The sequence below is a fragment of the Girardinichthys multiradiatus genome, chromosome 12 (genome assembly GCF_021462225.1).
Source record: "Girardinichthys multiradiatus isolate DD_20200921_A chromosome 12, DD_fGirMul_XY1, whole genome shotgun sequence".
NCBI lineage: Eukaryota > Metazoa > Chordata > Actinopteri > Cyprinodontiformes > Goodeidae > Girardinichthys > Girardinichthys multiradiatus.
Window position 1 is genome coordinate 20,537,199 of NC_061805.1, and position 57,963 is coordinate 20,595,161.

General features: G+C 39.7%; 2 protein-coding genes across 2 annotated transcripts; both read right to left on the reverse strand.

Annotated features, from left to right (window-relative positions):
- Positions 1-19,961: 19,961 nt before the first annotated feature.
- Positions 19,962-32,727, reverse strand: paip1 (poly(A) binding protein interacting protein 1). The gene is made up of 11 exons (XM_047380248.1): positions 32,339-32,727; positions 30,720-30,871; positions 30,287-30,484; positions 30,091-30,203; positions 29,761-29,872; positions 28,917-29,042; positions 28,711-28,817; positions 28,325-28,442; positions 25,111-25,165; positions 22,341-22,419; positions 19,962-20,990 (listed from the first exon to the last, which is right to left on the reverse strand). The coding sequence occupies exons 1-11, from the start codon at positions 32,535-32,537 to the stop codon at positions 20,903-20,905; spliced, it is 1,347 nt and encodes a 448-aa protein (XP_047236204.1). The 5' UTR covers positions 32,538-32,727; the 3' UTR covers positions 19,962-20,902.
- A 6,968-nt stretch (positions 32,728-39,695) lies between these two features.
- Positions 39,696-52,475, reverse strand: fgf10b (fibroblast growth factor 10b). The gene is made up of 3 exons (XM_047382187.1): positions 51,386-52,475; positions 43,193-43,296; positions 39,696-40,491 (listed from the first exon to the last, which is right to left on the reverse strand). Exons 1-3 carry the CDS (start codon positions 51,843-51,845, stop codon positions 40,300-40,302), a joined length of 756 nt encoding a protein of 251 aa, XP_047238143.1. The 5' UTR covers positions 51,846-52,475; the 3' UTR covers positions 39,696-40,299.
- Between the last annotated feature and the right edge of the window lie 5,488 nt (positions 52,476-57,963).

Below are 57,963 nucleotides of genomic sequence, written 5' to 3' on the forward strand. Positions count from 1 at the left end.
GAAAAAGTTCTCACACCAGCCTTTGCAGCCGGCTAAAGTGAAGCTCAAAGCGTACAATGGAGGACGTATTTGTGTTTTGGGACAGTTTGTAGCAAACGTGGGGTATGAAGACCAAGCTGTGGATTTGCCACTGTTGGTTGTTAAAGGACATGGCGAATCACTGTGTGGAAGGAACTGGTTGACAAAACTCCGGCTTAACTAGCTGCAGATTAAATACGTGTGTGAGCCAAAACACTTATCACTCAATGAGATTTTGGATACTTACAGTGATGTATTCAAGGAGGAGTTGGGCACATTGAAAGACATTAAAGTTACCATCGGGGTCAAACCTGAAATGCTGCCCAAATTTTGTGAACACAGGCCTCTTCCATTCGTGTTGAAGGAAAGGGTGGAGAAAGAACTTGAAAGATTGGAAAAGTGTAACATTATTACACCTGTGAGACACAGCGAGTGGGCAGCGCTGATAGTGCCGGTGCTAAAGAGCGACGCTTCTATTCGTTTGTGTGGGGATTAGAAAGTGTCAGTGAACCAAGGCCTTGAAGCAGATATGTACCCTCTACCACGTTTGGAGGAACTACTAGCAACACTCAGGGGGGGAAAAGTACTTCTCAAAGATAGATCTGGCAGCAGCCTATCAACAAGTATTGTTAAATGAGGATTCCAAGAAGTACACGACTATCAATACTCATAAAGGACTGTTCATTTACAACAGGCTTCCTTTTGGAATCAGCACGGCTCCATCGATTTTTCAGCGCATTATGGAAAACATAATGAAAGGGTTACCAATGGTGGTCTACCTGGATGACTTGCTCATCACTAGATGCTCAAAAGCAGAACATCTGAGCAACCTGGAGAAGGTCCTGCAACGTCTTCAGGGAAATGGCCTGCGAGTAAAACGTTCCAAGTGTGAGTTTAACAAGTCACAAATTGAATATCTGGGACACGTCCTGGATGAAAATGGAGTCCACCCTTCAGAACAAAAGGTGAGGGCAATAAAGGACGCTCCTGCTCCTACTAATGTGAAAGAACTTCAAGTGATCCTGGGACTTGTTAACTATTATGGGAGATTTGTGCCAATGCAAAGCACGGCCCTAGCTCCACTTTACAAGTTACTAAAAGACAATGTGACTTGGAGATGGACTGAACCAGAGCAGGCAGCATTTGATAGCTACAAAGGTCTGCTGACAAGTGATCGAGTGCTAACGCACTATGACTCCAACCTGCCTCTCACCTTAGCGGGTGATGCTTCTGCATATGGCATCGGTGCGGTTATAAAGCACACAATGCCAAGTGGGGAGGAGCGACCAATAGCATACGCTTCCCGAACGCTGTGCCCAGCAGAAAAAAAGTACTCACAAATAGAAAAAGAGGCTCTGGGACTGATTTATGGAGTACAAAAGTTTCACCAGTATCTATGGGGCAGGCATTTCACCTTAGCAACAGACCATTGCTGACACTTTTTGGTGAGCACAAGAACCTACCTACCCTAGCTGCAGCACGCATTCAAAGGTGGGCTATCATATTGTCAGCATATGATTACCACATTGTTCTCAAAAAATCAGCAGAACACAGCAATGCAGATGGGCTCTCTCGCTGTCCTCTGCCAGAAACAAGCGACACTGGAACGGCATTGAGTTCAGCAGCAGTACACTCACTGTTAACTGAGCATATGGAAAGAGCTCCACTAAATGCGATCCAGGAGGTCGCTCAGGCCACACGCACAGACATGGACTTGTCAAGGGTTTACCAGTGTGTCATGGAAGGTTGGCCTACTGTTACAGATGAGAGTTTGATGGCTTATCACAACAAGAGGAATGAGCTTTCAACTGAGATGGGTTGTGTTTTGTGGGGAAGCAGAGTGATTATACCCTCTAAAATGAGAAAGGCTGTGTTATATGAGATTCACTCTGGTCACCAAGGAATCGTAAAATCCAAGGCCTTAGCCTGCAAATATGTCTGGTGGCCAAATCTGGATCAGGACCTGTCAGTTGGAACAGAAGATGCCACAGCATGTCCCACTGCATCCCTGGGAGTTTCCAGGTGAATCCTGGAAAAGACTGCATATCAACTTTGGTGGACCTTTCCTTGACAGCATGTTCATGATTGTGGTTGATTCATATTCAAAGTGGTTGGAGGTATTTCGTATGCCACACATCACAAGCCACGATTACAAAGCTGTTTGGTTCATATGGACTCCCTGAACAAATAGCCACAGACAATGTCACCACTTTCACATCTGCAGAGTTCCAAATGTTTGTGACACAAAATGGCATTTTGCACACAACAAGCGCACCGGGACACCCTGCCACAAACGGTTTGGCTGAAAGATATGTGCAGACTTTTAAAGTGGGCATGAAAAAGCTAGCCAGCCGCTCATGCAGCATTGAGGACAAACTTTCATTGTTTTTGCTGCACTACCTGTTCACTGGAAGCAGTATCGACAAAAAGCTCAACATGACTTCACTGCTGTGGACCGTTCCTTTTCTGTTGATGATGCGGTGTATCTTCGCAACACAGGGGGAGGAGTTCACAAGTGGATACCTGGACAGGTGGTAAGACAAACTGGGCCGGTCTCTTATGAAGTAAAATAGCGGTACTCGAACACTGTGCACAGACGACATGGGGATCAGCGTTGTACCCAAACTGTAGCTGAACCAGTGATCAAGGACCCTGAAACACCAACACAAGAGCAAAGTGATGTAAACATTACACCTGAACAAAGTGCTCTGGACTCTGGGGTGCACCCCCTTGTTTCCCCAGATCCTTCAACGGTTGTGAGGCGTTCCACGCGACCACGGAAGATGCCAAAATGATATCTGGAATAGCCTTGTGTTTATCTAGGCATAACAGTTCTGCATGTTGTGTTCTGTTATTATTCTTGTTGCATTAAGGGTTACATCTGAGTTTAGATGCCGAGGTAAACAGAAAGAAAAAAATGTCTTGATTATCAAGCAAATACATATTTGGGTCATTGTTTGGTTCTATATGAAAATGCACTTAAGCTGAAATAAGTGACCTTAGATTATTTTAGTTAATGTAGATAAAAATGTTATTTCCATCTAAAAGGGGGATGATGTGGTGTACTCACCCCCGTGATTATTCTGAGTTGGTTCAGTCCTTGTATTGTGATACGTGCAAGTTCTCTCTCTCTGTTCTCAGAAAAATAGCACAACAATAAAGACGTACGAACATAGCCAGAGCCTCCTCTGTTTATTAAGACATAACACCACTGAAGGCAAACACTCTGGCATCGAAGTGCTGGCAGCCTCCTGCTTAAATACTCCTCAAGGCAATCGGCAGATCAGTCGCACCTGTCACCTCGTGCACCTGAGAAACTCTGGAACCATCTGAAAGCTAAAAACAAAGTGAACACAAACACACACACACACACACACACAAAAACCCAGAACCCTGAGAGAAACACTACCGTCACAAACTTCAATGAAGTTCAAGCAACGGTTTCCCTGACCTCTCTGGTCAGGGAAACCGTTGGGGAGAAGCTTGAAGCAGGGTTTAGGCCATACACCAAGAAACTAAACATTGAATATCACACAGAGCTCTGTTTAATCCATCATATAAAAATATAAAGAGTTTGACACGGTTAAATACTGCATCTCCCAAAACATGCCGTCACCCTAAACTGACAAGGCTGGTAATGGAAAGCATTATTCTGTACATCACTCTAAATCCACCATCCTCACCATGAAACATCTTGGTGGCAGCATAATGCTGTGGAAATGCTTTTCTTCAGCAGGGACATGGAAACTGAAGAAGCTGAAACTAGGGGGGGGAGGTTCACCTTCCAGCAGGACAATGACTCAAAACATGCAGCCAGAGCTACAATACATCTAAGCATATCATGTGTTAGCATGGCCTAGACTTAGAAAACGGAAAAAACATTACATTTTATGGTCTCAGATACTCTCCAATGTGCAACTCAGCTTGAGCTAATTTGCCTAGAAGACAAGGCAAAAATGTCTATATGTGGATGTGCAAAGCTGGGAGAGAAAAAGCCTAAAGGACCTGCGGCTATAAAAAAGGGGTATTTGTATTTGTAAAAAATTGTGAAAAAGCATATAGCATTTTTTATTTACTTCTTAATTATGCATCACTTTGTGTTGATCTGTCTTAAAAATCCATATAAAACACATATTTAGAAGCTTGAGATTGTACAAAAAGTTAAAATGTTCAAGGGTTCTGAATACTTTGAAAATCGCTGCATTTTATGTAGTAACAGTATTTAACCAGCAGAATGTAAGCTAGACATAGAACAATGAGTTTCATACTCTTTACTTTGACAGAGCAGGAAAACTGAGTCATTGCATTTCATCACTGATACAATGGATGAACTCGTACCACATCATGTAAAGGTCTGCCATATTGCTTCTTTATTGCCTGTCAAATTTAAAAACTTTTGTTCTACTCTGTCAGGGTCCGACTCTGTTGTCCCTGCTAGTGTTGGAGCTTTTTTCACTTGCCATTGTATGTGAGATCAGAGGAATGACTGCAAAAAAACCTAAGAAGATTACAACATCATTTTCCAGCCCCACCCTTTCAGGCAGGCCACATCAGATCTCTAACCGCAGAAAGCTCAGCGTACTATAAGATTCTTAAGGCTTTTCACACCACACATAAATCTTACTTAAAGCAAAGCAAGGATTTGTAAAATAATCCAGTCATTCACTAATTCATCTACCTGCTGGTTGCGTTGCTGAATCTTTAACTGATTACTTTTAATCCACAAACCATTAATTTAAGAAAAAAAATGATTCAGTATAATTCAAAGCCATTTAATTCAGCTTAGTTACAGTGGTGGGAAATATTTATATGATCCCCTGACGATTTGAAGGAAATTAACAGCTTCTAATTTTTATACAAAATTCATCTTATTGTAGAGACACAATATAAGCCAGATGTCATTGGGTGTAAAAAGCATTTTATTCTCCTGCAGAAAATCTGAATTTGATGGAAAAACATTTTTTGTGTGTTAAACACAATTGCCTGATGTTTCTTGTACTGTGACTGGTCACCAGGTTGGCACAAATTTCAGGAGGGATTTTGGCTTACTCATCTTTACAGAAACTATCTAAATTCTTGAGGTTTTTTTAGTTGCTTCTTGGCAACTCAAAGCTTCAGGTCCCTCTACAGATTTCCAGTCAAACTGAGGTCCAGAAACTGGCAGACACTTCATGACACTGTTGAGCTTCTTCTTCAACCATAACTTTGTTACCTTGGCGGTATCTCTTAGGTCTTTGTTATGCTCCAGCTATAGCCCATCTTCTGTGGTCTGGCTGCAAGGAGTTTCTCAACCAAGAGTTAATGGTATATGGCCCCAAAGCGTAATGCTTTCCCCTCTCTGTTTGACTAATTGGGTAGAGTTCTTCAGGTTATACTTAACATTTCTTTTCTTCGAGTTGATGTGAATGAGTTTCAGCTTGGTCTCATCTGACCACATCACTTTCCCCCAAGCCTTTAGATATTTTCTGGCAAACCTAAGATGACCTGTGCATGTTCTATGGCAGTGAGTTTTAGGATTTCAATCCATCACAGCATAGTGTGTTAGCGATGGTGTTCTTTAGTGCCAGACACCTTCAGATTAGATCATTAACAAGTTCTTCCTGAGCAGCTGTGGGCTTATTTGTCTCCTTTTCAATGTGCCTCCTCATCTCATAAGACAAGATTTTGCATGGAACTCCAAACCTAGGATGATCGAAGGTCATTTTGTATTCCCCCATTTCCAAATAAGGGCACCAACAGCTGTTACCTTCTCATCGAGCATCTAGCTTTGGCTCCAAGGGGTTATTCCAGCCTTGTGCAGATCTTCTCCTTGATGTGCATTGACACGTCTCTTGGAGTTGGAGACGTTGTAATAGAAGAAGTTGATTCTGTAGACAGGGTTGTTTTGTGTGCAACATGTGCACATAACCAATCTGTATGAGAAAGCATTCTGGTTTCTTTGTAAGGGAGGAAATATTTATTTTCGTCAATGAAATGAAAATCAACGATTAACTTTTATTTAACACATTTTTCTTCATAATTGGTTGATCTTCTGTCTCTATGCCTAAAAATGAAACTACCCTAAAATTTGTCTGCAAGATGGAAAAACTGCTAAATCAACAGGGGATGAAATACTTCTTTCTTTCAACTATATAAAGTATGAGCACATAACAACAGTTCTGTCAGAGAGCTATATGTACATTAAATGTTAGGAAGTTTGAATCAAATGTGAACTGAAGTTTTTGTTGCTCAACTGCAAACCCATTCAGGATATGAATCATGATGATCATGAAAGGTGAGCAATCCAAATCCCCTTCTTGAATACACACAGTAGGGTGGCAGACAAAGATGGAAAGGGAAAATCCCTGTTATTTATTTATTTAAGTTTATTTGATAGGGACAGACACACATTGACATAGACCAACTGAACAAAACAGCAGTCCCATGTTTGCGTCATAGTTCAATAGCAACAGCTAATTCGCAGCACTTGTCCCTAGATGGGCTTTTTAAAAAGCACCTGTAAAAATTGAAGTAATAATCATTTAAAATAGCACAACATAATGTTGACAACATCTACAAACAAACAAACAAACAAACAAACAAACAAACAAACAAACAAACAAACAAACAAACAGTGAGACATAAAACATCAAAAATGGGTACAATTCTGTTTTTGACATAACCAGAGTTTTGTTTGTTTTTTGAACGTACTGAAACTGGTTGCAGACTTTAAATCAACAGGAAATGAATTCCAAACTGCAGTTCCTCTCACGGACAGAGCACTTTGAGCGAAAGTGGTTCTTCGAAAGGGGACCTTACAATTTCCATCTGAAAACACTCTGGTAGATCTGCTATTGCCCTGCAGTCTCTGTATGCAATCGCTTAATGGTGTAGGTGCATATCCATGGAAACACTTAAAAATCAATTTTAAAAGATTATAATTTAGTAAAGTCTAAAATGCCAAATTTGGCCAAAATGTGACAATGATGGAATCTGATTGGCTTTTGATATAAAACCTTTAAAGCCCGATTATAGAGACTTGCTAATGGTTTGAGTATAGTTTGACCAGTCTGAGACCAGACAGTAGCTCCATATGAAAAATGTGAGAGAATCATTGAGTTCAAAAACATCTTTGCACAATGAAGTGTTAAACAATTTCTAATAATTTTCTAACAGTTTATATTTGATGTAACAGTTTTGCTGATTTTATCAACATGGCTCCTAAAATTTAGCTGAGCATCCAGAATTATTCCTAAATATTTTTCTTGTGATACTTGCTCGATAGGATCCCCATTGATCTGGATATTCAAGGACTGTAATGACGTTTTCTTGATTGAAAAGCAAATACACTTTGTTTTCTTTGTATTGAGAGTTAAACAAGAGTCATTTAGCCATGATGATAATCTCCGCAGGCTGTCCTGAAGTTTTTCACTAACTACAATACTGCTCTTGTCCGATGTGTAAACAATGGTGTCATCAGCATACATTTGCAGGTTACCTTCAGGACAAATTTCAGGAAGACTGTTAACAAACAGACTAAAAAGGACCGGTCCTAAGATAGTTCCTTGTGGAATCCCTGTTACTATTTTACAAAAGACAGATTTACTATTATTAATGACAACACAATGTTCACGTTAGCAACAAATGAAATTCAAAGGAGTATCAGAACAAAAAGCTATTTGCTTCAAATTATTCAGGAATGAGAAGACAAAAGAGGGATGCAAAGAAATACCAAAGTTTAAGGCCAACATTACCTAAAAGGAAAAAAAAAGGAGGTAATAACTTCTGCTGTCAGATATAGATTTTAAATGATGTTCATTCAAGCACTTTTGTTTCTGATAGGAACTGAAACAGGCATATTGCAAAAGATAGCAAAAGCATGTAATAGTGTACATTTTGAAAACAAAACATCTATTTTGATTTACATTAAAACGGCATGTTACAAATTATTTATACTCTTCTCAATAAGCAATGGAAAAATATTTATACATGCTGCAACAATCAGGTTGGAAGACCTCCATGCCATCACCTTAATTTTTAGCTCTCTTCACAGATTATCCATCAGGTTTAAGTAGAGACTTTGGCTGTGCCTCTTAAAAACATCAATATCACTTCCACTCAGAAGAAACATGTTGATTCACCTAATTCCCACTCCTCCTCCTATGTTTATTCAGCTGTGACTCGTGTGTAAGTCATTGAAGGAGACAGAAAACCTTGAGTTTTCCTAAAGGAGTAAGTCTTCGTGTTTGCGTGGAAGTGGAGCAAAGCAGTTCCTGGAAAAGGCTGAGCTGATTTTTTTGAATCTTTTGTAAACAAACTGATTCACTTCAACAGTGAGTCAAATCCCTTTTCCATCAGAAGGAAAACTATTTAATTTAACAGCGGTACCATGATCTTAGTCAGTTTATTTAGATCATATAACACAATCTAAGGAAGAATGCAAAAATAGAAACATTAGACTGAGACATTTGTTCCTTCTTGCCACTTAGCTCATCATCAAAAATCCCCTCTAAGGAGGAACATGAATCATTCCAACTTGGTCAGGATGTTTGCAGATCTTAAAAAAACAACCTACCTTTGTAATTGAAATTAAACTCTCTGTTTACCCATATTATTAGCCTCACACAGTATTTTGTCTTACTGTGTTAGGTTTGTAATCTAGTGTCTTGCAAAAGCTTATACCCTTTGAATTTTTTTATATTTTGTCACATTTCAGCATGACAGACCAACACAGAGTAGTGCATTATTGTTAAGATACATAGTTTTAAAAATGTTTTACAAATCATAATTTGCTAAATAATTTGCTTCAGTCAGTTCAAATGGATTGTGTCTGTGAACATCAATTTTCAAGCCTTGCCAGAAATTTTCCATGACTTGTCCTGTTGAAGGTGAAAATTTACCCCAGTCTGAAGTCTTTTGCAGCCTCTAACTGTTTTTCTTTCCAGATCGCTCTGTATTTAGCCCCATCAAAAGTCCTTTCAGCTCCAATCAACTTTCCTGTCCCTATTAAAGAAAATCATCGCCACAGCATGATACTGCCACCACCATGCCTCATCGAGGGGATTGTGTATTCTGGGTGAAGTGAAGTAAAAAGAGGGATAATTTTTCTCCTATTTTAGCTTCCCTTCATTGGCTCCCTGTAAAATCTAGAATATAATTTAAAATTCTCCTTTCCACATATAAAGACATTAATGATCTAGATCATACATCAGAGACCTGATTGTTCCATATGTTCCTAAAAGAGCACTTCTCAGACTGCAGGTTTACTGGTGATTCCTAGAGTCTCTAGAAGTAGAGTGGGAGCCAGATCCTTTAGTTATCAGACTTCTGTCTTGTGGAACCAGCTCCCAGTTTTAGTCCGTGAGGCAGACACTTTCCTTTTTGATAAAGCTTATAGTTAGAGTGGCTATCTCTGTAGTTATGCTGCTATAGGCTTAGATGGCTGGAGGACATAATGACCACTTTCACTCTCTCTGCTACATTCTCATACTACTCTCCAATTTTGTGACATTTGCTGTTATTTCAGCTTTTAACTCTATGTTCTCTCTCTGTTTTTTCTCTTTCAAGAAGCTACATGTGGCCTGGCTCTATGTTTAGCTGTGGCACCTTCCTTGAGGGGGGCATCGGCCAAGCTGCTGCTGCCAACAACTAAATGCTCACCTTATACAGATGATACACTTGGCCCTGTCTTTCAGTGTTTAACCCTGTCTCTCCTAGACATAGCTACTGGCTGAGCTTCTACTGTGACTAAATGTATGTGCTCTCTTTCATACTCTAGACTTGAAAACAGGCTCAGAGTTCATCTGTTTAGTTGACTTTCGCTCCAGATGAAGCCACTAAAGGAGCTATAACCATTGATGTTTCATGCATGCTCAGTATGAGGGATTGTTGCAAAGTCAACGCCAGTGACTGTCCACTGTCTCTACATGCTCATCCGGGAGGAATGAATCCTGCAAGTCGGTGACTCAATGCAATATGCTGGGTTTCCTTAGATAGGAATGCCTTTTTAACCAATTTGAATATTAAACAGAATCTGACTGCATTGTTTGATAGTTAGGATTAATTGGAATGTATGTACCTGACTAAAAATCTGTATTATTCGACTGAAGTGACTTTGTAAAGTGCCTTGAGACAACATGTGTTGTGAATTGGCGCCAGATAAATAAAACTGATTTCAATTCAGTTCAATTCAATTCAATTGAATTAAAGTGCAAGTTTTCTGCATGACATAGCATTTATTTTTATGTGTGCCAAAAAGTTAAGCTTTAGACTTATCTGACCAGAGCATCTTCCACATGTTTTCCGTGTCTCTTACATGGCCTGTTGCAAACTTTAAACTGGCCTGTCATATGGCATTCCTCTTGTAACATAAAGCCAGATTAATAGAACAGATTCATCATTCATAGCTACATCTTCTCAAGAATTTGGACCAGCCTGTCCCAGATGAGCAAGAACCACCCCCACAGCATGATGCAGCCAACATCATGTTTCACTGTGGAGATGGTGTGTTAAGTATAATGTCTGCATGTAGGACAGTTTTGGTCTCAGCTGACTAGAGCACCTTCTTCTACATGTTTGCTGTGTTCCCAACATGGCAAATGGAAAACTACAAATGTGACTTTTTATGGCTTTCTGTCAACAATGTGCTTTCTTCTTTCCATTCTTCCATAAAGGTCACATTTGCAGAACTAACTCCAGAATTTCCATGGGCTCCTCGGCTGCTTCTCTGATTAATGCTCTCCTCTCAACAGTGCACCATGAAATCTTTAGGGGAAGTATTTTGTTTTGCATTCTAACCGTGCTTTAAACTACTTACAACTTCATCTTCATGATGCTATTTGTTCACTAATGTTCTTTACCAAACCGCTGAGGCCTTCACAGAGCAGCTGGATTTATACTGAGATTGAATTACACACAAGTGGAATCTCTTTACTAATAAGGGGACTACCAGCAGTTGGTTGCATTGGATTTATTTTTATGTGCTAGAGTAAATTAGTCAAATACAAATGCATGCCACACATTCGGATTTTTCAATAAAAATTTTGAAAATCATATACCCTTTTCCTTTCACTCCACAATAATACACTACATTGAATTGCTCTAACACATGAAATCACAATGCAATTCATTGAAATTTGTTGTATAAATGTGTAAAATGTCTAAAACTTGTGATGTGCTAAAATGGTGTGCTCCTCCCCTTTTAACCCTGCACAGATATAGAAAATGGATGGAATCACAAATCCATACTTTTTTAGACTTTTTCCAGCTTATTCTGCTCTTTTGTACTGTTCAAATTCCAGTTCTGTTTCTTAGAAGTGAAGTTTTCATCTAGCGTTTTTAGAATTTAACTAACCAAAATCAAAAGTCTCACACCACATTTAAATGTGGACGTGGAATTACAACACCAATAGGTGTCAAAATTAGCTCACATATGTCAAACTCATGCCAATGAAACATGAAAATAGTGATGAATATTTGGTGATTTTCATACCGAAGCTTTTAAAGGATTGTCCTCTCAGAAGAAATTCCTGTTTTATGGCACATTGTGGAGACATGAATGGGGCTGTACAGGAACACACTCGCAGAGTTAATCCCTCTTTTACTCCGATCTGCTGAGCAATGGGAATCTCTGGCTCTGGTTTGCCCTGTCGGGGGGTTTTTTTTGTTGTGAGCTTCACCATCACATGCAGCAGGCTCATAGCGTCTCACAATTTACCGGCTGCACAGACAGGGTGGTAATGAGCAAAGTAATATTCAGTCATGTGGTAATTTGTAAGAATATTGAAGAAAAGCACTTTAAGGGACAATTGCAATTCTTTGCATTTGCGGAACTGATGTTACTCAAACGTTTTCAACTAGTGGTTTGCAGATTATGATATCAGTAGTCTGCACAGTTCTTCCTCCTCAGCATGTATCCTGCCTGAATTCAGATGTAACTTCCCCTTGGTTCCGTTTACCTCTTTAGGAAAAGAACATCTATATAAAACACTACAGCACAACAATATGCCCTATTTGCTCTGTGGGTTAGACAAACTACAACTGCATGCTGGCATAAAAATTGGAGACCAACTGGGGGAGGTGTAACAACTGACAGATGAGGACATTCTAACAATCCATTTTATTCTGCATGGACAAGATGTTATGGATTTGAATTGCAAAAGAGAAATGATGACGTAAAACATGAACATGCAAAGTCAAATAAAAAAAGTTATATTTATACTTAAAGTAGACTAAGTCTAGTGTACTTTTGGTGCTTTGAACTTCTAAGCACATTGTAGCAGCTCTAACAAGAGAATATTTGTGGTTTGTTGTTGGGCTAAGAAGTATGTTATTGTAATTTTCCTTTTAGTGAAGCTGACCGCAAGAATCTTCAAGACCTTTTTAAGTCTACATGACAACTTTCCTAACATGAACCAATACAGAGACAGAGGCATGCGTTCTTCTTTATTAAAGAAAATAAATTGCAAAGTGGTTCATAAACTAATATAGTTCCCCACAAAAGCACACATGCAGACTGGAATTTTTTTATTTATGATGTGTTTTTGTACTCTTCCATAAAGGCATAAGAAAACAATGCTGTTTCCACCCCTTAGTAACCTCAAAGTGGCTGTTAGGTCAATTTCTTCGAATGAAGGGAATCCTTTTTTTCTGAGGTGTTGATTGAAATTTTTTTAATGAAAACAATCTAAACAGGAGTGCTGGTGAAAATGTGTACATGCATTCACCATGGGGATGACTGCCACCTTAATTTTGGACTTTTAGTGATTTAGTTGGGTTTCTTTTCAGAGTGGACCGATTATGCCACAGACTTTGGTGAGCAGGTTTTAAATCCACACAGTGTCAAAATAATACATATAGGTCCAAATACACTGCCTGTCAAAAAAATTTATTAAATCGGCACCTGGATTTACCAAAGCAAATAGGTAAGAGCCTGCCATCGGATAATTACTGCCTGGATGATTATGTTTTAGCTAGCTAGAAATTATTCAACCCTAACTGTTGCAGTGAGTAGCTTCTCATGTTGGTGGACACAAGCTGTGGTGGTGGGGAAGATGTTGATTGGTTTCAGACAGATCAAATTATTGTCATGCGTCCATAAAAGAAAACTCAAGGGATTGAGACTAAACAGCTGGTTATCCAGTGAATTTATTCTTATCTTGTGGCATGGACATATTTTAAGATGACAAAGCCAGCATTCATAGGGATCAAGTTGTGCACAAGCGGTTCAAGAAACATGAGGCAGCATTTTAACACATGGATTGGTCATCACAGAGACCCAACCTTAAACCCATTAAGGTGGGATGTGCCAGAAAAGATTTTGCACAGCATTCTAACTTCCCCATCATATCTACAAGATCTTGGCTAAAAATGAATGTAACCTTGGATGGAATCAAATATTGTAAAGTTGCAGAAACTTCTGGAAACGGTGCAATCATGTATGCCGTTAACAAAGCTAAAGGCGGTTAATCAAAAGATTGGTGTGTGACATTTTTTAGGATGGTCGGTGTCTAACACAGTGGCTGTAAAAAGTTTATACACACCTGTGAAAAACAAATGAGACCATAATACATCATTTTTAAATTTGTTGTCATGTGTGACATATATCCTATGTATGTTAACTAAAAAATAGATTTGTTGGAAGAAAAATACAAAAAGGGTGCAATAACCTGGTTTCATAGTGCAGTACCCATCTAATAAATTCTTTAAATAGCTTTTGATTTAATTCAGCATTCAGTTTTTCTTTGATGAAGTCTACCAGCATCCTACATTTTGACCAGGCAATATTTGCCCAGCCCACTCTGCCTTACAAAAGTTCTTCAACCCTATCAGACTGTGAGGACATCTTTTCTTAACAAACAATTTGTACCTCTCTAGATGACCTTACAGATTGAATTTACTTCCAAACTTTAGGCTATTATAAAACTTGAATTTTCCTTTAATGGAGTCATTTTTCTGTTTCTTTGGATACATGTTTGGACCCACTGTCAGGTTGAAAAAATAAAACCCCTCTTCATGTTCAGATTATTTAGCCGAGACCTTAAACTGTGGGTCGAAAACTGACTGGTAGTAGAATGTATTAATAACTTCATAAATCTTGATAAAAATCTCAGCTCCCTCTGAAGAAACGTAACCCGAGAGCATGATACTGCCACCACCATCTTTCAGTAATATGCTGTGCTGTTTCTATTTGTGGCCCAAATGTTACAATTTAGTTTCATCAAACATTAAATAAAACACTCTCCCATAAAGTTTTATGAGGATTTAAATAGGCACAAATAGGCCAACCGATCCTCTAGGTGCTAAGAGGATTGAGCGGCGGTCCAAGGCGGAGACCTTGATGACCCTATCTCTTCTAATCTGGAGTGGCCTGCGGGGAGAGACGGCGGGCTGAGGTGGGTTTGCTTGTCGCCTCCCAGCTCAGCTGTCTCGTGTTGGGGTTTACTCCAGTGGATGACAGGGTCGCATCCCTGCGCCTCAGGGTCGGGGAGAGGTCTCTGACTGTTGTGTTGGCCTATGGGCTGAGCAGCGGTCTCAAGTACCTGGCCTTCTTAGCGTCCCTGTTGGGGTTGCTGGACAGTACCCCTCTCAGGGACTCCATCATTCTTCTGTGAGACTTCAACACCCATGTGGGAAAGGACAGTAACACCTGGAAGGGTGTGATGGGAAGGAATGGCCTCCCCAATCTGAACCCGAGTGGTGTTTTGTTATTGGACTTCTGTGCCAGTCACGGATTGTGTTATGGCTTGCGAGATATAGGACCCCAGAATGCAGAAGGGCAGGCAGCGTGATGGTAAGTGAAAAAAAGGTTTAATAACAAAAGTCTCACACTCAGCAGGAGGCAGGAACAAAACAAACGGGCAGGCAAGACAGGCATGGCATGATCAAAAAAACAAGATTTGGTTTGAGAAAAGTTTCCGCGAAGAACAACTGAACAGGAGTGTATATATGGAAAGTAAACCAGGTGGAGCTAGGAGACAGATTCGTTTGGGCAGGTGAACCAAATAAACTTAATTGACAGACAGAACAAAACGTGGCTGCGGCAAAAACAGAGACTCTTGAACACAAACTAACAAAAACTAGAAAAAACATGAAGCAAAAGCATAACCAGATCCGAAAACCAAACTTGACAAAACATGAACAAGACGACAAAACTAAAGCATGACCAGGAAAACAACAGAAGCATGATTCAAAATCTAAGAAGAATAATAACAAAAGAACGAGTCAAAACCTTGTTAGGTTTATGATTATTGATTGATTAATCTTGATCAATAATTATAATTAAACGGGGCCCCCGAGGTAGGAGGTTGATGATCAACTTTGTAGTCAAGTCTTCACACCTTTAGCCGTATGTCTTGAACACTGGGGTAAAGAGAGGGGCTGACCTGTCCACTGATCATCACCTGGTGTTGAGTTGGAATGCTGGAAGAGGAGGAAGCTGCACATACTTTGCAGGAACAAGCGTATAATGAGGGTCTGTAGGGAACATCTGGTATCGCCCTTAGCCAGTAACGTATTCAACCCCTGCCTCCGGGGAGCTTTGACCAGATTCCGGGGGAGGTTGGGGACATAGAGTCCGAGTGGACCATGTTCTCTGCCTCTGTTGTCAATGCAGCCTCTCATAACTGTGGCTATAAGGTCTGCTGTGCCTATCGCGGCAGAAATCTCCAAACCCGGTGGTGAACACCGGCAGTAAGAGATGCTGTCGTGCTGAAGACGGAGTCCTATCAACTCCAGTTGGCTTGTAGGTCTCCTGAGGCAGCTGACAGGTACAGTTGGCCATTACGCGATTCTGGCAAACCGTCCGGCGCCTCAGGAGAGGGAAGCAGTGCTTCGCTAACACTTACAATGTCCAGAGAGAAAAAAGGTGGCTTGCCTTCTCCAGGTTGGAGGTGAACTCCTGCCTCATGTGGCGGAGTCCAAGTATCTCAGCATCTTGTTCACGAGTGACGGGAGAATGGAGCCAGAGATTGAAAGACAGATCAGTGTGGCCTCTGCAGTAAACTTGATGGAACTGGACAATTGATTGATGGTACCACGAATTCTGGTCTCTGGCAGAAACTTCTGAAGGAAAATATTTGACTGTCTGTTTGTGACCTTAAGCACAAATGGACTTGGAAAATGCAGGAGGACAAAGATCAAAAGCACATGAGACAAGTCCGGACTTGTATTCAGATTGCATGTCTTTTCATGCTCAAAATCCCTCTAATGTGGCTTAATTAAAACAATTCTTCAAAGAGGAGTGGTTCAAAATCACTACACATTGATGTATACAACTATTTGCCAGTTATTGGCAATGCTTGATGGCAGTTGTTGCTACAAGGTTTTGGCAGATTTGGGGCCCGGTTGGTTTAGATAGCTTTTTTCATTATTAAATAAAATCATTTTAAAACTGACTTTTGCTTTTTGTATTGAGTGGGGTTATCTTTGTCAGATATTAAAATGTGTTTGATGATCTGAAACATTTAAGTGTAAGAAAAGGAAACACAGACGAAATCTGTTAGTCAGTCTGTCAGTCATTTTCTATACCACTTCTTCCACAGTGGGTGGAGGGGAAGCTGGTGCCTATCTCCAGCAGTCTATGGGTGAGAGGCGGGGTACACCCTGGATAGGTCGCCAGTCCATCGCAGGGCAACACACAAACATCCACTTATTCACTCATTATACACTCATTCACACACCTAAGGGCAATTTAGAGTGACCAATTAACCTAACAGGCATGTCTTCGGACTGTGGGAGAAAGCCGGAGTACCCGGTGAGAACCCACGCATGCACGAGGAGGACATGCAAACTCCATGCAGAAAGACCCCCGGCTGGGAGTCAATCCCAGGACCTTCTCTCTGCAAGGCAACAGTGCTGAAGAAATCTGTGAGAAGGTAAAAAGTTTTTCAGAGCACTCTATGTTTTTTATTCTTCTTCTCTACTAATCATTGTGAGATAGTATATGCAGGCATAATAGATGTGCCAAGGGATTTGCATGTTTATTATTTTTTCATGATAAAGATGAATGTGGGAAATAGCTGTTGACGTCACGTTTCTGTTTGCAGGCTCCTACATCAATCAATCAATCGATCAACCAATCGATCAATTAATGAATCACTCAGTCAATCAATTTATCTATCTATCTGGAATGGCAAAATACACTACCAGTAAAAACTTTTAGAAACACTTTCTTATTTTATGGGTTTTCTTAATGTTTATGACTATTTCCACTGAAGGCGTCAAAAACTGCAAATGAACAAATATGGAATTATGTAGCAAACAAAATAACAAACAACAAACTTTAAATATGTTTTTATTTTAGATTCCTTAAAGTAGCCGCCCTTTGATGTGATGACTGAAATATTAACCTTCGGCCATCTCTTAATGAACGTCTGGGAAGTTCTTTCAAGACTGTTTGGAAAATTATTTCAGGTGATCACCTCATGAAGCTCATGAAGAGAATGCCAAGAGAGCAAAGCAGTAATCAAAGCAAAGGGTGACTATTTTGAAGATTAGAGTTATTTCACACTTTTTGTTTACTACATAATTCCATGTGTTCATTCATTGTTTTGTTGCCTTTGGTGAAAATCTGCAATGTGAATAGTCATGAAAATAAAGAGACCCATTAAGTAAGAAAGTGTATCTAAAACTTTTGACCGGTGGTGTATAAACCTGTTTGATCTTGTAAAACATTATGAAAAAAAAAAGCATGTCGTTTTGGAGACCGCTGCACTGACATTGTCTACCAGTGGGTGGCGTTGTTTGACAAGAACACGTTTCTGCCCTAGAAAAGGTTTTTGTTATTTCTTACAGTGCTGCATAAGTTGTGCTGATAAAGATGCTCTATCTGTGGAAGCATTTGCACCCGTTGAAAGTAATAAATTATATCAAAAAGAAAGAGGCGCTTTATAGATTTAGCATTGAGTGATATTGTTTCCATAGGTCAATTCACTATCCTCTTTGAATGAATCACCAAAACTCACCTCAATTCACAAAAGTGAACAAGATTCCATACAGTAAAAGTGGCTTTGTGATTTTAAATTTACCTTTTGTATACACATACAACCCTAACCCTAACCCTAACCCTATGAGCACATAGTGATAATCCTTCCATTCATTTTCTATATCTGCTAATGTGCTGGTGCATTGTAAACTCTGGACAGAATAAAGTTTGATAGAAAAAGGTGCAACAAGGATAACATCAGGTTTTAGAGGATTATGAAACTAAACCCATTCAAGATCTTGGCCATCAATACTCAAGTAGTGGAGAGCAGCTGGAGTTGGTGCTTCATGAAAAAGGTGCCCTGAGCATACCCAGAGTTATGCACTAAATGCAAAAACTATACTTATGCATAGTCTTTGAGGGAATGATAATCTACCCTAGATTATAATTATACATCAAAAATCGTAACGCTAAATCAATTAATAATCAATTCCGAGGCTGGGCATTCTTTAACTTAATCAGTGAGATCTAAATGCATTCGTTATGGAAAAAAATGATATGATTAGCACAATACATATTTAGGGATTCACAATTGAACTGTGAGTAATTAGTACGATATGTTAATGGTCAAGTAAAGAGGCAAAGACAAAAAACTAACATCAACTAGTAACTAAATGAAGAGAAACTAAAGGAAATATAGAATGAAAGTTCAAAACAATATTAGCTGATTAAAAATAGAACTTAATAACTAAAATGTCTCCCTGGAAAGTCTATGAAAGGTTTCCATTAGAATATGAAGATCTAGTTAATTGCTTCAAGTCTAAGGGAAGTCTGGAGAGGAAAAGTAAAAGGAAAAGCGACCTCTGAGCAAGTCACCTTCAGTCAGTCAGCTTTGGACACCTTTGAATCATCACAATAAAACAGATAAATGCGTTCCTGACTCGGGTCTATGATCAGACTGTGTTGTCATATTTCTCCCTGAGACTCACATTTGGACCTTAACAGAAGCAGTTCCCACATCCCATGTCTGATGCTGCTGAGGGGGACTGGGGGAGACCTTGTGCTGGCTCCAGAATGTCTTGGTGGGGTCCTTGCTTGTACATCGGAAGCAAATTGTAAATAATAATATTGTTTGACACGTCTCATTACACATCAGTTTGGAAAATAGATCCTATTATTTACATTTTTAGAGGAAAGATAACTCCAAAAAGACAGGAATAATATCACTGTCTGGAGTGAGTGTACTCCTTCAAGATTACCAACATACACTGAAATATTATAAATAGGAAAATGCAAGTTTGTATTTAAAGTCCCACATGGTGTGACTTCTAAACCAGGAAAATAAAGATTATCCTCATGCAAAAATACTGATATGTATTATGTTTCTAATATGAACATTTTTACACAAATTTCACTTTTGATTCGAGATGCTGAAATAAATTAACTTTTCAATGATATTCCAGTTTATTGGGTTATACTTGGATATTCCTTCTGGCCCAATAAAGACTAGGAGAACCCACACAATGAGCAGTAGAGCATCACTGGGGATAGGATGTCCTGGTTTTTCTCCTGATCCCATTTCCAAATCTCGGATAAACAGAAGCTCATGAATAGATAATTATTATGCATTCAATATTTTTTGGCGGCACTAGTGCCATTTATTCTTTTCAAAGCAGACAGTGAGAAAGTGGGGTGAAGAGAGCGGGAAGTCATGCAGCAGAGGTCACCGGTGTGGGACTTGAACCCAGGACAGCTGTATATATGGGTCGTGTACCGTACCGCTATGCCACCAATATTACACATTCTAGTGCTTAATTTATTTTACAACTAGTATCCTTATGCAAACCTGGCACATTTATTTATTTTATTTTCCCATTAACCAGAATGAGACACCTGGCCAAGGTAGCAACCATACAAATGAAGACTTTATAGTTCATGAAATCATGATCACTTTACATGATAATAATGTACTCATGTTGATTAGTGTGTGTTCTACCTTTCTAATAGCTAAAAATAAAGCAATAAGGAACAAGACAACAGCTCACATTATAAAGAATTTATTGGAAGCAAACAACACTATAAATAATATGTACAAACTATAAAACATCATTTGTTCACATTATCTGTGGCTTGCTGATAAACAGTCTTTTAGTCTTGAGACGACCACGAATTTGAGCCACGTCGCCAAAAGGCGCAGGATGTGAACATAAACATTTAGGAAATCAACTGTATTTGAATGAACTGCATTCTGAGTCTTTGGATTATTTACTACAGAGGTTTAACCTGAAATAACTTTTACAGATCTGTGGCTCCAGCAAATAATGGATCGAACTGTTCATAAAGATCAGGACCTGCTTTCAGAGAACTTCAGTCAGATAAAAGGGTGAAAACCTTTGAATCTTCAATGTTAGCAACTTTACAATGCACCATATCAAAATAATGGAGGTAAAGGCTGCACTGTACTCATACTTTGTGTGAATATGCAATAAAAACATCTGCCTTGCCCATCTATAGTGCATTTCTAAACAAAGAGGTTGGATCTTTGAAAATGTGTTCTGGCCGTTATGGTGGGTCGCATTTATTAATATTTAAGAAATTCTGAACATATTTAAAAACACGTATCTGTCGTTCAGGTCTTAGCTCTAAAAAAGTCCACAGCACGCTATTTCCCTCTTGGCATTTGGTTAAAAAGAAACTGAGCTCCAGGAAGAAAAATATCAAACAGCAAATCAAAAATGAAACAAGTCAACATTTTAAACAGTTATCCCACTTATTGTCCCGCTTTCTCATTCATGCCAACTGAAGGAAGGTTCAGAAGTGCAACTATAAAGAGCACTTTGTTAAAAAAAACGTTTGTTTGCAGGAAAACAAAGATGTGAGCTTTTCCTGATGTTAGTATCCTTTGCTTTTCAACATTCCTGTAATGCAGTTTGGAAAAGCACAGTAAATCCTTGCTGAATGTCATGGATCTTCCTGCTCATGTCATTGCTTTCGTTTCATCTCAGACTCTAAACAGAAATTCTCATACGCTTCTTCAATCTCTGGATCCATCTCATCATCGATGTCGTACCTGTAAAAAAACAACAACAATGAATTAAACAGATTCCAAAATGTGTCTTTTTAAATGTAAAAAAACAAAACAAAAGCTAGTCTTTGAGCAAACAAAGAAAAACAGTCACAGACACTGTTTTGGGAGGGGGAACGGCAGCGACTAAAGCCCCTTTTCACACTCAGCTGCTGACTAAACTGAATCCCAGGCCCTGATTGACTCTGCTGCATTGTGGGCCACTTGGAAACATCTGCCGAGCTCAGGGGCCCACGGGTTTACAGGCTGTCATGTGACTCGTCCGGTGATGCTACCTTACAGTCAGTCACATGACCAAAGATGTGCAGGCAGGATGAAACCTTTAGGGTCCCATTTAAATATCATATACAGTTGTTTCTAAGTATTAACAGACCAACAAGGTTAATGTTTTAGTTTGGCCAGACAGATTCCCGGACCTTCATCTAATGGAAAATCTGTGTCAAATATGCCATTTCTGAGACAGACCCAAGATAATAACCTTGTCCTGAACACCAGCTAAACCAAGGAGGTCATTGTGGATTTCAGGAGGTCCAGAATGACAGAACACGTAAAGACAGTGGAGTGTATTGAAAATATTAAGATCCTGGGCCTACACATCTCCTTTGACCTGTCCTGGACCTGGAACACCTCGGCCTCACTGAAGAAGGCTCAACAGAGGCTTGAACTAACAGACCCAAAGAGAGCTTCTTTCCTTCAGCTGTCAAAGCCATCGCTCCCCTTCACACTTTCATACTCTAATACAATCCCCCACCGAGGCAGGAGGTGTTTTAGATTCTGCATAATGTTGCAGAAAGCTGCAGAAAGCTGCCAATCACTTACAGGAGTCAGTTGGTCAATGAATTATATACTACTCACTGCTAGTTATTACACTTCATTAATACTGCTGTACATATTATACCTTTCTTTGCTGCACTACTTACAGCAACCACAACCTTATACCTATGAAAATGGGTTGACTATGCTACAAAAGTGTGTGGATTCTCTGCAACTTGCTAAGGGCATTTATCCAAACAACAGAGGGGATGTTTATATTTACTTGAGCTTGTATGTATATTTTTGACCCTTTATTGATTGGAGAAAATCTGCAAAGCATTCTATTTTGAGCACATAATTTTAGCTTTTAAAAATCGGTGATGTAGTATATTATTAGTCTGCAAGCATATGTAAACTTCTGCCTGACAAGACCAGCATCACAAAGTTTTAAAATGTGTCCATATTGTCATTTTTTTGAGTAACGTTTTTATTGTAAATGATAACCAACACACCAACTAGCAAAAAGGATCTGAACAAACATAATTTATGTATTTTGTCTCAATATAAACAAAGGTTACTTACTCTTCATTGTCGTTTTCACCATCAGCATCATGGAAGTAGTCTTGCTTCTCCATGAGCTCTTGATATTTTTCTGCGTATTCTGTGAACGTAGAGAAGCTGATGTTAAGGCACAACAGAGACTGAGACAAAAGTGTGTTTTTGCTAAAACTAAGTGACCCAAAGAGAAGCGCCGAGATGAGCCGATAAAACCTTTTCCAACGCTCAATTTTCCAGATTTCTCATCCATTATTAGCATATAAACAACATATGACATTTGCAAGAAATAGACAGCAGCCATTTCTGCAGCAGACAGGTTTTCAATACAGACACTAGAAACACAGAATGTCAGCAGATTTACAAACAAGACTGCATAGGGAAAAAGAGCTCTAAAACTATAATATTATGCATCTATCCATGATTACTTTACTAGTGTGTAAGAATGTTTAACTTTGTGGTTGAGACAGTAACTGAACCAGGAAAAAAAGATTTACATTGAGTGTGTGTCTTTGAAATACAATTTGTATAAAAGTTATTTTTAGAGCAACTTCTTACATTACTAAATCAGCTTTTTCCTCTTTAAGAAAATAAGATGAGGCAGAAGAGTCTGGAGATACAATCATATTTACCCACACCTGGCAAAATGTTAGAAACAAATTTCTTAGATGTCACAAAGTTTTGCTGGAGAGGTAATAAAAATCCCAGCCGACTGTAGTTAGTAAATTGCAATTTTTTTAAGCACAGAGCGGTGAAGGCCAACATTTCTCTTTATACAAACAAAGTACAAGCCTTACTGATGGAGGCTGTACAGGTCCTTCTCAAAATATTAGCATATTGTGATAAAGTTCATTATTTTCCATAATGTCATGATGAAAATTTAACATTCATATATTTTAGATTCATTGCAAACTAACTGAAATATTTCAGGTCTTTTATTGTCTTAATACGGATGATTTTGGCATACAGCTCATGAAAACCCAAAATTCCTATCTCACAAAATTAGCATATCATTAAAAGGGTCTCTAAACGAGCTATGAACCTAATCATCTGAATCAACGAGTTAACTCTAAACACCTGCAAAAGATTCCTGAGGCCTTTAAAACTCCCAGCCTGGTTCATCACTCAAAACCCCAATCATGGGTAAGACTGCCGACCTGACTGCTGTCCAGAAGGCCACTACTGACACCCTCAAGCAAGAGGGTAAGACACAGAAAGACATTTCTGAACGAATAGGCTGTTCCCAGAGTGCTGTATCAAGGCACCTCAGTGGGAAGTCTGTGGGAAGGAAAAAGTGTGGCAGAAAACGCTGCACAACAAGAAGAGGTGACCGGACCCTGAGGAAGATTGTGGAGAAGGGCCGATTCCAGACCTTGGGGGACCTGCGGAAGCAGTGGACTGAGTCTGGAGTAGAAACATCCAGAGCCACCGTGCACAGGTGTGTGCAGGAAATGGGCTACAGGTGCCGCATTCCCCAGGTCAAGCCACTTTTGAACCAGAAACAGCGGCAGAAGCGCCTGACCTGGGCTACAGAGAAGCAGCACTGGACTGTTGCTCAGTGGTCCAAAGTACTTTTTTTGGATGAAAGCAAATTCTGCATGTCATTCGGAAATCAAGGTGCCAGAGTCTGGAGGAAGACTGGGGAGAAGGAAATGCCAAAATGCCAGAAGTCCAGTGTCAAGAACCCACAGTCAGTGATGGTCTGGGGTGCCGTGTCAGCTGCTGGTGTTGGTCCACTGTGTTTTATCAAGGGCAGGGTCAATGCAGCTAGCTATCGGGAGATTTTGGAGCACTTCATGCTTCCATCTGCTGAAAAGCTTTATGGAGATGAAGATTTCATTTTTCAGCACGACCTGGCACCTGCTCACAGTGCCAAAACCACTGGTAAATGGTTTATTGACCATGGTATCACTGTGCTCAATTGGCCTGCCAACTCTCCTGACCTGAACCCCATAGAGAATCTGTGGGATATTGTGAAGAGAACGTTGAGAGACTCAAGACCCAACACTCTGGATGAGCTAAAGGCCGCTATCGAAGCATCCTGGGCCTCCATAAGACCTCAGCAGTGCCACAGGCTGATTGTCTCCATGCCACGCCGCATTGAAGCAGTCATTTCTGCAAAAGGATTCCCGACCAAGTATTGAGTGCATAACTGTACATGATTATTTGAAGGTTGATGTTTTTTGTATTAAAAACACTTTTCTTTTATTGGTCGGATGAAATATGCTAATTTTGTGAGATAGGAATTTTGGGTTTTCATGAGCTGTATGCCAAAATCATCCGTATTAAGACAATAAAAGACCTGAAATATTTCAGTTAGTGTGCAATTAATCTAAAATATATGAATGTTAAATTTTCATCATTACATTATGGAAAATAATGAACTTTATCACAATATGCTAATATTTTGAGAAGGACCTGTATTTTAATCAGAGTACAACCACTTCTTCTGGTTCAAACCCTTGAAGTCCAGGAATTTCAATATTAACAGTAAAAAGAAATGTTTATGATTAAATGTTTAGCTGTTTTATTTGTCCTATTGTATTGTTTTCTATTTCTCTTTTAATATTTTCTTAGCATCTCTACCATGAATTTCATTTATTTAGTTGTCTGTGAAGCACTTTGGGCAGCATGAGTGGCTAGAAATGTGCTACACAAATAAACTTGACCTTAAATGTTTGCCCTCACACTATTTCCGAGGTTTAATATGTGTGTATTGACAGTGCAAAACACATTTAATTATTCGTTTTGTTTTAATCAGTCTTGGCATAGTTTGAGTATTTATCCACAGACTCACCAGGATCTGCTGCGGTAAAAGGCGTGCCGTCCTCAGTGTAGAACGTAGGTTCGTTCTGAATAGCAAAAAGCAAAACATGGTTGAAGGAGGAGAGAGACTGAGGAAGATGCATCCAGAGATGTGGAACAGCAAAACGTAGAACTGCACTGAGAAATTTCCAGCTAGATTGGCCCTGAACATAGGTCGGCGAGTCAGAACCTGATATTCTTCTGGTCAGTGAACGCAACGTACCTAAGCTATAAAGGCTGCTGACAAAAACACTCGGTGTGGAAGCTGTTACTGGAGAAAAAAGACTCAAAGTTAGCCATTTTCAATGCCTCTGTTTCACAATAAACCCAGTTGAAACTGACTATTTTAAAGTAAACTGGATTTTCTATAAAAGGCATGTCGGATGTTCAATCAAGCTGCTAAAACTGAGAGCAGGCCGTCAGCAGATAACAGGAAGGCTGAAGGGAGTACAGCAAAATTACTTGTTGAGCTCTGCATCTCTGTCATAGAACAGGCTGGACTTAATGCTGGCAAGCCTTTTAGGAAACTCAGAGTAAAGGTAAGGATCTGTACTCTACAGGAAATACAAACAGAAAATGCTTTTTTTACTGATGCTAATTTAGCTGTTTGCTAGTGTAAAATACTCGTACTTGTAGTCTTCCGCTTTATCCGGGACCGGGTCGCGGGGGCAGCAGACGTCCCTCTCCTCAGACACCTCCTCCAGCTCCTCCAGGGGGAGCCCAAGGCGTTCCCAGGCCAGCCGAGAGACATAGTCCCTCCAGCGTGTTCTGGGCCGTCCACTGGGCCTCCTCCCGGTGGGACGTGCCTGGAAAACCTCCCGAGGAAGGTATCCAGGAGGCATCCGGTATAGATGCCTGAGCCACCTCAATTGGCTCCTCTCGATGTGGAGGAGCAGCGGCTCTACTCCGAGCTCCTCCCGGATGGCCGAGCTCCTCACCCTATCTCTAAGGGAGTGCCCGGCCACCCTACGGAGGAAGCTCATTTCAGCCGCTTGTATCCGTGATCTCGTTCTTTCGGTCATAACCCAAAGTTCATGGCCATAGGTGAGGGTAGGAACGTAGAGCAACCGGTAAATCGAGAGCTTCGTTTTTCGGCTCAGCTCTCTTTTCACCACAACGGAGCGGCACAGCGCCCCCATTTTGCAGCAGCCGCACCGATCCGTCTGTCGATCTCCCGCTCCATTCTTTCCTCACTCGTGAACAAGACCCCGAGATACTTAAACTCCTCCACTTGAGGCAGGAACTCCCCTCCAACCTCAAGAGGATAAGCCACCCTTTTCCGGTCGAGAACCATGGCCTCGGACTTGGACGAGCTGATCTTCATCCCAGCCGCTTCACACTTGGCTGCAAACCGCCACAGTTCATGCTGTAGGTCTTGGCTAGATGGGGCCAGCAGGACCACGTCATCTGCAAAAAGAAGAGACGAAATCCACTGCTCTCCAAACCAGACCCCCTCTGGCCCTTGGCTGCGCCTAGAAATCCTGTCCATAAAAGTTATGAACAGGACCGGTGATAAAGGGCAGCCCTGCCAGAGTCCAACATGCACCGGGAACAGGTCCGACTTAGTGCCGGCAATGCGAACCAAACTCCTGCTCCGCTTGTACAGGGACCGGATGGCCCCTAATAAAGGGCCCCCGATTCCATACTCCTGGAGCACCCCCCACAGGGCACCACGAGGGACACAGTTGAATGCCTTCTCCAGGTCCACAAAACACATGTGGACCGGTTGGGCAAACTCCAATGAACCCTCGAGTACCCTGTAGAGGGTATAGAGCTGGTCCAGTGTTCCACAGCCGGGACGAAAACCACCCTGCTCCTCCTGAAGCCGAGGTTTGACTATCGGTCGGACTCTCCTCTCCAATACCCTGGCGTAGGCCTTACCAGGGAGGCTGAGGAGTATGATCCCCCTGTAGTTGGAACACACCCTCCGGTCATCCTTCTTATGTAGGGGGACCACCACCCCAGTCTGCCAATCCAAAGGCACTGTCCCCGTCCGCCACGCAATGTTGAAGAGGCGTGTCAACCATGACAGCCCCACAACATCCAAAGACTTGAGGTACTCAGGGCGGATCTCATCCAACCCAGAGTCCCCAGCCTCTGTTTCCACCACGGAATGCGTGATGGCAGGAAGTACTCCTTCCACCGCCCGATAATGTCACCAGTCGAGGTCAGCAGCGTCCCGGCCCCACTATAAACAGTGTTGATGAAGCACTGCTTCCTCCTCCTGAGGTGGCGGACGGTTTGCCAGAATCACTTCGAGGCCAACTGGTAGTCCTTCTCCATAGCCTCACCGAACTCCTCCCAGGCCCAAGTTTTTGCCTCTGCCACAGCCCGGGCCGCGGCACGCTTGGCCTCACGGTACCCGCCAGCCGCCTCAGGAGTCCCACAAGCCAACCACAGCCGATAGGACTCCTTCTTCAGCTTGACAGCATCCCTTACTGCCAGTGTCCAACATCGGGTTAGGGGATTGCCGCCGCGACAGGCACCGCAGACCTTACGGCCGCAGCTACGGGCAGCAGCATCGACAATAGATGTGGAGAACACACTCGGACTCTATGTCTCCAACATCCCCCGAAATCTCTCCCGGAGGTGAGAGTTGAATACATCCCTCCGCCAAACGTTCCCAGCAGACCCTCACTATGTGCTTGGGGCTGCCAAGTCTGTCCGGCTTTCTCCTCCTCCAGCGGATCCAACTCACCACCAGATGGTGATCAGTGGACAGCTCAGCCCCTCTCTTCACCCGAGTGTCCAAAACATGCCGCCGAAGGTCTGATGATACGACAACGAAGTCGATCATTGACCTCCTGCCTAGGGTGTCCTGGTGCCAAGTGCACTGATGGACACCCTTATGTTTGAACATGGTGTTCATTATGGACAATGTAAAATACTCAAGATAGTTTAATGTCAATTCCACAATCGCTTTTGGATTTGTTTCAAAATACTGGTAAAATCTTGTTTTGTAGCGACTGCTCTCTCTCACACCATGTTGCCCCACATCTCCCAATATAACTACGAAATTACCGCTCACAGTAGGAAGACTAGAAAGCGAAAACTCAACGCTGTTTATTATCGGTGTTAGAGAGAATCAGAGGAGGTTAGAACACAAATCTCTGGTCAGTGCATCTTAATAAAAAAAGCAAAACCACTCATCAAATAAACAATAAATAAACAGCAAGAGATGATATGGAAAAAAAAAGTCTACTGACCATGTAGTAGTTGGGGTCGTTGTCTGGGGTAGCATTACTGGCAGAGGCAGCCATACAGGCTCTGCCCCAGTTGCTGGATCTCAGCTCAACTAATTTCAGGAGCATCTGTCTCACATCCCTGAGGAAAACAAATACGTTAAAAGCGCCGAAGGCGCTCAGAGCGCTGTCCTCCCTGATTGCTGAGCTTTTTTCCAGCTTCTAACAGATGCAAAGCTTATGTTACAGACATACTCCGGGTCTGAGACTCTCTTAAACAAAACAAAACAAAAATAGGGGATGACTGCCTTCTATGACCAGTTACACGTTTATGGGCAGATTTGTCTTACATAATTTAGAAAGATTAAGAAACGTCTTCGAGGCACAAGTTTGGATGGTAATATACACACCTGCTGCACGTAGCATCCAGGAGAATAGTCTCAATTCTTCGGACCAGTTCTTCCATGTGTGGTTTACTACTCTTTTTCCATGCATCATCCAGGATTGAACCTGTCAACTATAAACCCAAAACCTGGTCATCTCCTTTTTAAATGCCACGTGTTACTGCAATAACACTTGCTAATCAAAAATCTCCAAACAGAGATCATTCTCAAACCTTGAGGAGCTTGACGGCACAGATGAGATTTGCATCCACAGGATGTGAAAGCAGACTCTCCAGCAGCTCTTTCAAACCCAAGAGAAGAATATCTGCTCTGTTCGGAGGTCCTTTTCCACTTCTTATCTGGACGAAAAACAACATTTACGCACTCGATGAGAATCTTCTCGACAGATCAAAATTAGAGCTTCTTTAATGAAATGATGAAAACCTTCAAAGACAACATGAACTATTCAACCTGTTATCAACACACACACACACACACACACACACACACACACACACACACACACACACACACACACACACGGCTTTACTTTCGAAAATAAAGCAGTTAGTTTTAACAAAATCAAAATACAAATAAAACATGATCCCAAAACAACTAAACACAAACAAAATCAGGCATCAACTCAAAGAAACAAAATTATTTTTTTCATATTTCTAAATTCAGACTTTTGATATTTGCATTTATTACAACTATTTTTATTGCCATTCTAAATTCTGCCCCAGCTTTTTGGGATATGCGCTTATCTCTTTTTTTTAAAATGGGCTGCTTACCGGCATCAATGTACACTCGTGTTTTTCAAAAGGTACGTTTGAGTTAAAAATATTCATTTTTCATCATAAAGTTTCTGTGTTTTTTTTTTGAATGAGATGCCAGAGAAAGTGCTGGACTCACTAGAGTTTTCTTTGGATTTATGGAGCACAGAACAGCGCAGGGTCGCAACTCCCCCGCACGCTGCTGTGCACTGCTGGTCAGCTGGCTCAAAGAAAGCTCCTACATTTTTTTTTGTCCGTTTGTAAATGCCTCTGGTTGTGAAAATCAACAGACGTATGTTCCCACCTCCAAATTTAGATACAGCTCTCCCAGGAATAACACAAAGGAGTGAAACTTCTTCTGAGCCTCCGGAGTTCCTCGAACGGCTTCATTTCTTTGTTCATATTCTATCCGACATCTACGACAGAAAACCAAACATCTATATTAATGGTGTAAACATTTCCAAGTTATTCTTCAGTATAACTCGCATTTCTTTGCTGTGTGTTACTGAAATGATATTCCCCGTCTTTTTACGCTATAGAAACATAAATCTACGTTTCTCAATTCCAATTACAGACCACATCTAAATCCAATATGGGCAAAGTTTGAATTTATTAAAAACAGAAATACATTTACCGTTGCAAAAGCAACTGACGAAAGGTGCCACTTTGTGGGCTGAGAGCGATGTGATGGGACAGGTAATTACAGAGCCTGGCACCAGTGTAGGAAAAGTTTGGGATGGCTGTAGACTGAAAAAAAGGAAAAAACAAAACAAAAATAAACATGTATCTTAATTATTGAAAAAAGAAAGAAAACTTGAATGTTGCCAAACCTGCGTAAAGATCAGCTCCACCAGTTCCTTCAACAGCTCTTCTGTAGTGACCCAGGAGTTAAGCATACTGGTTATCCATTCAACATCAGACTCGAAAGAGCCAGGAGAGGAGCTCAGGTGACCAAGAAAATCTGTGACTGTATCAGCCAACGACGACTCGCTGTAATAGCTTTCACTGTCATCATAATGTGCAGGCTCCTTCACAGAAAACAAACTGATTAATTAAGAGATATATACCAAACATTAACACACTGAGCAATGAGGAGGGGCATGTTCAAACAACATATTTAATTCAATTACATAAGGATGTGTGGATTATTACCACAAATTATCCCTTTACAGTACAATCAATAGAAGATTCAAACCATTAATATAAGACCAGGTTACTGTATTGGGTAAAAGAGCAAAAATCTGGTGTAAAAGTTTCTCTTACTTCATACGAGCTCATTCCAAAAGGAACGAACTCTGGAGCACTGGCTGAAAGTGTTGATGTCCTGACCATAGAGTCCACATTGTTATCCCCCCTGGAGACAGAGGCATAGCTGAAGCTCCCGCTCTGCAGAGGGCTGCCAAGTGTTCGAGGATCTGAGAGAAGGATATTTTCAAGCTTTGAATTATATACCAGTAAAATAAAATGTGACAATAGCAAGGCTTCTTTATTGCGTTCCTGAAACAAGGATAAGAATAGAATTGGTCATTTCTAGTCAACAGGGTAAAGCTCCGAATTCTTATAAAAGCTCTTATTTCCATACATGAAAATGCACTTTAAACACTGGCTATTCTACTCCAGGGCGATTTCCTTGTTTTGCTTGAGAAACGACATGTTTGCCGTCAACCCACAAGTTTTCTATTAGACTAGGGTCCTGGGATTGGGCTCACCGCTCTAACACAAGCTTGTTTGTTTGGTACCCATTTGCTGCTCACTTACTGGAGTGTTTTTAAACAATTGGCGTAATTAAATGGTCATCAGCTCAAACTATTGCCGACTTGACAAGCACTGGAACTACTATGGCATGGTGGTGTCACACAGTATTTTATATGTAGGCTTAAAAGTTCGATTTTAGTCTCTGCTGACGAAACCACCTTCTTCTGTGTCCGCTCTGAACAAAACCAAAGTGCAGAAGGCAAATATTTTGACTTCCTTTCATCATTCCAATATTCATCTGGTCAATAGATTTTCCCATTTGAGCAGTGAACCACAGCACCTCCTCCAGAGTTACCACGGGGCTCGTGGAGGCCTCTCTGACTAATGCTGACCCAGCCTGTCGATTCAGGTGGCCGGTAATGCCTGGGTAAGTTTGCAGGTGTGCCATAATCTTTCCATTTTTAGATGATGGATCAACCTCAGTGGAACGTGAATGGCAGAACTACGCCAATCTTAAAAACACATCTGATTTCTTTATATTTCACCTTCAATTAGTCAAACTATTTTAAAGTATAAATAAATAGTAATCAGTATTTAACTTTTTTAAATTGACCTTGAACAGATTGGCAAAACGATGATGAAAAAAACACAAATATATATCATAACTCTGGGCATTTTACTTTTTAAACCAACAATCTGTCACCAGGAAAACTGTCGCAGACTGGATGGAAAATGTGCAAATATGAAAGCAGTGTTTAATGAAAAATACTTTTTCAAAAGAGATTTCAGAAAAACTGTGACCATTCATTGATAAAAACAAAACAAAACAAAAAACAAACATTTGGGCTCTAATTAAGCCACATACATGTGTATAAAATTGTTGCAAGGAGCCTCACTGCTGACACTTGAATAAGCAGGAGCGACAGCTGAGCGCAGGCTTTTCTTAGCTGCAGCATTAGCAACCATGAAAAAAAAGACCATGTCGCAACTCCGACCTAAAAGGGCAAGAATGACTGCTCAGGATTTAGGTTAAGGTTAATCAAATGGCCTCAAATGTTTAAAAGAGGACGCAAGAACCGAATCAGTTCGTGACTTTTCTGGAACAAATCTATCCTACCTGGAGCATTTCGCAACGCTATTTGTAAACCGAATCTGAAAGTAGCTACATTAGCCATGTTAACACCTACTTCCTCCGGGTAATCCAGCGGTCGCGTTGGTGCTGATCTCCGGGAAAGGAGGCACTGTCCGCGGCTGTCTCAGCGGCTCTCTTTGGTTGAACAGCGAGGTTTCAGCGTCACTGCCCCCGACGTTAACCGGCAGCCTAGGATCCGCTGGAGTTCCGCGGGTTCTCCCCGCTCCAGGAGCTCGGTCAAATTTGTTGTTCATGATTCCTTGTTGTTGTCGAGATGAAAATAGACCGCTTGACTGTTTCTTTGTGGCCTTATCGGCCAGTGTTTGTGCGTTATCACAGTAACACCTGTTCTACCTGTCTTTCATAGTGGACTTTTCCAGATCGGCTCGTGTAACTGTAAGCTAGCAGTGTAACTTTTTGGGCTACTTCCTTTCACAACAAACTTGCTGCCCATGACACATTTGTCGGTCAAAAGTAAAGTGTCTCCCTCTAGTGGCGCGGAGTGAAAGTTCAGAGACAACCAGAAATGTTCCATGTGTGGCAATCTAGTGTAACAAGTAACCAAATCGCATCCAGTCTGCAATTTATTTTAAAGATAAAAATATATATCTGGTAAAAGACTTCACAACTGCGTTTTAAGTAGGAAACACAAAGTTTAAAATATTCAAGATTTTAAAAAGTTTGGGTTAGTGGGTTGATTTTTTTTTTTTTGGCTGCATTGGCTATGGATTGCAATTATCCAGTTTAATTCTTCCTACCAACGAAAAAACATTAGGGTGAAACTATTCAGAAGTGCTGTCTTCCCATTCATAATCAAAATTTCAGTTATCTCAAATCGCATTCTTCATATGACAAATGACATGACTCTCATTCGCATTCATTAATTATTTTGACTCCAGAAATTTACAAGTACACTTTCCCATCTGTAATGAATTTTCAGACATTTCCAGCAGAGCTCTTACAAATGAAATCCACATTTCAAACACAAACCCACTGTTAATTGTCATATTTTTCATTATTACTGATTTATTTTAAATATAGTCTATTGATTTCATTATTCAATTCACTTCAATTCAAAAATACTTTATTAATCCCAAAAGGAAATTAAATGTTGTTGTAGCTCATATTATGCAGGTTTCTTCAAAGAGCTGTTGTAGATGCTGATAGCTGATGGAAGGATCTCATGTAGCGCTCTTTCTTACAGCAGATCTGAAGAAGCCTCTGACTGAAGACACCCTGTTGTTGTACAACAGTCTCTTGAAGAGGATGCTCAGAGTTCTCCATAATGTTCTTCATTTTATGAAGAATCCTTCTTTGCACAATGATCTTCAGAGGAGTCCCCAGAACAGAAAAACCCAGAAATACAAAATAATAGTAATTCATATCATTAGGGATATCTTGTATTAATTTTAATTAAAGAGAATTTTAGACAAGATATGTTAGATTTCTTTTCTAAAATGCGCAATTGATGGGCTTCTATGTGTTAACGCAAAGCAGCAAAAATGAAAATTCTGACTGTAACTTTGCAGTTGTGTTATTTAAGCCCAAAATAATTCGTACCCTTTAGAAGATTTATTTTTTCTGGATTTCTGATAGAAAATGAGACAGACCTACTGGCTCTAGTCCAATAACCTTTTAATTGCACATACACATTTTAACATAGATGTAATTATAATGTCGACTGAGATGGTAACCCTAATATTGTTCATATTGTTAAATCCCTGTCAATTAGCAATACCTGGAATATGGATGGATTGGACGAGCATTTCTATACCCGCTTCTTCCATTACAGGGTCGCGGGGGAGCTGGAGACTATCTCTAGCGGCCCATGGGTAAGAGGCGGGGTTCACCCTGGACAAGTCACAAGTCCATTGCAGGGCAACACAGAGACACACAGGAAACAACCATGCACACACCCATTTACAATTGAGAGAGACCAATTAACCTAACTGTCATATTTTCGGACTGTGGGAGGAAGCTGGAGTACCTGGAGAGAACTCACCCAGTAATTGGAGGTTTTCAGCCATTACTACACTATAATTGATATGATGCATTTTTATCACCTTTGCTTCTACTTGACTAATCTCTGTTGTAAAGACTTTTTAAGGTTGTAAAAGAACAATATATGGGCCTAAGAACATTAGCCATGTTAGACCAGCATCTAATTTATAATGAGCAGTCGATTTTTTAGGATCAATCACAGTATTCTTTAGAAATGATGTGAATTAGATTTAACAACATATAAAATAAAATTAGTCTGCTACAACAAACAACTAGTTTTTCCTAATTGTATAAAAACAATTCAGGTGAAAATGTTGCTCACATGTACAATTCCTGCATTAATATTTTCAAGGTATTTTTTTTGATTATTCATTCTGAAATAAAAGGAAATAATTAACAATTAATTTTCAGGAGTTTGGTTTGTTTCCTTGTCATAAATCTAATATTTTCATGTTTTTTTTTCTATTGTTACAGATTACTTTCAGTCACGGGTGAGTCGTTGAATTCACTCCACGATAAATTAAAAACAAAATTTGGAAAAATACATTTTGATATTATCATCTTTGTTTTATTCACTTGAGAATATTGCTTTTTCATCATCTTAATAAGAAAACACCTAATTTTAAAATGTTTATGTACAAGTTTTAAAAGTGTTCTCATTTTCATCTGAGCTAGTTGTTGCCTTACTTGTTGGTTTAGCAGTGGTTGTTTCCAAAACAGATGTTTATCATTTTAGTTTTTAAAACTGCCAAACATTTGAGATCAGAAACTCATTTTTTCATCACAGAATAAATAGATCTTGGACAAAAGCACCACTCTTCACATCTCTCTCAGTAGCAGCCTCCTCCAAACATGTGTTGCACTAGACATCTCAGCGTATGCCTTCATTAGTTGTTTTTGGCCTCCAGGCATTTTCCTCTTGTTTCCCAAAGCTGGATCGCATTATGCCACAGAGAATTCCTGAGCCAGAAATTCAGAGACCCACTCTGATAAAAGATTACTGCACCCATTTTATATTATTGCTATTTTCCCCCAGTGCCAGCATCTTGGAGAGACTTCAAACATTCACAGGTCTTGGGAATGCGAAGATGATGAATGACTGGGATTTGTGTGTGCGCATGTGTATGGTTGAGGTTCCTCCTGGCTGGTTATTGACTTCATCATTAGCTGCTCACTTTATAACTGTTCCCCAGCAACACTAAGCTGTGTAAAATCTTATGAAAAACATTAAACAAGAATATGAAGGTCATAAAACAGTAAATGTAAAATGTGAACACATTAGAGACTGAATCTCGGAGAAAAAGAAAGAAGGAACTAATTTAATATCATCTCACCTTATAATAAAATTCAGATTTTGAAATAAGCAAAGAGCAGCTGCTGAAGTTTTAGCATGAATACATTTTTGTACGTATACATTGCTTTGAAAAAGTATTTAGCCCCCTTATAGGTTTCTTTCTGTTTTGGCACATTTAAATGTTCCAGATCAATGTACTAGAAAATTCAAAATGCAATTTCCAAATGATGATAGAGGATATTAAGCTATGCAAACCAAACTGGCACAAAGTAAAAAAAAAACAAAAACAAAAAATAACCATCCTGATAATCAGATCATGAATGGACTGTAATCAATCACATTTTTTGGCTCAGTTGCACCAGCCAAACCCAGGCCTAATTACTACCACACCCACGCACCGCAAGAATCAATAAATCACCTAAACAGAACTTCTCTGGCAACATGAGGTAGGCTAAAGATCTCAAAAAGCAACACACAATTCCATGATTTAAAGAAATTAAAGAAAATATGGGAAGCAAAATGATCCACTCTGAAAATTGAAGAAATTGTCAATCTGGAAAGGGTTACAAAGCCATTTCTACGGCTTTGGGTGTCTATTGAACCACAGTGAGAGACATTATCCACAAATGAAGAAAACATTGAATAGTGTGGAACCTTCCCGTTAGAGGCCGATCTACCAAAGTTACTCCAAGAAAGTATTAGTGACTCACCAGGAGGTCCGAAAGAACACAGAACGACATCACAAGCTCTGCAGGCCTTACTTTCCTCAATTAAGGTCATAGTTCATGATTCAATAGAAAGAGACTGGGCAGAAATTTGCATCCCTGGGGGAGTTTCAAGCCAACAACTGCTGACCAAAAAAAAAGAAAACAGGCTAGTCTCAAAATACCCAAAAAAAAGATCTTGATGATCCCTAAGATTTTTAGGTAAATATTTTGTAAACTGAAGAGACAAAAGTGGAACGGAAAGTGTGTTTCGGAAGGTGTATGTTGTGTTACATCTGGCATAAAACAGGAAATAGAACCTCATACCAAGAGTGGTAAGGCAATAGTCTGGTATCCTTTGCTTTGCTTCAGAACCTTAATGACTCCTAACTGATGAACCCTTAAATCCAGAAAATCCTGAAGAAGAATGTCTGGACATCAGTTTCCAACTTGAAGCTCAAGCATATGTGGGTTCTGCAGCAAAACTAAATGATCAGAATATCCCCTGCAATCCACCTCTGAGCGGGCAATCGCACCTACAGTAGGATCCGTTATTGTAATCCTTGCATGAAAGTCACATGACCTTTTCTCCCCAATTGTTTCATTTCGTTGCTTCTACTCTGCCTGGGGACTGCCTTCATGGTGGGATGGGGGACATAATATGGTTCTAACTGTTTAGGTTTAGCAGTTAGTTTAAGCATATTATGTCTCTCATCCCACCATCAATGGATGCTAATAAAATGTGTTGAAGACATACTTTCTCTTCTCTTTAACATTAGGGAAATAGAGTTCACAATTTACAAAAAAAAAAGTGTCTCCGTTTGCACGACCACAGTTAATTTATCACCATATTTTATTTCAAGATGAGGCACAGAGAATGTGTTTTTTCATTGCATGACAGAGTTGCAACGCTTAGCATTTAAAGAACGCAAAAAATGAATTGCTTGACAAGTTAATTTTCTGAACTCTTGCAAACATTTGCACCTCACACTTTTGGCTGCTGTCCCACCAGACAGTTGGGGATTATTGTCTTCCTTTTGCATAGAACTATGAACCAGGTTCATATGAGTTTTATCCCAAATAACATATTTCTTAATTTGTTCATTTTGTATTTGACTGATTGTTAAACTTGATTGTTAAAACTTAAGATTGGCTTTCAGGGATAATCAGATTTCATTATGGAATTCAAAATATTTCAAAAAGATGTCTAAAATAAAAACTCAAAACAACATTCTTCTTTTTTTTCATGAGACAGCCACAAACCTTTGTGTATTTTATTGGGATTTTATGTGGTAGACAAGTAGTGTGTTATTGTGAAGTGGAAGGAAAACTGTTTTGCAAATGAAAATTTTGGGGGGCATTAGCATTTAGTCAGTACTTTGTAAGATCACCTTTTATTGGTATTTGTGAGTCTTTTGAGGTGAGTGAATAAGCTTTGTACATTAATAGACTGAAATATTTGTCCATTTTTCCCAAGCTATTTGAATATCAGTAAACATACATTTTGAAGTCTTGGCAAAAAAGACCACTTGGCTTTAGATCCTGACTTATCCATTCTAACACTTACATGCTTTGATCTAAATCAGTCCACTTTAGCTCTGGTTGTATGTTTAGGCTGTTTGTCCTGCTGGAAGGTGAGCCCCCACCCCAGTTTTAAGTCTTTTGCAGTCTCCAATGGGTTTTCTTCCAGGATTCTCCTGGATTTAGCACCATCCATCTTCCTATCAAATTTGAATGGTTTCCCTATATCTTCTGAGACAAAAATCTATCCACATAGCATGATGCCTTTGCCATCATGTTTTAGAATAGGGATTATGTGTTCAGGGTTTTGTTAAGTGACTTTTCTGCCACTTACAGTCCCCAATCCCGACCACAAGTGGGGTTCAGCGGGTTACCCACGCCTCTCGGCAAAGTGTAGACACATGCTGAACCACTCAGTGTAGCCGCCGTGCAGCCCCGGACATCTAATGGCATCACAGACCTGTTATTGTTCAATCTCGAGTGGCTGAACGCCACTTGTCCCTTTAAGAAGTTGGACACCGACTGCACGGGGCAGCGTTACTAGTTAGTATGCCGGACTCTTTAGCACTTTGCATTTGGGCCAAAAACCTAAGTATGGTAGTCCTCTGCCCAGAGCTCCTTTTTCTGCATGTCATTCTTAATGCCACTCTTCCATAATGACCAGATTTGTGATGTACATGAATAGTTATTAGCCCGTCAGTAGACTTTCCCCACTAAGCTGTGGATCTCTGCATTCCATTTGCGAATCAGGTGATTTTCAAAGGCAACTGGCTGCAATGGAAATTAATTTAGGGGAATCAAAATAAAGTGGGCTGAATACAAACACATGCTACATTTTCATTTAATTTAAAAACCTCCTGTCTTTTTCATTTCATATTTATTCTCTAATTTTTGTTGGTCCTTAAAATCCCAAAAAAACTTGTTTTTTTTTTTAAAAGTAGGGCTGCAAATGCCCAACAAAACAATATCAGTGGTGTTACGGTGGATGGTGAATTTAACAGGAAGTCAGCCCCCAAATCAGATTCAGCTCAGGGCCCAATCAAATCTTCGACTGGCTCTGGTAAAATGCACTACAAATTTAGTTTTGATGTCAAACGTGTTTTTGTGTTTTGCAAAGATTAAGAAAAGAAATTAAGATAAAGCTAATGGTGTTTTCTGTCTAGTTGTCGTTCTAGTCACAGGTCAATTTGGAGGAATTTCAGAATGAAGATATTGTGTCTTTCTGTCCTTCTTCTACGTCTCTGCCTTCCACTTCCTCTGCTACTCCTTTTTTTTTACTGCCAGGATAAGAGAACATGAGGCCCGGAAGCCTGTGGTGTTAATGTTCCCCTCGCAGTCTTTTCATCTGCCATCAAGACAGCTGTCATTGATTAGTGTGTTTGTAAATGATTGCTGAGGGAAGTGGGCGGTCAGACGCAGGTCATATCTTTCTTTCTTCCCTCACACATACTCAGATCCTCCTGCACAATACTTTTTTCAGTGGCGAGTCGGATAATCGTGACAAAGGTGATTTTATTTTCATTTTTTTTATCAGGAGAAAGATATCTATCTATCCCACAATCAGGAATTGTTGCCAGTCATGGAGGAAGGGGATGATATTAGGAAATGATGTCGGTATCTGCAGGTCACACCGGGGAAGTTGCCTCCCTGCGGTTTTGTTATGGTCTTTTTCCCCTTTTGTTTGGGAACTAATAATTAGCAGAATGGTTCCCACATGGAGGATCTGGCCGAGCATTAATGGCTGCTATTTGTCCCTCCCTACCTCAGAGTAAGCCAGATAAGAATGAGACCTACCATGACCTGAATGCTTGCCAGGGTTTCTCAGGACATGTGCTGAAACTATGCATTTTTTCTGTGCCTTTTTTGTGAAAAGCAAAAAAGATCCACGCTGCTGCAGAGAAGAAGAATGGTAGTTTTATTTTCACATGACAGAGATCCTATAAAAAGTAGAATGCAGAGGATTGCTGGTGTTCCTTCCAGTTAAATATCTCACAAAAATAAATAAATCATTAAAATTCAGGCAAAACGCAGTGGTTAAGTATCAGACAATTACTTTAAATGTGCTTTAATTCTTAATATTTCATGCTGTCATGATAATCTGATTATTACCTTTCTGTCTGTCCCTTCTCTCTCTCTCTCTGTAGAATTTGGATTATAAATAACACATTTAGACACATCTAGAGCTTGGATAGTATCTTCTGTGCTGTCCACATTATACACAAACTCCAGCATTAAACTGTTTGGCACAGTAAAATCATAAAGATAACCCCTGCTTTTGGTGCCACTCAAAACTCAGTTTAACATCTCTCACCCAGAAGAAATACGTAATCTCAACCAAATCAGAGTTCACTTTGTGTAACAGTGTTAGTGCCTTTTTTCTATTGCCAATTGAGAGATATTTCAATACATGTCTTTATTTCATGACTGCCTGGTATTGAAGACCTCTCATGTCCAGTGCTTTGTGTAGTTGCTTCCACTCCAGGTGGGCTCCCTGATTCACACCATGATTGGAAGGAAGTGGGTTGCCGTTTTCTTCCTGCGAGTTTTCATTCCCCTCAGCGGCTTCCCGTGGACGTTCAGCCCCACGAACATCTGCCGCTTCTTGTTCTTCCACTCAGCCGACGCATACGTGTTGTAGCCGTTCTCCTCAATGCGCTCCTTCAGCTTGCAGTCAACACCAAACTCTCTCTGTGACAACAAAAGTAGAGGAGGTGAAACATAGGGCATTTTCCAGTGCATATCGACAGTCGTGATGCATCGTTTCTTCTTTTTTTTATAAACTATCCCTCATTTTAGGGATAGTCTGGATTTCCTTAAGTGAATTTCTGTGAAGTTATCATGAGTAACAGTTTCCTTACCTGTTAAGGTAAGACGTCATATTACAGTGAGGATGTAGAAAGCAATACCCATAGTACTACACAAAATCAGTGTTATCAGTTCCTCATTTCATGACCTAATTTGCATAATTGGCCATGGAACGTAGGCATAAAGTATTATTTAATTTTGACCAACATGCTTCTTCTGACTGGTACCAGTGGCCTCAAGGAAATAGGGCTTGTCACCAAAGATAAATTGTCAAAATACCAGTGGAAACATGCAAAAGGATTATGACAAGGGTTTGATTACTATAACGCCAATAGAGATTTCTTCCAGTTTCATTGTACTACACATTGCATACTGTTGCAATGAAAGTTAATATTTTTTTTACCTTATTTTCCAATGATTATTAAGGAGGGCATAAACAATTAACAATTAACATGCTGTATTTTAATAAAATAAAAAATTTAATAAAAATAAAAACATATACTCTTTTTTCCTGAATAGAGGAACTCATTTTACAGTGTTGGATTATCTTTTGAGAAATGCCTGTCTCTTTACCTACCAGAAACAAGCTTCTTGACTGTGATTGCAATGGATACTGTTGAAGAGAGAAATATATTCATAGGGTAGACAAAGCTTACCAAAATATGTGTCAAACTACAAATGAACTTTCTTCTGTCCATTCTTGTCAAATTTTTATGGACCAAAAAGCGACAACATAAAAAACTGCCAATGACATATACGACTCATTTGCAGTCTGAATGCAGAGGGGTGAATGTCCACTCTGACTGCAACTGGGAGCGACTACTGTATGAGGACCGTACCCCTGGTGAGCCAACGGCAGCACCCACTGCTTATGGTGACAAGAATGATACACACTTTCATGTCAGAATCTTCCAAAGTCTCCAGTAACACCAGAAAAGGTTTGCTAGATTTGTTACTAGTCACTGTTTTGAAAAAGAGTTGGAAAGTTTGCGAAGGTCTGCACAAAATTACAGGTTGCCTGTTGTATTGTAAGACTCTCTGTGGTATGGAAGTTGTTATTGTGGGAAGATTTTTACAGAATGACTGATGTGTTCAACTTTCAAGTCAGTGGAAACAAAGGCAGTAAGAAGCTATTAGAGAGGAAATTGCATTTTGTAAACGTTCTGCATGTTGGCTGTTAATTCAACCTACAACAGGGAGTTAGACCTCAGCGTATAACATGAAGCTGAATGTATTACCGCAAACCCACTCCGTTTTATCCTTCTGATGAGTCCAGTTTTGTCTGTCGCAGCAGAAAGTGGATCAGCAACATTGGTCTTTCTTATAGGTCTCACTGTTATGGTACCTGCCTCAACAGTGAATACATACAGGAACAGCTGTTAGCATTGCTAACCTAGCTAAGCCAAATAATTTTGCCAACTGCTTGTATAAGATGCTAAAGATGGTTAAAACAATCAACTGTGTTCTTATTTTGTGGTCTTTTTAAAAATAATAAAGCTGTGCAACTGCTCTGTCTCTCACACACATATGATTAAATATCTACTTTGGTCCAAATAAATATTATATGCAATTGTTTTAAGACAGAAAAGCTACTTAAGGCTATTGTTTTGCTACAATAAATCAATGAAGGATTTAACAGTATTTCCGCATAGCACATAACAGTTAACTTGAGGTTTTTCCCTCTCAAAACCAGCTTTTTAATTTTCAAATATTTTATTGGTTATTTTTTTATTTTTTTACTAAAACATTGAATATCCTGTGGTATGATGCACATCTTTAGGTGAGCTAAAAAGGGTTGGTGAGCTATAATCTGTGTAGTAAATCAGTCATTGAGATTCTGCAATTCATTTTAGCTGAGTTTTACCAATCAACACCTCTGTTGAAGATTGTATTATATTTTAGATTTTCAATGTTGCAGAAAGATACAGTCTTTTTTAATTTTTACATTTAATTGTTAAGGCAGTTTTATATTTATACAAATAATAGAAAAACATGATTTTGTTCCTAAAGAGAAATGTGCTAAAACAGGTATCTACAGGTTGTAGAAAATCTGATTGTTGCATCTCTATACAGAACTTGAGCATTGTAACATGGGCATTATTTGGCTAATAAAACAGCAACAAACTTAACAACAGTGAGTCAATATTTGTATCTGCCATATAAATATTTTCAGTTTGAGTTGTTTTAAATTGGTAAAATCAGCTGAAAGAAAGGGTCCATCTGACCAGCTGTTTGCATCCCACCACACTGTGATTTTTTTCACTTTTGTACAAATTCACAGCAATGTGACATTTTTCTTCTAAACACGAGGGAATTATTACTGACAATAACTTCACAGAACCTAACTTTAAAATATCCAAACTACCCCTTTATGGATTTTGTATGCCATGGTCTCTTGTGCATATTGTCTTTGGGCAAGATTGCAAAGCTCTCCCAGAGGTTCGCATGTGTCCTAGGGCCTGGTTGTGGATTTGATCCAACGGTCAGGGAGGTAAGGATAAGGTTGCCTGAGATAAAAGTTGAACTATCTAACACAATCTTTCTCTGTGGAGCATTCAGATTGACTTCTGACTTGGATACTAACCGCTCCGTACAGCTCTCCTTTCCTGCTGATGGCCAGATAGTAGTTGCTGTTCAGCCCTTTAATGGCCACCACTCCCACTTCCACTGATGTAATTTCCAAAATACCTATGAGTTAGAAAAAAAGGTTACATCATTATTATGTTTGTTATGTTGATTATCAAAATAAACAAAAGATCCCCCTGCATACGCCAAAACTAAATGAAGAATCTCTGGATCGCTGAACATTGATAAAATGACGTCAAATTGAGATCCACACCCAGACATCTGATAAAAACATTGGTAACAGTGATGCTTAGACTTTTGATTGCAAGTACCAGCTCATTAAAGATAATAATAAAATATAAAATAAGGTTTAAAAAAAAACAGACAGACAGAAATGTCAAAACTGTGCTACATTTTTACTCAGGAGTAGAAATCTCCAACTCTGTCAGAAAAATCAACAGACCGTAAATCAAAAGATTCTCATCAGACCTGACCTGAATCCAGTATGGCCGTCATGCATTCAAAGCTTAGTACCAAATAAAGTAAAAACTCTTTTACACTTCTGATCATTAGTATCTCTTAATTTTTCCCCTCGCTCCTTTAATGTTTTGCTACAGTGTTTGAAAGAAGAAAAAAAGCAGAGAAATTCATCGTCTGTAGTTGGTATTGCAAACAGTTGCTAGCTTGGTCATATCATTTATCACTGATTTTATTAACTTGAAACATGGTCAAGTTTGGTCTGAAAACAAGATCTAGGTTCTAGCTTCTGAATTGGTAATTGGAGTGCAGCATACTGTAAGTAGACACCAGAATTTTGTTCCAAGTTCACTGTTGTCGGCTTTACATCATACTGGGAGTTCAGAAAAATTGTTTTCCAGGGCACTTTTTAAAGAAGCAATGATAAATGTGCTTGAACAACTCATTTCACAGCCAACCCTAGATTGTTTAAGGCCCTAAACTGAATTTAAATTTGGGGTCCTGCAGCACCATAGACATCTTTAATATTGTTCAACCTTTATCTTTTGCACAACTGGGTTTAGATCTAACCAGCAGGCGACCATTGAATAATTAAATGCATTGTGAAATACATATATATATGGTTTTTGTAAATAAAAATAAAATATTTCTTAATAAAGAATATTGTATTTGATAAATTATCTATGTATTTGTTTTCATGTCTGTTTTAAACTTAGAGATTGTAGTTTTTCTTTGTATTGTGGAACTTTTGTCACCTTCTGTAAACTAGGAAGGTGACAATTAAATTCTTGAATTGTATTACAACAGAATGTGCTTTTCTTGACCTTTATGTTAGTCACTTCACATTATTAGTTTAATTAAATAGCTAAATAAAAGTATAAAATACAGTTATGCCTTTATATAAACCGAGTCAGAGTTTATTACATAATAATAAAGTTTAATAATAGTACAACAATTATCTAAAATGAATTATTTAGTTTGGAAGAGCTGTAAGATGATTGTGCAGATAAGGTTATTTGGTCTGCTACCTGAGCCCAATGTGGCATCATTTCTATTATTACAACAACAGCTTTTGTTTAGTTCCATAACATTTTCAAATAATTTGTAATTCTAAAATAAAAAAGAAAATCTTATTAGTTTTGCTAATCAGAGAAACTTGTGCACACATGTAAAAGTATGCTCATTGTTGAAAGGCATGACTTTAAATGCAAACGTTTTTAGATTTATGTTCTGTAAAACAATTCAAGTACTCTGGCAGCCCCTGTTGTCCTGTGGTCCCTAAGCAACGGCTTAAGTTGCCTATTCACAGGGCCGGGTCTGGCTCATCTCTTGTGCTGCCTGTTCTAATGAGCTCTGCATCACAGTTAATTTTTTTGCATTTTTTTTTGTGAGTAGGTGATATTAAAATAGTACCACTAACGGTAAAAAACCAGCAGTGTTACTTCTACCACGGTTTAAGAACCATAGATCTGTAAGAATATAATGACTAGCGACATTTAAAGTGCAGGGCATTTACATGTGGGAATATGTGGGAGTTCTTTTTTGGGTTACAATTATTCTTGAGCACATTTCTCATTTTGGTGATATTATAACGTTAGTTTACAGCCTACACCTGCTTAACAGATTCCAGCTGCACAGGTCATTTTGTTGGAAAATTAATAGGTGGATTCCACAGAGATTCTCAGGCTGTTTATGCTCTGTTTGGTATTTAGGCTACACAAATAATTTGGGTTTCTTATAGGGTGGCTGGGGGGTTAATTTATACCTGGGGTAACAAGCGTGTGTTTTTCCTGCAGACAGCTCCGATTATTTGTGTGGTCTCAGTATCAGAGGTCAGAGAGATATAACTTCCTAATGTGTCCTCTGACCACAAACCCTACTTGTCTCGTGTTATGCTGCTGATGTGTGTTTGCGAGTGAGTCCTGCTGGTTCCCATGACATGTTTGATTTCTTGCCGCCCTCCCGGACTTCCTTTCCCCACTTCCTGTGAGCTGTCGTTATTTCATCTAGATAACCACGCATGTGTAGGCACACACACACACACATACCCACACACACACACACACACTGACGGAGTCAAGCGTGGGGGCGTGAACTCCGGAGAGTCAACGACATCCTTTGATCAGATCTGCAGCCCCGTCTGTGTCTGATGACTGTGTGGCGCTCTGGTCCACTTGCCTTTGCCTGAGGTCTCCAGCCGTGTACATAAGTGGACAGTGGAGAATCCAGGTGTGCCCACCCCCAAATGGACAAATGCCCTTCTTAAATGTACAGCAGCTTCCCTCCTTGTCCATAAGGTCTTGACTGTATCAATTTCTAGTTCAAACGATGGCACCTCGGGGCTGTGAGGTCTGAGGCTGCAAGGCGGTGGTGGGGACTGTGACACAACGGCCATTGAAGATCTGAGCGAAGCTAGTTTTCTGTAAGGGATCGGATGTCAGGTATGGAGTGAGGATGTAAGACAATCTATGCCAGTCCCTGGGTGCTCTGTAAACATGGAGGGATGAAAGGAAGGAGAACAGAGGAGGACAGAGGAGCCATGACAGTGAGACTGGGGGTGGAGTGAGGATTAAAAGGCTGTAATGATCACTGATCAAAGTCAGCCACCGGAGGCAGGGGCGAGACAGGTTGTATATACACACATGCATGCCTGCTAATGTGCACACATGCATCCACATACACTCAGCATGGAGACATATAAATAAATGTAACAGGTGAACGTGCTTTTTCAAAAATGTTGGAGGATCTATATATCTTTAACTACTATTCTTAACAGGCTAACTAGGAGGACATTTATTTATTGCAACCTTTGTTTTCTTTTGTGTACTGGATGCATTTCCAACATTAGATTACATGCCGGTTGTGAAAAAGATTAGGCCAGTAGGAATTGAAGGTGTTTTTATTTTCACAGTGGGATATCAAATCAAGAATGTTGCACTATTTTTTATCTTGCCAAGTATGTAAAAATCTGTTTTAGGGCAGAAAATGTACAATTTGTACCTATGTCAGGACAAACTAGATTGCTATGATATCACTGAATTGTTTTATCTTTTTTTCCATTGCCTAACCAGCTGTGAATGACAGTTTAATATGTCATACATAGTCTATGAGTGCCCCCAAGTACTCAAATAATTGTTAGCTAAATTGTTTAAAAAATACGGCCATCTCCCAGTCGCTCCAAGCTTATAGCTTGCAGAGGTTAGTGAAACTAATATTATCAGATCATCGCTGTGACATTTTAGTAGCACTTGTGTAAATTCTGTAGCAGTGGTGCATATGAAAGGAAAGTATGGCATCTTCTCATCAGTTGTGATATTTATTTTTGATAGTTATTACATGTTCTTATTTGTCTATATTTGTTTCATTTTTAAAAGAATATGTGAATGAATAGTTGTACAGCAAAAAACAACTCCTCCTACAGTCACACTTTATGATGGTTGGAGAATTAGGTGCCTGTTCAGGAACATGAAAAAATACAAATTTTTGGGGTGATTTTTCTTTTTATTATTTTAAACATGAAGAATAAATCTAACCAAGTATTAATTTCTACTCAACTGGTTCTCAACACAAAACAGAAGAGTTTGCTTGTATTTTATTAACATATTGGATTTTAAAATTAAAATCAAGAACTTGTTTTATTTTCATGACTCGTTTGTCATCAGAAAATCCATTTAACAACACCTGCACAAACTGAACAAACTGCTGATAAGGACCACACCTGAGACCCAGTATAGAAAGCTTTATAACTCCCTCTCAGACACCCAGAAGACCACTGTCTGTATTTGCTTTGATTAAAACATATCAATGTGCACAGGGATGTGCATTTAAACATTCAACTAGAAAGGCACACACACAAAGACACATTTCCTTAGGCATGTCGCAAAGTGCGTTGAACACATGGCCTGCATCCCATGAATACACTAACACCCTATCTTGACAGGCTCCCCCTCTCACACCATCAGGGATAATGAGCCAAACTGTTTCACCACCAGGCATTAGACTGAGTCTTATTTGGAAATGTTTCACTCATCACTCAGGCTTACTAGTTGCCAATAAATATAAAAGAAGTCAGCTGTGAATCATAGATATTTTAATTACACACTTTGACTGTGAAGATAGCTACTTAGCTGGCTTTAAGACTATCTCCCTCCCCTTCTCTTTGCCTCTGTAACCTCAGCACAGGCCTCTGGCAGGCTGGAAAGCCATGTGGGACAGTTTTACACTGGCATCCCCATAAATCTGTGGGAGGCTGCATACTGGCTCTGTAACACAGAGTGAGTCGGGTCTCTGCAAAGTCAACTGCAAAACTTAAAACCAAAAATCTGCACATGCAACGCACCCCTTAAAGTGGACCAAATATACCAAATGTATCTTTTTCTTGCAAACAGAAATAGTACGAAAAACCTGTTTTTCACTTCAAGAGACCGTGAGGGGTCTTCTACAAAAGATGCCATTTCTGGGATCATGCCTAGCCCCAGGGGCCAGAAGAAAAAACTGAAGCTGCTGTTGTGTAGTATTCTTTACCATGTGAACCTGATAGGAGGGCACATGATCCACACACAGTGTCTGCAGATCCCCTTAGGACACAGCTAGTTCATGGCACCACCATTGATACTGAAGATGCACACCTTTGATGTCGCCACAATGACGTTCAGTCAGCTCATTCATGAACTTGTACCTCTAGAGGATCTCCCTTTCACCTCCCATACTGGTGTTTGATCCACTCCGAAGACTGAATGACTTTGAAAAAAAAAAAAAAGATAATGCACTGACTCAGTAAAAACAAAGAAAGACGAGTAAATCACCCTAACCTAAACATAAGGTTTAGGGTGAATCAACAAACTGCTACAACTGAGTCAGACTTCCTTGCTCACTCCAGTTTTATGACTTAAAAGAAACTACTAACAAAGGTAGCAGTAAAGGCATCACTTCAATAAAGTTTCTTCTGTCATGACCTTGTCCAAACAAACATCTCCCCTGACATTCTGCTTCCCCTGTGCTGTTTCTCTTTAGTCACTTTGACTGAATGTGTGGTCAGGCTTCCCAAGAGGAGAAGTAAAGCTTTTTATATACACTCACCGCCGGATTGGAAGACCGGCAAAAATGAAACTAGACGTTTGAATGTATGTATGTGTCATGTAAAGTTTTTTGCAGATGACACAGCAATTTAATCTGTTGGATCCACACCTTATCAAAACAAATATTTTAATATTGTTAAACAAATTTTGTGTCAAATAAATAATTTGTGTTTTCTTATTTGAAACTAAAATCTCAATTCTGTCTATTACTACTCTTTATGGTTCAGAGTTTGAGTTAGCATTGGTGTACAACTGTTTGAGGATGATAATAGATGATTCTCGCTATTTTGAACTTTACATTAGGCCTTTAATTAAAAAAAACTTGGAATTTTCTATAAAATCTTATTTTACCTTTCTTTTGAAACTGATAAAGTGAATTTCTGAACCACCAAGTCATGTCTTTCTAATATGTATGTTTCTTTTGATGCATTCGAATTTTTTGAACAGTGCATGTTTATTGGCATGAGGGATGTAGAATTCACAGTTTACTCCATCAGAATGGGGCTGATTACTTTGTTATGACATCACTGTCTCACAATTATTTAGCAGTATTTCAGGATTATCTGACTATCGGTGATTGGAATGTCAATGCTCTATAAATACCCCCAAGTAGTCAAATGAATACTAGCCAAATTATTTAGAAAGTAGGTCATGACATCAGTTTCACTTTCAGTTTCAAGCATATGGCACCCCAAGATGAGCAAATTTCCATTCCCACACACCATTGCATGGTGTAACATGGGATTGAATTATATTAGTATTTGGTCATTGCTGCAATATTTGCAATAGGTGCAGTTGTAAATGCAGTTACAGTGGCACATATGTGCAGCATATGAGATGTGACAGCCTTGACGCCAGTGCTGCAGAACTTTTCATCATGTCCTAAAAAAATCTAAGCAGCCTGGCTTATCTGGTAATTAAGTTATGTATGCTACAGTGTTAAATGCATAGGAGGGCATTACCTAAGCGTTATTTACCTAACATGGTCGGTCTTGCTCTGCCATTGAATTACAAAGAATATTTGTAATAGTGTGCAGGGGTATCCAAAAAGATTTGTATCTACGATTTAATGTAATTTACATGATTTCTTCATCACAGTGCTTACATGCTCTTCATAGTTATATCATGCAGCTTTACATTTGTTACATATTCTAAAATATTGTCTCTTCTCTTTATTTCCTATTTAGGTGCTGGTTTATCTGCCTTGGTTTGTTAATACCATTGGCATACTCTGATTTAAAAAGCCATTCTTGACATTTTACCGTCATATTTGACATGGAAAAAGTATAGAAAGTCTTCAAATTTGTTCAGCTTACCAGTTCTTATCAAGACTCTTTGTCAACTTGCTCCTTCACTAAAATGTACTTTATTTTTCTACCCCAATTTTATAGCCATTAATTGCCAGTTCATCCATTTTTTACTATAATGTGCCTCAAAACAAAGACTTTTGTACCCATGTACATAAACCATGACATAACAGTTCATTTTTCATTGTTGATGAGTATTTTCATATATTATTGAGTCTATGAAGAGGTTGGGGAACAAATGTTAAAAAATGTCAGTGCTAACATTTAAAGGATATTAATGTTTTGATTTATGCTAATAATGGCACTTGTACTTAATGTTGGATTTTATTTTGGGATATATTATTTTGTATTTTATGATCTTATATGTTTTAGGTGTCTGATTTTGTTTGGCTATATTTTAGCACTGTTTAATTTTGCTGTGAACTTGGCCAGGACCTTTTTGTAAATGAGATTCTAAATCACCAGTGTTTTTCCAGGTTAAATAAATCATAAATGAAAAACTATAAAAGAAAACCTTGTACGAGCATGTATCAACATCTTCTACTTTATGATCACACACCCATGGGGAACATGTTGGTGCTTGATAGGCGCACACACACGAAGCTTGGTAGGGATGCTGGGTTACAAATGTGAATGCCACTTTACTGACAGATGCAGCGAAACAAACAACGTGTAATCACTTTTAAAGACACGTTTCTCCGAGTGGAAGAAGTCAAACAAATGTCCCAAATGTGACTAAGAGTGTGCAATTTGCTCCAACCTGGGCTGGTAGAAGGGCAGTGTGAGTGGGAGATAACAGAAAGAGAAGTAGAAAAGGGGCCTAAAAGTATCAATGAGACTGGCATTCATATACCCTGACAACCCCCCACCTTGTCCCCCTCTGCACCAGCCCTGTTCCTCTGTGCCTCTTATCAATGCTGTTTACCCTGGGCTGTGAAGACCGCCTGATAATGGCCCAGTTATCTGCTCCTGCTCCTTTTTAAGCTGACTGACAGCTACCATCATTGTGCTGAGTGTTTGGACAGGAGAGATATCAGTGAGATGTCTGGTTTAAAACAAAAGGACAACTCAAATCAGAAATTCTTCTTCCAAACCAGCAACCAGTGGGTATTCTGGGAAAATATGTTCAGTCTATCATATCCAAGTATTTTATATTTGTAGTTTTGTTTTGACCATTTAAAGAAGATTTTTCTTTAATCTTCTGTGAAATATTGTACCACCAGAAGAAGAGCATGGGCTAGTTTTAGATTTTTTAATCTTAGTGCTGAAGATTGTGGATGATGAGGATCCCATCTTCATAATTTGATCCTCTCCTCTCCATCTATTTTTACACACAAAGATTTTACTTACTGAGCGGGTCATCCTTGCTCTTGGTTCCATTGACTTGTCCATTTCTATCGATCCTCAGGAAAAACTTCTGGAAAGAGAACAACTTTCTCCTACGTATGTCCCCTTGTAGGTGATTGTAGCTGCGCACATGCCTCCCCTGTGGTTCTCCAGCCCAATTGGACGGACCCCTGGTGGCTCTAGTTCTAGAAATTAGTTCACTCTTTGAAATGTTCTGTGGAACACCAGATATTTCCAGGTCAGGGGACCTTGGTCTGTTTCTGCGGAGTTGACGGCAGGCAACCTCAGGTAAGCACAGGGAGCAAACCAGCAGTGCAACCAGCACAGAGAAAGACAGGGAGGAAAGCAGTCCTGATGACCTTGGTTGGAAGCTGGTCCCAGAGTCAGAGCAAGACTCTACGCCAGCCCAGGAGCAGAACGAGGCAAAAGCAGCCTTACACCCTCCAGCAGCCCATCTGATCATGGTAGTGTGCTGTGAGGAGGACTAGAGGCAGCCTCAGAGCCTGGGACATGCTGCTGGGGGCAAGGATAGACTATGAGGGCAGGGAGGGGAGCCCTCCACAGTCCAGACTGGCTGAGGTGATCCCACTTTTCACCATCTGCATGAAAGTTTAGGATGTCCCACTAAATTAATTTTGAACGTGAAAATCTGAAAAAAACACGTCCAAGTCTGAGTTTAAAGTGGATATTTCCAAATTGCAATAAAAGACAGATTATTAGAAACTCTTAAAAAAAAAAACAGTCATAGATTTCAGTTACAAACCAGAGTTTTCCTTGTGATTGCCAGTTCTTTCCGGACTGCTTGTGATGTTCAAACTGATATCCTCAATTGGTCCAAAAAGATCCTTGTACTTTTAGGCAATTGATAGTTGAAAAGAGGACAGAAAAACCTTAACATCCACGTAAAAGGTCTGCCAAAACTTTAAAACTCCCCCCCCAAAAAATGAAAATGGGTCCCCTAACATCAACCTGTTTGAGATTAAACGTTATGTGCCCTTGGGGGCATTGCTCAGACATTACTTTGAGAAGCAAAAACAGGATTCAGGACCTAAACATCCAGATGCACATCAGACAATCCATCTGTTCTCTTCGGTTGTCCTGCTCCTTTTGTTTTTTTTTCCTCATCTCACTTCCTCTCCTCTTCCCAATGACTCCACCTTCATGCAAAAGCGTCTGGGGAGGTCCTAGTGTTGATCCGGATTGTTCTTGTTCTGTCCTTCATCTGAGAAATGTCTCACCTGCAGAGTAATCCCAGTAAATAATTGTGTGCTGTGTGATGTTGTCTGGTAAGGCAACAAATTACCCAAGCCACCCCTCCGTTATTCAATGTTTCTCTAACATATGGAAGCAAGTATTGCTCTTCATGTGTGTGTGTATGCGTGTGTGCGCGTGTGTGTGTGTGTGTGTGTGTGTGTGTGTGCGCCGCAGTCTGATACCACTGGATCTGTGTCTACAGCTGCTGATTGCGATGACAATTGCTCTATTGGTTAATTTAATGAATGCTTTATAGTGTGTATTATAGCAAAAATGCCCCCTAGCTATATTTTCCTTGCAGCGTGTTGAATCCAAGATCCTGCTGCGATGCAGCCTTACAAAAGGTATTTTTGTCAATACAAAACAATTCTTACACTTCTTTCTAGTACCTTGTTGGACCCTCTTTGCCTTCAGAACTGCCTTAGTTCTTTAACCTCTAGATTAAACAAGGTTTTTGAAACATTCCTTAGAGATTTGGGTTTACAATGACAGTATCAGATGTTTGCTGCAATTTTGTAGGCTGCACCTCCATCATGAATCAGTGAATCTTCAGAACATCCCAGAGGTAGACTGAGATGTGGTGACTGTGGAGACCAGTGGAGTACAGTGAACTCACATTCATGTTTAAGAAACCTGTTTAACCTTCTACTGCCTGTAGAAGCTTAAATTAAAGCTCATCTGACCAGGGAAAGCTTTTGCTATGTGGAGCAATCTAATTTGTTGAGCCTGTAGGAATTGTAATGTCAGTTTCCTGTTCTTAACTGACAGAAATGGTAAATGGCCTGCAGTTGTATAACGCTTTATCAAGTCCCCAGAGACCCCAAACCGCTTTACACTACAACAGTCATTCACCCATTCATACACACATTCACACACTGACAGTGGTGAGCTTCAATGTAGCCACAGCTGCCCTGGGGTAGACTGACAGAAGGGAGGCTGCCATACAAATGGAGCATTGGTTATAGGACGAACTACTACCAGCTGAGCCACAGTTGCACGGTCTTCTGCTCTTCTAGCCCCTCTGCTTCAAGATTTGAGGTATTGTGCCTTCAGAGATGTTATTGTGCATGCCTTGGTTATAACAAGTGATGAGCCCAGCTAGTTACCCTTCTAACAATGAGGCCCAGTCTGCCCTTTTTTTTCTCAACTTCTGACATCCACAAAACGTTTTCATCCACACCTGCAATTCACTGCACGTTTTCTCTTTTTCACATCATTCGCTGTCAGTGTTGTTTACGTCAACAATGACAATAACGGAATTATTTTGTTGATCCCCTTTTTTTCATGATGAAAACGAAACGGTGATGAGCTAAACATGGCCTTTGAATGACTAAAACATGATGAAGTGTTTGTGAGTTTTCGTTGACGACAATGTGAGTGGGTGGTCTGTCACACGTTCAAAATGCATGACATTTCTGCCTATTGTGCATGAAATCTGTCAGTCAAAAGCTAAAAGATACCAACATTATTGGTCCATCCTATCCTTGTTTGGCCCCCCCCCCACCACCAGCATGAGTCTATTAATTCATTAATGGACTACGACAACCACTACATGTTCAACAAAGGAACTTGGTGGTCAGAAACAACGAAGAGATCTATGGACATACTTTAAATATGATCCATCCAAAAAGAAAAACCGAATGTACTGTAGTGTGAGACGGCGGTAAATGTGGCCACAAACTAGGTAGGAAAATATCACAAATCTTAAGCAACACCTGAAGGTTTACCACGCTGATATTCTTTCAAAGGTAAGTAACAATAAGTCCTGTTAGCATATATACATACGATGTCACTTGACAATTGGCGTGTGATAATCTTCGGAGTAAGCTTAAAACTTTCCACATAACACCTGCGCAAATGGGTTGTTAACCTCAGGATAAAGGACACAATGTGGTGTGCTTGGAGATGAAGGTCTTGGCCAAGAGAGGCTAACAGCATAACACAACTACACCACTGCTGCATGTTTTCCTGCTTATATTCACCCCAGAGAGGAAATTTACAGCTGCAAGTACACATGAAGACAAGGCCGTGCTTTTGTTTTTCACTGTATTGACCATTTTGAACCTGTAATCCAGCCAAAAGTTTCTGGTAGCTGACATCCTCTTATGCAGATTATGAAACAGTGGCTCTGCTGCCAGACCCTGTTGATCTAAGCTCAGAAGAATATTCAGAACCTCTCAGCAGATATACTGTAGGGGTGAGTGTTTTTAAGATTCTAACTGCTCACACTGCAATGAAAAAAGGGATTTTTTAAATAATTAACTTTACCTAAACTCAGGAAACCTTTTGATATGTCTTCACTTTTTAAACTTTTGTCCATATTTCTGTTTTTTGGTGAAAGATTTACGAGGAACATCTACTTCAAGATTTTTTTTTTCTGTCTAGCACATCTGTGGCTTTATGGTTAAGTGTGAAGGGGATAAGTATTACAAATTGAAATTGACCCAATTATATGTGATAATCTCAACAAGTGTCCGTCCTCCTTTATCTCTGCTGATAAAAATCATATTAAGTTACCATTGTTGCTTCCAGCCTGGATAGCTGCTTTATCTCTACCATCTTGCAAAGGCCTTGCTTATTTCCCTCAAGGCTTTATCGTTGTGTGCTATCTCTCCTGAAATGTTGTAATGCAATGAGGCTATCCAGTTTCGATCACCAAACCTCTGCCATCCTCTGTGACTCAGGTGTCTGAGTGGCTGTCAGCCAATGAGAGGCCCAAGATGGACAATTTTATTGCGAACCATACAACAATGTCCAATATGTTTGGAAAATGTGAAAGATATCAGTGACTTTTATAAGAATCCAGCATGACAAACAAAAGTTGCTACTGGCAGTTTTATGTACTTTCATATATCCTTGCTTCTAAAAAGTACATGCCCAGCTCTTTCCTTTCTTTCCATAAGCCCCTGTTTTACCTCGTCGACAAGCCGCAGGCAAAGCAGAAAACTTCCTAACGCTTGTCTTGCGTGACTTTATCTGACGATGCAAAGAAAACAAACCTTATCAGCACTTCCTTTGCAGTGTCCCTTCTCTCTGTGATAATCAGCAGAAGGCATGGAGGTGGACATACGCTACCGGTCAGACGTTTTAGACACACCTTCTCATTTAATGGTTTTCTTTATGTGTATGACTATTTAGATTGTACATAGATTCTCACTGAAGGCATCACATATGGAATTATGCAGCAAATAAAAAACATGTAAAAGAACTTTAAATATGTTTTTTATTTTAGATTCCTTAAAGTAGCCGCCCTTTGCTGTGATGACTGAAATATTAACCTTTGGCCTTCTCTCAGTGAACCTCTGGGAAGTTCTTTCAAGACTCTGAAAACTATTTCAGTTGACCACATTATGAAGCTCATGAAGAGAATGCCACGAGAGCAAAGCAGTAATCAAAGCAAAGGGTGGCTATTTTGAAGAATCTAAACTTTATTTAGAGTTATTTCACACTTTCTGTTTACTACATAATTCCATGTGTGTATATTCTGTTTTGTTGCCTTTGGTAAGAATCTGCACTATAAATAGCCATGAAAACAAAGAGACCCATTAAGTGAGAAAGTGTAGTTTCATTTATATTGATTAGTCTGTGCAAGACACGGTGGTGTAGTTGGTAGCACTGTTGCCTTGCAGCAAGAAGGTCCTGGGTTCGACTCCTGGCGGGGGTCTTTCTGCATGGAGTTTGCATGTTCACCCCGTGCATATGTGGGTTCTCACTGGTTACTCCGGCTTCCTCCCACAGTCCAAAGACATGCCTGTTAGGTTAATTGGTCTCTCTAAATTGTCTTTAGCTGTGTGAATGAGTGTATAATGAGTGAATAAGTGGTTGTTTGTGTGTTGCCCTGCGATGGACTGGTGACCTGTCCAGGGTGAACCCCACCTCCCACCCATAGACTGCTGGAGATAGGCACCAGCTTCCCTGTGACCCACTATGGAAGAAGCGGTATAGAAGATGACAGACTGATTAATCTGTAATGTTTATTAGTCCACAGCTTTTTGCAATCTTTCCTTTTAAGTGCAAACAATGTGAATATGTTTTGGCATTTAACTCTAGTTTTTCTTTCTTATTTATGATATTATACTGATAAAATATTATACAGTTGGAAATCCTTTTTAATTTAATTTAATCTTTTTAGCTCCAAAGTCAAAAACATGTCTTTGCTTTCAGCTGGCAGGACAAGAGCACACAGATTCTTTACTGCTTTAAGAGACATGGTTTAAAACTGTCCAGATACACCAAGTCTTTTAAGTTCTCTTCGCTCTGAGGCAGTAGGGTCCTCAGAGGAATGGAGGCTTGAAATGATGCTGACAGACGAAACAAGATTTGCTGGACTTCTTCAGAAGCCAAGGAGCAAATTCTTTGCAAACCTAAACACGCCCATCTTCTTTTTCTTTTTCCAAATGCAATATAAGTGAGATTATTAGGGACTAGTGCCGATTTCATCTCGTCCTTGCTCATAGCTTCAGCATTTAGTGTATCTTTATACATCTATCCCCCGGAATTGCTTTTCAAAATTCAGGACAAGAAAGAAGAGAGCAAAACAAGTGTACCCCTGATCCTACCCTACAGGCTGTTACTCTGGCAGCGATCTTGCTCGACTCCGGAAAAAACACGGTCACAAAAAATGGCTGTGAAAGCTAATACCGGAAATTTACACAATTAAAGCTGCCAAAAGAAAAAAATTATAAAAGCATTGTCCATGAAGAAACTGGTTTTCATTTCTTTTTCTCCGTTTATTTTCACAAAACATTATACTTTTTTTTATGAGGCCACATTCAAATATTTCTTGTATCTAAATAAACATTTGGTGACCAGACTGTTTCTAAGACACTGGGTAGGTAGCAATATGATTTTGACCACTTTTATGCAAAGTGAACATTAGGGTAACTTAAAGATAAATTCGATTTTTATTGTGAAGCTGCCACAGGCTACTGAACTATACATGTACCACCTAACCACGGTAACTACTGAAAACGTTTCACACATGGAAAGAATGTACTATAATGAAGTAGGTTGAACTGATAGTGCTTTAACGCCATATTAAACTTTCCACATTTTGTCATGTTACAGTAGCAAACTTAAATACATTGTTTTGGGAATAAATGTTATTTAACCCAAAGTAGCACATAATTTTGTCATGGAAAGTCTTATATGTGATTTTAAACATTTTTTAGAAATAATACTCTTAAAAGTGTGAAATGCATTTGTGTTCAGCCCCTTTTACTCTGATCCTCCAGAGTCCAGTCCAACCAACTGCCTTTAGACGTTACCCGATTAGTAAACAGCGTCTACCTAATTTAATACAGCTGCTCTATGAGGGTCTAAGAGGT

Excerpts from the sequence above, each read along its gene's own strand:
- paip1 (XM_047380248.1), bottom strand. The coding sequence starts at position 32,537 with ATGAACAACAAATTTGACCGAGCTCCTGGAGCGGGGAGAACCCGCGGA. Across the intron at positions 30,872-32,338 it reads CGCTGGATTACCCGGAGGAA|ATCCTCGAACACTTGGCAGC; the intron begins GTAGGTGTTAAC and ends TCCTTCTCTCAG. Across the intron at positions 25,166-28,324 it reads ACGACCCCAACTACTACATG|AACGAACCTACGTTCTACAC; the intron begins GTCAGTAGACTT and ends TTTGCTATTCAG.
- fgf10b (XM_047382187.1), bottom strand. The coding sequence starts at position 51,845 with ATGATCAGATGGGCTGCTGGAGGGTGTAAGGCTGCTTTTGCCTCGTTC. Across the intron at positions 43,297-51,385 it reads GAGCAAGGATGACCCGCTCA|GTATTTTGGAAATTACATCA; the intron begins GTAAGTAAAATC and ends TCTAACTCATAG. Across the intron at positions 40,492-43,192 it reads AAGGAGAGCTGTACGGAGCG|AGAGAGTTTGGTGTTGACTG; the intron begins GTTAGTATCCAA and ends TTGTTGTCACAG.